Here is a 72089-nt window from a genome sequence, read left to right on the forward strand (position 1 = left end):
ATACGACACTAGTATCTCTACTAAGAAAGCTTGAAATAGGATGATGATGAGTTGTAAACAACTGAAAATAGCTGAACATTACAGACAATGCAGTAATATCAGTACTAAATATATATGATCCAAATGGCATAGCATCCAAATGCTTAAACCCAGTTGCCTCAGTTTCCTCATCTGTAAAATGAACTGGAAAAAGAAATAGCAAACTACTCCAGTATTTTTGTTAAGAAAATATCAAGCAAGGTCATAAAGATTCAGAAATAACTTAAAAATGAGGAAAGTTTTCATGGCATCTAGCCTAAATTTTGTTCTTTTCAACTTTATACATTTCTTCTAGTTCTTCCTTTCAAGATCAAATATGTAAAATATATTTTTTCCACATGATAGCCTTTCCCATACTTGAATACAGATATTGTATCCTCCATGAGTCTTCTCTTACCCAAGCTCAATATGTCAATTTTTCTTTTATTGATCCTCAAATGAAAAGAATTCAAGGACTTCAACTGAACTTATTTTCATCCTTATCAATATCTGATAGTTTTCAGAACTGAATACAGGGCTATAAATAAGGATTAGTGAGGGCAGAGTACATAAAGACAACAAAGACTGTATTTCTAGAAACTATGCCTCTCCTGACATATCCCAAGAACCTATTAACTTTTGGAACGATTGCAGAACATTTCTGATTCATATTGAAAATGCAGTCTCTTAAACTGAAAGATAATTTTCAGAAAAAAACTAGTTTCTTCTTCTAATATGAATAATATTTTTAAACTTGAGGTTAAGATCTTATATTTATTCCTACTGAATTTCAATTTAGTAGATTAAAATTAATCCTCTAAAACACAATTTCATTTAAAATTTAAATGTGAAAGCATATAATAAAGTATGAATGAATGATAATTTCCTTTATTTCACTTTCATCTCATGTTTTGTTTTAGTTTTTTGAAGATATTTTTATTTTTCTCTGTCTCTTTTTCTTATTTTTATAATAAAATCATCTATTTTTTCTATTTAATTTATTTTTTAAAAAATTTTGGTCTTTGTTGTATTTATCATTTCAATATATTTTTGTTTTAATTTAATTTATGCTTACTTTAATTTTTAAATCTTATTTTTATCTAATTAAAGCTTATGACATCTAAATATTTTCAAGTTTAATTCTAAATTAATTAATTATGAGATTCAAATTTCTCCTTAAACACTTTTTTGCTTCATCCCACAAATTTTTAAATATTGTCTCATTATGTTAATTTTATATAATTATTTATTATGTCTTTATATTTTTCTAAATTAATTTTTTCAGTCTGCAAATATCTTATTCTCCCTTTCAGTCCCAATCCAATAAAAGATGAAAGAAAATCAAAACTCTTACTATAAACTTATATAATCAAGCAAAATAATTTTCCACAATGATCAAAACTAAAAAAGATTCATGCATATAAATCCATATGTACATATATACATGTCTCATTCTGTCCATTGAACCTTTCATCTCTTTATGAAGAAGGGGGTGGCATATTTCAACATTAGTCCTCTGAAATAATTATTGGTCATTACACTGATCAGAATTTTTTTGTTTGGTAAGGCAGTGGGGTTAATTGACTTGCCCATTGTCACATAGCTAGGTAATTATTAAATGTTTGAGTCTGGATTTGAACCCATTGTACTCCTGACTCCAGGACCGGTGCTCTTATTCACTGTGCCACCTAGCTGCCCCTGATTAGAATTTCTAATGCTTACAAAATTGTTTCTCTTTACAATATAGTTTTCATTTTTAAATTCGTTCTCCTGGTTCTCTTCACTTTACTTTGAATCAATTCATACGTGTTTCTCCAAGTTTCTTTCAAACCAACCTCTTCACCATTTCTAATAGCAAATAAGTATTCCAGCATATTTATATATCATTACTTATTTATCCATTCTTCAAATGAGAGACATCCCCTCTCATTTCAATTCTTTTTATGTCAAAAAGTATTACAAATATTATTATACACCTTTAGTTAGAGTTTGTTTTGCTTAGGACTAATCCATCCTTTCATCTACTCTCCTAACACCTTCTTCTCTTTTCTACCTTTTCCCTTACATTTCTTTTTTGGGTGAAATATATATTATATATGGAACTCTGTGTATTCTTTTCTCTATTGACCAGTTCAGATGAAATAGAAGTTAAAGTGTCAGCTGTTCCTCTCATCTCTTTCTTCTTTTATAGGCTTTTATTTCTGCACCCTAATTATCTTGCTTTATCCCTGCTTCTACCCGTGTATTCCTCTCTCTCTTCATTTCTTTTTTTAATCCAATAAGAAATCATAACATTATTGATTAAAAATATATAAATTTCAAATTAGGTTGCAATTGGTCTTCTCTGAAACACTGAAAAATGTTTTTGACTCGAAATTGTTACATAGGTAAATTCATAATAACATTTACAATTACATTACTGTTGTTCATTTAATAGCACTATAACATAACAGACCTTCTGTCTAATTAGACCTATTTTCTGACCCATAACAATGATAGATTTCAGATGGGATACATATATATATATATATATATATATATACATATATATAGATATATAGATATATGTGTGTATACATACACACATACATATATGTATCCCCATAATAGAATGTAAGAGATTTATTGTTATATAGTCCCTTTAAATATTTCATCCATGTTTTCTTTTTAAACTTTCTCTTTATTCTTCTGATAGGACTTCAAAATTTCTATGCAGCTCTGGTCATGTCACTAGGATTGTTTAAAAGTTTTAGCTTCACTGAAGGTCAATTTTCTCCCCTTTGTAAACTGTTGCTCTGCTTTTCTGGGTAAATTATTCTTTTATATATATATATATGCAATTTTCTTTCCAATTATATATAATAATAGTTTCTATTTATCATTTTTTGGTAAGGTTTTTAATTTTACACATTTTTGCCCACCCTTCCTTCCCTCCCCCTTCCCCCCAAAAGAAGGCAGTCTGATAATCTTTACAATGTTTTCATACTATACATTGAACAAAATTGAATGTATTGAGAGAAAACAATATATCCTTGAGGAAAAATAAAACATTAGTGATAGCAAAATTATGTAGTACATAATATTTTTTTTAAATTCAAGGCAGTTAATCTTTGGTCTTTATTTAAGCTCCACAATTATTTTTCTGGATACTGATGGCATTCTCCATCACAATACCCTAAAATTGTCCCTGATTATTGCACTGATGAAATGAGCAAGTTCATTAAGGTTGCTCATCACTCCCATGTTGCTCTTATGGTATCCAATGTTCTTCTGGTTCAGCTCATCTCACTCAGTATCAGTTTATGCTAGTCTTTCCAGGCTTCTCTGAAATTCTATCCCTCATGATTTCTAATAGAACAATAGTATTCCATAACATACATATACCACAATTTGTTCAGTCATTCCCCAATTGATGGACATTCACTCGGTTTCCGATTTTTTCCCACCACATACAGAGCTAATGTGAATATTTTTGTATAAGTGCTGTTTTTATCCTTTTTCATGATCTCTTCAGAGTATAGACCCAGTAGTGGTATTGCTGGATCAAAGGGTATACACATTCTTATTGTCCTTTAGGTGTAATTCCAAATTGCTCTCCAGAAATGTTGGATAAATTCACAGCTCCACCAACAATGTATTAGTGTCCCAGATTTCCCACATCCCTTCCAAAATTAATCATTGTTCTTTCTGGTCATATTGACCTATCTAAGAACTGTGAGATGGTGCCTCAGAGAGGGTTTAATTTGAATTTCTCTAATCAATAATGATTTAGAACAATTTTCCATATGACTATGGATAGCTTTGATTTCCTCATTTGTAAACTGTCTTTGTATATCCTTTGACTATTTGTCAATTGCATAATGGCTTTTTTTTTTAGTTTTTGCAAGGCAATGGGGTTAAGTGGCTTGCCCAAGGCCACACAGCTAGGTAATTAAGTGCCTGAGGTTGGATTTGAACTCAGGTACTCCTGACTCCAGGGCTGGTGCTCTATTCACTGTGCCGCCTAGTTGCCCCATAATGGCTTTTTTAAAAAATAAATTTGACTCAATTCTCTATATATTTTAGAAATGAGTATTTTGTAAGTAATACTACCTGTAAAAATTGTTTCCCACTTTATCACATTTCTTTTGATCTTGGTTACAGTGGTTTTGTTTGTGCAAAAGCTTTTTAATTTAATATAATCAAATTTATCCAATTTGTTTTTAATGATGTTCTCCAACTCTTCCTTGGTCATAAACTCTTGCCTTTTCATCAATCTGACAGGTAAACTATTCCTTGATTTCCTAGTTTGCTTATAGCATTGGCTTTTGACTAAATCCTGCACCATTTGGATCTTATCTTGGTATAGGGTGTTAGAAGTTGATCTAATCCAAGTTTCTGCCAAACTAATATCCAATTTCCCCAACAGTTTTTCTTTTTGGATTTTAATCAAATTAGCAAATAGTTTATGTATTTTGTTGACTTTTTTTCATAAAACGAACTTCTATTTTTTAATTCAATGATTTATTTACTCTCAATTTTATTAATAATACCTTTAATTTCTGGAATTTCCATTAAGTGCTTAATGGGAGATTATTTGTTTGTTCTTTTTCTAATTTTAAAAAATTGTATACCTAATTCATTTGTCTACTATTTATTTTATTGATGGATTTATTTAAATACTATGATTTAAATAAACTGTGATTATCTGTGAAGGAAATCTGGAAAGCCTGGAAATTTCTGTTCTACTTAGTTATCTTCCCTGTTTCTAAATTCTTTCTAATTTCCACTTCCCACTTTGATTCAAGTAGTCTAGACAGTTTTCTCTTTATAGAATTTTTTTTTATTTATTTAAGGCAATGGGGTTAAGAGTGACTTGCCCAAGGTCGCATAGCTAGGCAATTATTAAGTGTCTGAGACAGGATTTGAACTCAGGTCCTCCTGACTCCAGGGCTGGTGCTCTATCCACTCTGCCACCTGCTGCTCCTAGGCAGTTTTCTTTTAAAATTTTTTGAAATATGGGGTCTAGACACATTTTTAAAATTACAACTTTTAGATAATAATCTGGAATTAAAGTGACTGGGAGAAGTAACAACAGTCATAGATATGGAGATGATGCCAATTTGATGGGTGAATATGAAGAATAAATAAGAGCTTATTGATGAGGGTAAAAGAGGAGAATGTAAAAATACACCTGAAGCTTAACATAAAAAATTTAAGGTCTTGGTAATTGGTGCCACCTTTTACAGATAAATAGAGGGAAAAGAAATGGAAGCAATGTCAAATTTTATATTTTTGTTTCAAAGATCACTGCAGATGGTGATTACAGCCATGAAATTTAAATTTTTCCCTTGGAAACAAAGGTGTGACAAATCAGGACAGCATACTAAAAAACCCTGCCAGCAAAAGTTTGTGAAGTCAAAGTTTGGAATAGAAACCAGACATAAAGCCCTGTTCATCTCCTGGGTTTCTGAACCACACTGATGTTATTTACTTCATAACTTCCTTCTTGTTAAGTTAAAAGGCATGATCCCTACCACTTGGTATATATGTTACCTGGAACTGGGGTAGAAGGTAACAAAGCTGACAATTGACACTTGTTCTAATAACAGGTACAAGGTCAAGCTTTTTCTAAATCTACTGATTTCACCATGTGATTTCTAATTATGTTTGAATATGACTATGTTAGTTATTTTTGCTACTTGGAGGAGATATGTTGCAATATATTTTGTCAAGAATTTTACTTTTTTGGATATCATTAATAATCTTAGTCTATTTTGCAGTTTCTTTGCTTTGGACTTCACACATTTAATATTAGAACTATCCATCCATCTATAATTACATTTTAAATTTGTTTCTTGTAAATAGCCATATTTAGAATTTGGGAGTTTAATTAGTCAAATAACACCTAAATACTTGAAAAATTTGTCATTATTGTAAATGCAATTTCATCTTTGGTCATCTTCTTAAGGATTCTTATTATAGTGATAATAGCACAAAGTTATCAGCATTTTAATTTATTTTGTCTATCATGTCATCTTGCTAACAGCACTATCATCTGAAGAAGCTGTAAGTCGGATTGGTCAGTGTCGCCTTTCAAGTCAGGAAGTTTTAGTACAAAAAACTCCTCTGACACATATTAACTGAGTGATCATGAGCAAATCGCTTAACTCTTCTGAGTTTCAAGAAGTTCTCTACAACTTTCTTTTTTTTTTATAACTACTTTCTAATAATTTATATATGGCTTTCGATTTTGTTTGGAGGAAGCTCTCACACAAATGAAATGATTTCATATTCAGATGCCTTACTGTAGTGCAGGGATGACTTTGAATTCTCAAAGGCTATTTACTGGAGTTCAAGTTCTGACTGGTCATCTAAGCTGGAAAGGTTTCAGGTAATAGCCTAGTAACCGTTTGTGTGCCTGATATCAAAGAACCATCTTAGCTATGTTCAGAGATTGTGGGATGATGATTTTTTTTCTCAATTATACTAACTACCAATTCAAAGATAAGAGTACAACCTGAATTGGAGGAGGCAGAAATTCACACCTTCAAAATTATGGATCCTTTAAGTATTGAACTGACAAATCTTGATTAATTTTTGTTGTCTATAGGACTTCCTTTAAACAATTATTAATTAAAACTTCCTGGATCCTTTTTCCTCTGCTATAGGATTCACAACTACAATTTTAAAGTCATTAAAGTTGAACAAACCTATTTCTGCTTGTCAAGATTAACAAGTAAATACTATTTTCAATTGTGTCAAATTCTGTCTAATAAGAAGTTTTAAGTTGGTTCTTCACAAGCACTATCGATCTCCTTTTTGAGCATCCGGAGGGGAAACAGTGGGAAGGACTTAGGTCTAGGGCCATAGGAATCTATTTGTCTACTTAGCTTTGGTACAACACCCAATTTCCCATGAGACTTTGAAGAGGAAGGATGATGACACCTACCACCAGAATCGCATCATTGACCACTAGGGAGTGTATGGTGGGCCAAAGAGATACACTCTCATTAGTTTTGATATTCTCGTGTTCCACTGTGACCTTTTTAGCTCCCCTTTTTACTCTCCTTGGAATGCTCATGGCTCCCCTTTCTCTGCTTAATCAGTCCCAATGAGATTGACTGAAATTCAGAATAGTGACATGGAAAAGGAAAGTACCTTGCAGAAAACCTAGTCCAAGATCTTTCATTTACAGGAAAGGAAAGAGAGAGGTGAAAGTACTTGCAAAATAGTACCAATTGAGTCATTACTAGAGCTGGAAAAAGAAATCAGGTGAGGCTTCTCCCTCCATATTGTCAGTGTTCATGCTTGTTTTCCTTGGCCATTAGGGAGAAAAGGAAAACCAGACCTCTGAGGAATTCTTGTATTTGGAAGTGAGGATGATGTTGGGGATTAATTGAAGATAGGTTTGGTGTTCTGGATGCCTCATAGGGAGAAAGAGGAGAGGATACAAAGTGAATCAATTTTTGAAACTGCTTTTCCATATAAAGGTCCAATTTCATCTAATTCATTTACTGTTCCATCTGTCACCATACACTTTACCCCAAGGCACTTCCCTGAAATTCTTAAGTCTTTGGATCAGAGTAAACATGGAGTGGTAGTGAGGGACTACATCTGAGGAAACACAGGCTAAGGTCAGTCAGGGAGGTGGGGCACTGAGTTGGTGGATGGGGGCTAATGGAAACATGGGGTTGGGGTCTCCTCAGAGAGGAGCCCTGGGTGTTCCATTAATTTTCCCAGAGGGAGACTAGAGGTCAAAGTGAAAGAAGAAGCAATGGGACGCAGAAAGAATTCTGCATTTGGAATAAAGGCACATGACTTCAAATTCCACTTTTGCTTTTTATTACCCATGTGATCATGCACAAGTCTCTTTACTCTCCAGAACTCCCTTTAGAAACCCTTGAAGGGTCCTTCCAGATGTGACTCTAATTCGATGACAGTAGGCAAGATAGAGGAAGAGAAAGGGCAAAGGGAGTTTTGGCCATTAAATCACAGAATATCTGAACTGGAGGAGCTCTCAGTAATGATCTCATCCAACTGACACAATATAAAGAGGAAATGGGTTTATTTTAAAGCTTGAAAATTAAGAGTAGACAAAGAATCATCAGATTCTAATTTCAGAATGTATCTTTCTGGTGCTGTGGAGAGCATTAACACCTTGATTAAGAGAATAATGATATTAACTAATATTTATACAGTGTTTTAAACTTTTCAAAATTATATCCATTTTTTCTGACATTTGATCCTCACAGCTTCCTTGTGAGTTAGGTTCTATCACCTCTTTTACAAATGAGGAAACTGAAATTAAGAGGGGTTAAATGAGTAATAACAGTGTAATAGTTGGAAATGTAAGATTGGCAGAGCACTTAATATATTTTCATCTCATTTGAGCCTCACAAAATCTTTGTGAAGTGGATCCTATTATTATCTTCATTTTGCAGATAAGAACACTGAGGTTGATAGAGGTCAAGTGATTTTTCTCAGAATCAAAGGATAAATAAGTTTCTAAAGCAGGAATTTAACTATTTTTCATTTCAAGTTTGGTGGTCCAGACTAGGTGATACTTGATGGATATCTGCTATGTCTTCAGTACTTCCAAAGATTGGGAGCTCAATCTTTCTAATGTCAGTTTTACAGTTGAAAAATACAGCTATTTCAAAATTATTCATGTTTTTGAATTTAAATGTCTTCAAATAAGTTCATACTTTTGATGATCTAGCCCTTGTCTCTGAGATAGGGGGACATAATAGCTTATTCATCTCCTCTTTATGATGTCATAGTATGAAGAGATTAGAGTAAAACCTCTGGATCCTATTAATGGCTACTGTATTAGGATAGGGCTTTTGGCAATAAGCCTTTATAGACCTTGGAACATGTTATATAGATTTGGGAGATGACTTTGAGGGAACCATTACTGTCCTGATACACCTGAATTGTCTTTAAAAAGGATGTGGTCATTTCCTATTGCATCCCTCCATGACACAAGTCTGTCTTCAAAGCTCTGACATGATGAAGCCATTATAATGATACCTAGGTGACACAGTGGCACATAGATCACCAGCCTGAAGTCAGAAAAACCCACATCTAATCCAATCTCCGAGGAGATTTTCTAGCTTTTCACTCAATCAAATCTTACCATTTTTGTTTGACCCAGTTTCCTTGATTGTAAACTGGGTATAATAATAACACCTATTTCCCAGTGCCATTGTGATGATTGATGATATAATATACTCATAAAACAATTAATAGTATCTAATACATAGTGGATGCTTAATAAATACTTCCTTCTTTCTTCTTTCCCTCTCTTCTTTCCTTCCTCCTTTTTTCTCTTTCTCCCTTTCCCCCATCCTCCCTCCATCTTTTCCTACTTTCTTTATATATATATATATATATATATATATATATATGTATATATATGTGTGTGTGTGTGTGTGTGTGTGTGTGTGTGTGTGTGTGTGTAGTCAAACTAGCTTTATATATATATATTTATATTCATACTTTTTCTTTCTTCCTCCTTCGGTGTTCTGGTCATTGTACTCATCTAAATGGACTTTTTTTCAAATTGATGTTTCCAAAAAGAGCTAAGGTAAGTTTGAGTTAGAATTAATAAAATTTATTGAAACAACTACAGCTAAACTCATCCATGTTGCAATAAGGACTCAGAAGAGTGATCAAGAAGACAATTAAAGCACAAAATTTGGATTGGGGTGATATCAGTGTTACTCCAGATCTAACTTCAATATAAAGATACAAAAAAACCTAGATATGTTAAATGACTTGCCCAGAGTCGATCATTTTTCACTGCTAAGTAGCAGAGCCAAGATTAGAAAATTGGTGCTACAAAGTCCTGCTCCGTGATCTAGTTATGCACTGTCTGTCTGCAGGTACACTTAATGGCAGGCTGGTTCCTAAGGGGGAGTTAAGTTTAGGATTACATAGTTGTCAGAAAAAAAATAAACCACATTGAACTATTCCTTCTTTCATATACCCTTCTCCAGGGCAGAGGTTTATCATGTTTTTGTTTTTGTATTCCTGCTATCTTGCACTTTACCTGACTGACATATTAGAAGCCCTCAGTTAATATAATCATTTGGACAGAATTTTATATAAGAAGATTTTCTGGAACCACACCTTCTCTTAAGACTAGAAATAAATGTCTCCAACAGGTCATATTTTCATTTGTCCAGATTCTGGTCTTGTAGGTTCCAACAAGATTCTTGTTTTGAGATACAATGTAAATGCAATTTAAATTATTGGACATGTGATAACTAAACTGATTAATAAATCACATTAAAAACACAATTATTTAGTGTGAGATTTAGAAAGCACTTTCACAGGCTAATAGATTTCAAGCTAAAAGTAATCTTAGAGGTATCCCTGAGATGGGGGCATAACAGCTTATTGATCTCTTCTTTATGATGTCATAGTATGAAGAGATTAGAGTAACACCTCTGGATCCTATTAATGGCTACCATGTTAGGATAGGGCTTTTGGCAAAAAACCCTCATGTAGATGAGCAAACTAAGGCCTAGATCATATAGTCCAAGATCATATAGGTAGTTAAGTAGAAGAACTAGGATTTGAACCCTACTTCTCTCTGATTCCAAATCTGTAACATTTATTTTTTACCACAACACCTCTTAGATAGTTGTTATAAAATCAAAACTCTAAGGAACTTCAGAGTTTTGAGAGTGAATCTGTTCATATCCATATCTGAATAGGATTTTCTCGACAAAATTCTTTGATTGAATCATTCAATCTATGCATAAGTGCCTAAAGCAATCAAAAACTGACTCTATCCTGAAGTAGTCTATTTCAGTTGTATACAGATGTCATTGTTAGGAATTCTCTCCCCTTTCCACTATTAAAATAAATCTGGGGGTGGTAAGGTTGCGCAGTGGATAGAGCACCGGCCCTGAAGTCAGGAGTATCTGAGTTCAAAGTTGGCCTCAGACACTTAATAATTACCTAGCTGTGTGGCCTTGGGCAATCCACTTAACCCCATTGCCTTGCAAAAACTAAAAAAAATCAATCAATCAACCAATAAATAAATAAATAAATCTGCCCCATTTTATCTCCATTTATTTATCCTAGGTCTTCACTACAGGCAATTCTGAAAAAAATGTATTGAAGAATAGTCATCCCATCATTTTTGTGTCTTCCTTCCTTCAAGTTTAAAATCCCTAGTTCCTTTTATCAATCATTCAGTGACATGCCTTCATTTTCCCTGATTGCCTTCAATTATGATTTATCACATTCAGTGTCCTTTCCAAAATGCAGTATCCTAGGTTGGATACAGTCCCTGAGTTGTGATATTATATGTTTAGAGTACAACAAAAATATTGTCTCCATTCTATTTAGGGCATTATTTAGTGAAATTGAAGCCACCAGAAATCCATATGTGAGGCATTGTGATTACTTATTCTAGCAGCCAAAAGTTTGCGGATTTTTTCCCAAGAGATTATTATTAGCTATGAAATTGCAGAAAAATAAAGCTGAAAAGAACCAGAATATATTTTGTCCAAAACACCATGACTAAAATTCAGGTCTATAACTTCTCAGTATATATAATTATTCAGTATTTATTGGATGAACTTAAAGGGAAATGCCCATTCCAGTTTTAGATAATTGTCTTTGTTAAAGAGTTTTAAATTGTCTTTTGATGACAATTAGAACAAGTATGATCTCAAGCCCTTTCATCATTTTGGGTACACTCAAAGAATGGGTAATTTAATAACAGAGTCACTATATTAAAATATTATCTCATGATTTTCTGTCCAGGTTTACAAATTTTTGATTAATGGGTTACAATATGATCACACACAGGAAAATAGAAAATGTGTATAAAATATGTATATGGTAAATAAAACATACCATCATTGATAGTGTGAGACTACACTAGTAATTAAGGGAGGTAGAATCAGGTAAGAGCTCTTTTAGGAGGAGGAAGTTGAAGTGAGCTTGAAGAAAGTTAGGGATTTTAAAAGACAGAGATGGAAGTGCAATTTATATTCTTGCAATGATGTCAACCTGTACTTACTATTGCTGAATCAATACCTGGAACCTTAGATGAACTGAGTCATATAGTAAAACCTGGCTCCTCTTAAATGGATATTAGGGGGTAAGATGGGCCTTAGAGAAGCAGTGGAGCGTAGGAGAAACAATGTCCTAGAGCCTCAAGATCTGGTTTACAATGCCAGGTAACTACTAATGGATGATTTAATCTTGGACAAGTCATAACTTCACATCACAATTGATGAAAGAGTATATACACCTGTTTCACCCAGAAACTTCTTGAGAGAAAATGATTAACTCCTTCAAAATATTGAAATTTATGGATTACATTTTAAGATGGAGTAATACTTGCTTCTTAGCCAAGGATGAAATTCATATAACAATGGTGAAAAGAAGACCTTTACTTGAAGACTAGCAGGTCTGATGTAGAGATTTTTTTGAACTAATAATGAAGAAGGGGAGAGAGAGAAAAAACTGTTCACATAAGTAGCAAGATTTTTGGACCAGATTTCAGAAATTTGAGTGCCATGTTGCCTTGTCCTGATGTCATGGTCCTCTTAGAAAATGAAGGACAAGCAGCAGCCTTAGGTCATTTTATTCCCGAACTTCCCCTAATCACCAGAACCTCAAAATTCAGACATTTTGCTAGAGATTGCATGATCTTATGCATTTTCATCAGAGTTTGTTCCACTTCTTTATGCTGTGTGTGTGTGTGCCTGTGTAGTTTCAAAGAGGAAACCAGTCAGCAGTCTTTATCCCACATAGTCTTTCTGTACTTTTTCTTGTCCAATTGCAATAGCCCATTATCTCAAATTTACAATTACCCTGATTCATCCATTTTCCCATATAAAGTAGGAATTGAAACCACTGACCCACGAAGATTTCATTCAGTTTTATTTTTTGCCAGTCTCTCTCCATTGTGATCAGAAGGTCTTCACCATTGATTTTCCTTCTATAGTCTTTTCATTATTACTCTTGGGTAAGTTTCTTAATATTTTCATCTCCCAAACCCCTCAGGCTACCTACCTTCTTCTCCTAGATAATCCCAAAGAACTGAAATGACCAGTATCCTTATGAAACTTATGGGACACAAATGTTTACTGTGGAGTCACAAAAACTTGAGTTCATATCTTGACTCGGACACTTATTAGTTGTGTATCCACAGACAAGTCACTTAAACTCTGTGAAATTCGGTTTCATTTTTTTTTTTGTAATATGGTGATAACAGCATTCAACTCACAGATCTGCAATTCATTATGTAAGAGGACTTTGCAAATGAAGTTCTATATATTTATTCTTAATACTATCAATAACTTTCACTTATATAGCATTTATAAAATATCAGTCTTGCACATATATGATTATATTTGACCTTCCCTCAAATCCTGTGAAATAGGTGTTATTACTCTCATTTTAAATTTTAGAAGCTGAGGTTCAGTGGCTTCTCTCAGTCCCAAAGAAAATAAGTGTCAGAAAGAGAATTTGAATTTAGGTCTTTCTCTCCAGGTCCAGAATTCTTTCACCTAACTGCACAAGTACCTGCCAATTAGTGTTATTTTCACTAAAACTGAATCCTAGTCCTGACTATTTATGAGGTATATGACCTTAGATAAATTCCTTGTCCTTATTTCAAGTAAAAATCTGTATGTGGTCATCTATTAATCTCATTACCTTCTTAGAAAAAGTGACTAACTTCTGTTAGAAAATGGAATTTGACTGGAAGAGGGGGCTCCAATGCAGGGAAGATCAATAGAAAGTTATTACTGAAGACATTGTCCTTTATCCTCACTTACTGTTTCAAATACAGTCACATATTTAGCATGTTTTTTTTTACTGAAATTTTATTTTATTTTTCCAATTACATGCAAAGGTGGTTTTTAACATTCATCCATTTGCGAGTTTATGGGTTCCACATTTTTCTACCACCCTCCCTTCCTGCCCCCCTCCCAGTGAAGGCAAACAATCTGGTAAAAGTTTTGTGTGTACAATTGTGTTTTACATATTTCCATATTAGTAATGTTGTGAAGGAGGAAATAGAATTAAAGGAAAAGAAAACAAATATGAGAAAGAAAAAAAAACCCAAAAGTTTAAGAAAAGAAAATGTAGTATCCTTTACTCAGTATTCATATTTCATAGGTTCCCCCACTCCCCGCATGTGGATGGCATTGTCTATAGCAGGTGTCTCAGAATTGTCCTTGATCTCTGAACTATTGAGTGAAGCTGCATGTAGCATCACTGATACAGCATCAGCTCATGCAAGTCTTTCCATCTTAGCACTTTTTCTGAAAGATTGACTCTGATTATGAAGCATGACCCAGTTGGAGAGAATGAAGGAGCCTTCCCATTTCAAGGAAAGGAGAACTGGGAGATAGGAATCATAGTCATTCTTAAAACTTGTTTTTAATGCAAGTTTGCTAAATATGAGGCAAGAGAGGGAGGAGGAAAAGAGAGAAGAAAGAATGGAAGAGACAGAAACAGACAGAGGTAGAGACTTTGAATCAGAAATACAAATAGGTACATAAAGAGAGATAGAGACAAAAAGACAAAGATACAGAGACAAAGATAGAAAAATTGGGGGATACAGAAACACAGAGAAAAAAGAAGACCCAAATGCAAAATCAGAGAACACAAATAAACAAATCCAGGTCAAATACGATTTATAGTTCTTAGGATTATCCAATAGGAGAAGGTGTTCTTATATTGCCTCTGTGAGTTACTGGTCATTTATATGTTTTATTCGAAGAGGAAAGACCAGAACATTAAAATAGAAATAGATCAGTATCACTTGGTTGTGTAAGAGAAATATATTTGGTCAGATAGAAATATCAAGACCTCTGACCTCTGGTTTCTGATCAATTTTGTGACTTTGTCTTCAGGGAAGAAGTCTCCCCTGTGATGTTGGGCTCTCCCTCTAACCACACATTACTGAACACAGCTACTTTTATCCTTTTGGGTGTCCCAGGACTGGAGGCAGTCCATGTTTGGCTGGCAGTCCCACTGAGTGCCATGTACTCTGTAGCTCTATTAGGAAATATTATTATTGTGACTGTGATCTGGACCGACAGTGCTTTGCATGAGCCCATGTATCACTTTCTATGTGTCCTGGCAGCTGTGGATATTGTCATGTCAACATCAGTGACCCCAAAGATGTTGAATATCTTTTGGTCAGGCAATGGCATCATTGGGTTTGCTGCATGTTTCACACAGATGTACATTGTCCATGCTACTACAGCTGTAGAAACAGGATTGCTCTTGGCCATGGCCTTTGACCGCTATATAGCCATCTGTAAACCTCTGCACTACCAAACCATACTCACACCACGGGCCATGATAGGGATGGGCATGGCCATCATAACAAGAGCTATTGCAGCTATGACTCCAATGACCTGGATGGTGGTCCATCTGCCATACTGTGCCTCCCATGTGGTCCCGCATTCCTACTGTGAACACATGGCTGTGGCGAAGTTAGCATGTGCTGATCACATGCCCAGCAGTCTCTATAGTTTGATTGTTTCCTTCATCATTGTTGGGATTGATGTGACCTTCATTGCTACCTCCTACAGTTTGATCCTCCGGGCTGTATTCAGTCTCCCCTCTCAAGATGCACGGGTCAAAGCACTCAACACATGTGGTTCCCATGTGAGTGTCATGGTCCTCTACTACTTGCCAGCTATGGTGTCCATCTATATGGCATGGTTGGGGCAGGAGATGGTGCCCTTGCACACCCAGGTGCTGCTGGCTGACTTCTACCTAGTCATCCCTCCTATGCTGAACCCTCTTATCTATGGTTTGAAGACAAAGCATATCCGGGAGCGAGTGTGGAATGCAGTGACTACCAGTATTCCTGACCATGTGTGCCAAAACTCATCAAAAGATAAAAAACCTACTCAAGTGTTTGTAATAGAGCACAGAGAATTCAGATGGAGGGCACAGGCTCAGAAGTAAGTGGGCATATTGATGTGTTTTCTTTATATCTATCATTCATTCCTAGTAAGGCTGATCTCACATACTGGGGTATGTTGCATTTCTTAAATCATGCTAATGGTCATCTTAGTCAAATTGCTTCTATATTAATGATGACACCATAGTATTTATACTTTTTTGGGGGATGTCAATCAATCAAAAATATTTTTATTATTATGTGCCAGGCATTATGTTATATACTTAAGGATACAAAAAAAGACAAAAATTTGATACTTTATCCTCAGGGAGCTTATACTTTGATAATTGAGTCAGTATGTAAATAAATAGGTACAAAAATTATATACAGAGTTGATCATAGTATCATAGGGGAGGATACTGTTAGCTCTGGATATTTGAAAGTCTCCTAGAGAAGGCAGAATTTGAACTAAGACTTAAAGGATGTTAGATCTGAAGGCTTTTTAGTCTTTCCTATCCAGTGATATAACACATATATAACACCTGTCCCTCTGGGAGGGCTTTTCATTTAGGTAATCACTGTCCACTTACTCTATTGCATTGGGTTTTATATCCTACATTTGTTACATCATGGCTGTTTGGGAATCCCTTAAAGGGAGGTGAAAATATAAGAAACATTTTGCAATTTTCCAAGGAAGAAAACTGTTCATCAGGAATAAAGTATCTTCCTGAGAATCATGTATTAAGCTTTCCTGAGTACTGATGATAAAATATTTCCATTTGAATACTTTTTTCCACTAACATAGAACAGAATTTTATTTCAAAACATTTAAAGTATCTTTAAAAATCAAAATCTTTGTCCCAATGAAGTCTTTAGAATTATGGAGGACTTATAAATGTTCTCTGCGTCATTAAAAACATATAATATTTGAGCTGAAAGGAACCTTATCAATTGTCAATCCCTATCTATTCCTAATTAATTATAGCTTATGCTACAAGAATTTTAAGTTTATGTGCGTCTGTGCATGCGTGTGTGTGTGTGTGTGTTTGTGGTTTGTATTCTGAGAATGTGTGTGATTGTCATATTTTGTAGTCTGGGGTAGTTTATGGACTCCCTCCATATTTTTCTAGAGCTCATTATTGATGCAATTGCTAAATTTCAGTTAGAAATGAGTAAAATAAAGATGTATTTTTTCCTTATCCAGGTTTTTTAGGAAGCTAAGTTAAAAACTTCTGTCTATATGATCACTAGTACATATTCATCCTATCTATATTTTAAATCTACAGATGAGGAAGCTCTCCAGCTCCCAGGAAAGACCATTTCACTTTGAAGAAACTTTGTTAAGTGGTGTTTTCTTACATCAAAGCTAAAATTTACCTTTCTATATTGTCTATTCATCACTCGTAGTTTGATACTTTGAGGAAAAAAGGAAAAAGTTTAATACTTTTCCCCACATCATAACCTCTTTAGATGGCTAAAGATACCTCTTCAAATTCCTTTCTCTTTGATAAATGAAAGCTGATTTGTGAATGATTTCTGATTTGATAAACTTAAAGTCTTCCAGAAAAGTAATCCAGAATAGTGAAGGGAGAGAACATAATTTCTTTCCTGGAACTATGGATAGTTGAGAACAATTCTCTTGATGTCTGATCAGGTTAGAATACCAAGACTTTCATTTTCTTTTTAGACACACTGTTTCTTTCAGTGTGTTCTTAGGTGGCTTGCTTTGTTTAGCTACTGTAGTATAATTGTTGACTCATATTAAGGTATCTCACATATATCCATTAACATTCTTGCCATAGCCTACACTAGTAAAGTTGATTTTAACCTATCTTTTTTTTAATTTCAGGCAATAGAGTTAAGAGTGACTTGCCCAAGATCACACAACTAGGCAATTATTAAGTGTCTGAGATCAGATTTGAATTCAGGTCCTTCTGACTCGAGGGCCAATGCTCTATCTACTGCACCACCTAGCTGCCCTGATTTTAACCTATCTTGCTTGATTATTTCAATAATTCACATGGCTATAAACAGTGTAATATTCTGTGAATGAGGAAGGTCCTAACTAATTAAGGAAGAATCCCAGTAATAGTGTTAGGGCTTATAGAATAGATATTAACCAGTTTTTATATTTTTGTTAATGCAAAGTATGTTCCAGATCATAGATCTAACTCTCTCTTACACCTCAGTGCCAAATTATTTTCCTACTATTAGGAGACAACCTATATGTACTAAGAGGGGAGTAAGCTCATTCTTAATGGTTGTGGCACCATCTCTTGGTTGCTTTATAATTGGCTATTTTATAACTGAAGAAGGCATAGAAATGAGTCAGATGTTAGTGGCTATGGCTATGGCAGTGCCATTATTATATGTACCTCTAACACTTGTCATTTATACCAGTTACCAAATATATTTATTTCAAAGACTGTGTAAATTAATATTAGCATGTTAACATATTACTTGATTCTTAAGAAAATGGTTGCTTTTCAGATTTATCTTTGGGAAGCATTATATGCCCACTAAGTGGAGTATAAATTGGAGAGTGGAGAGACTAGAAGAAGCAAAAGAAGCTACTATTCCATTATGATAGAGCAGATGAGAAGTCATCAAGCCCTCAGGTGATGATGGATAGTTTCTATTTTGGTAAAAAGAATAGATCAATGATATAATTATTCTAGAGTTAGTTTTCAATGAGACTTGTACTTAATTAAGTCCTCCTTATTTCTTATCTCCTACATCCAACAATGCTTAAGGCTTTAGGTATAGGTAACTGGGAGGAAATGATACAAAAGAAAAGAGGAAGTTGGGAGGAAGGGCATGTTTTTTGGGGAAGGTAATCAGTTTTGTAATGTTGAATGTAAGTGACTAGTGAAACTTTAACAAATATTTATTAGTACTATTAGATGTACTATTAAATATATTTTTGTGTGTAGACATATTGCCCCTTTATCATGCCATCTTCTTCCATGGCTTCAGCTATCATTTTCATGCAGATAGCTCCCACAACCATATCTTTATCCACAAACCTCTCTGTAGGACTCCATTCTCAATTTCTAGTAGTAGGATGCAAAAACATAGTCAAATACAAATATCTATCTGGATTTCTTCAAGCTTAAGGTGTTCTTAACAGAAGCCCTCAATTGTTCCTCAAAATCTGCTCCCTCCATTACTTTCTCATTTTTTGAATGTCCTAGAATATTTCTATTAACAAACATTCATGAGTTTAATTTATATTAGACTGTTGTTCACTGTCTTTAACCCAAGACATTCAAAAGTTTTCTTTTAAATAAATACATAAGTTGAATTTTTTCCATCTTACAAAGCGTTATCCATATTCATAATAAAAAGGGATTAGAGAAGACTTCATGGAAAGGTGGTATTTGAATTTAGACTTGAATGATGTGTAGAAAGAGGAGAAGATGAGAGAATGACATTCTAGGAATAGACAACAGAATGAAAAAAGGACGTGGATGTGAGACAATGCTGACATCCACTTAAAAATTTTATTGATAACTTATTTTAAAATAATAAATGAAAGTAAACCCACACATATAAATTAAGTATCTTTATGCAAAACTATTAAGCAAAATATATAAAAATGTGATTATGACTAATTATAATATACACAAACACACTCTTGTACCTTATTGCCTTTAGAAAGGGAAGTAATATTGATAATGGTTCTTTTATATAAATTTACATTCATTGTTTTTAATGTTATAATTAGTATATATTTACTCTGAATCACTTTGCTTATATGTATTGTTCATATGTCTTTCCATTTTTTCAAATCTTCCATTTTGAGTTATACTTATGATACAATGATATCAATTTATATACATTGGCATAAAGACAGATGGCTAACAGTGCTAGACTTGGGATCAAAAAGACCTAAGTTCAAATTCAGACTCAGACACTTACAAATTGTATAATCCTCAGCAAGTCACTTAATCTTTTTTGCCTGTTTTCTCCTGTAAAATAGAGATAAAAATAGTACCTTTCTCACAGGGTTGTTATGAGGATCAAATAAGATAATATTTGTAAAGCACTTAGCATAGTGCTCAGTACAGAGTAGGTGCTCAATATAGAATAGGTGCTCAATATGTGTTTGTTTCCTTGTTCTCTTGTACCTATTAGCACAAAACCACACAGCCATTAGAGGTTTGATAAATATTTTTTGAATGAATCTGCCACAACTTTTTCAGCCATTTCATTATCATTGAACATATGGTTTTGCTTCTAACTTTTCTGTTTCAAATCTTATGTGTATATGTATATGTTTATGTATATGTATATGTATATGTATATGTATATGTATAGGTATATGTATAGGTATATGCATATGCATATGTATATATGATTGGATGTTTATGATATATTTGATATATGTGCATATACATATGCATGTGTGTATATGTGGATATATATAATATTACATGTAATATTTATATATATATATGTGTATATATATATATATATATAATTATACACATATTTCTCCTCCTCTAACAAATAGCCTCTTTGAGTGTGAATAGTTTTGTAAGATGTATAATTTTACATTGCTTTCTAGAATGATCAGGCCAATTTATAGCCCCAATAGTGAATTATTATTTTGTTCTTTTATAGTTTCATCATTACTGAATTTTTCTGTTTGGATAAAAAATCCTGACAGTGGTTTCAGAAGGAACTGAATTCAATGCCTTCCCCTGACATATGATTTTGTGATCCTTTATAAATCATTTAACCTCTCAGTATCCAAGACAACTATAGAACACTTGAGAAAAGTGGCAATGTGCACTGTAATATGTTTTGGTTCCTTACTGGGAATTCCCCTCTATTAAATTCACAAGTCTCAACCTTGTCTCAAAAACTGGTAACTTAGAGATATTTTGTTTTTGTAACACATATAGTGATCTTGAATGGTTTCAGATGGTTGTTGACAATCCACATCTTCTCTTAAAAATTGCCCATTCATTTACCTTGACAATGTATCCTTTAAAAAAATCTCTTAATCTCACATATGTGTGAATACTCATATATTTTATTTTTATAGGATAAATATTATTACAGCTGTATTATGTTTATTTATATAAATATGATTTTAAAAATTTATGAACCAAAATTTTATCTGTCTTTTCTAATTCTGTTTGTGGAGAGAATAGCAATGTCTTTATAATGAGGAAAAGGATTTTTTCTGATCCCTTTAGTTTTGCTAAATTTGTGAGAATAATTTTCATGAATTCAAGGTAGCAACCATGGGTTTGATGGAAGTTCAATGGAATTTTCTCATCTTAACTCAAATAATAGGTTATTTGGAAGGACTTATAGTTGTCACAGAGGCAAAATGAATAGACCTAACCATAAGATGAAATTAGGTGAAGTAGTGGATTTTGTTCTGGGCCTGGGGTCCTAAATCCTAATTCTAAATCTGGTCTCAGGTGCTTACTAGCTATGTGACCCTGACTCACTTAACTCCTTTTGCTTCAATTTCTTCATCTGTAAAATGAACTGGAGAAGGAAATGACAAAACATTGTGGTATCTTTGGCAAAAAACAAAAACAAAACAAATGGGGTTAAAAAGAGTCAGACATGAATAAAAAATGCCTGAACACAGAACTCTAAGACTCATTTCCTTTACTAACTGGCTGACTGGTCAGATGTGGTTGGGGTTTAACACAAAGGAGTTATCTTAACTTGAGATTATGTGCTTTTAAGACAGTTATCCCTTTGTAGAAAAATGTTTAACATCTTTCATACAGCAGTTGGCAGTGTTAGAGCAATAGCAGAGACCCAAGCAAGGAGGTTCAGTGGAGATTGGAACATTTAGCAGTACAACAGAGATAACACTATAAGTATAAGCCTAAGTATATCAGCTGCTTATAATGCAATAGAGAAAATAGCTGATGGTCTAGTGCCATCATTAGATTAGCAGAAGTATGATTGTTTTTATGTCTATGACTTTAGCTATTTTATTCTCCTAGTGAAAAGCCCTCCTTCTTTTGTACTTATTCAAAACCCCCAAATCCTATAAGATCCATATTTATCTCCATGAAGATTTGAGGAGCTCCTCTATATCTTTATCTGTTAAAAGGCCTTCCTTGTTCATGACTAAGCTCGAATATGGGAATGCTAAAACATTAGATCTCAGAATTAGCATTTGGAGTTAATATCCAAAAGATCATAATAGGCTGGGAGCTATTACCTTGGTTAATTTGCTAACCTGCAGCCAAGCTACATTTAACTCTGTGAATTTTCAGGTTTTGCACTTGGTTAAAAGAAATCAATAAGGGTGATTAGGTGGCACAATGGATAGAGCACTGGCCCTGGAGTCAGGAGGACCTGAGTTCAAATCTGACCTCAGACACTTAATAATTACCTAGTGGGTAAGCCACTTAAGTGGGTAAACCACTTAACCCCATTGCCTTGCAAAAACCTTAAAAAAAATCAATAGACACAAATGTTAGGAGAGATATGATCAGATAAATATTTGCGGAAAAAATCATGTTGGGTTCTAGTGGATTTTTCCCCAGTGTTGTTTACTGTGATATGATAGGAAAAAGACTTAATATAGTCTTCCCCAAGATTAATAAAAGTACAACATCTACTGAACAGATCATAATGAATATGTCTTTAATTGAAAAGGGCAGAGTACAATGGATATGTGTCTGATTCTATGTGCTAAGCTTTTATAATGTGAACAAACAACTGGAGTTTGTCAGTAAAGGGGAAGTCAACTAGAAGTAAGGATAGGTTATAATAGGCCACAGGAGGACCACGTGAAGACACTAGAAATGTTTAACCTGGATAAGAACAAAAGCTGGTGGAATGCAAGCATGTGCATGGAAATGTTTAATAACTAGCTTTTAGAAAACAAAAAGTAGGTGTAATACAATTCAGTGCAATCTACGTTGCTATATTCCATCACTCCTTTAAGATTAGATCAACAAAACAATGAATGAACCCCAGTTTATGGCTGCCAATTTCTGAGGCAATAAATTCTTATGAGTAATAATTTAACACCCAACCCTCATAAGATCAGTACTGTTCTGGCAAATTCCTGGAAAGGGAAGGATAACAATTATCTTTAAATATGTTGCTTTCTATTATGAAGAAGAAGCATTCTTTGCCACACTTTGGCCCCAGAAGACAAAATGGGAACCAGAGTGCAGCATTGACAAAACAGGAAGTGTTTCCCAATAGTGGGTTTGCATCTGAAAACTAGAACTGTTCAAAAATAGAATAGCTTGCCTTGGAGATTGTTCAGTAGTACAAGTGTTTGAGAGCTGAATGGGACCCACAAATATACACAGAATTCATTTAAAGAGTATACTCAATCAAAAAATACAATGGAAGTGAAGTACATATAACACACACCATGCACAACACAGTGACTGTAAATCATTTTTTTCCCCTTCAGAGTCTTCATACTGTTTTCCCAGGGTACTCTTTCCCAGTTTGACTCTTGACAAAAATGGAAGAAAGAAAAATGTCTTTTAAAATCTAGATTGGTGATAAATGAGAATAATATATGCAGAAAATAAAATAATTTAATGATTATAAAAGCATTTTTAAAATCTATGCATTCATGAAGTTAATGTGTAGCATATTATCTCAACAAGTCTCAACTAAATGTTCAAGTAAATATGACTTTATTTCTCACTTAGTATGGGTCAGGTTCTGAAGGTGCAAACAAAGGCAAAAACTGTCCTTGCTCTCAAGGACCTGAATCTAATGGAGGACCAATAATGTAAACAACTATGTTCATACAAGATACAGGAAGAATAAATTTCTGAGGAAAGGAATGGGTTTAAAGATGGGAACTGGAGAAGGTTTCTTGCAAATAATGGGAATTTAGCTTATAATAGTAAGCTAAGAAAATCAGGTAGAGATAAGGAGGGCCTGGCAATGGACAGCGAAAAATAATGGGGAAGAGAGAGTGTCTTATAGAAAGAGAAGCAAAGTCACTAATACTGGATTGTAGAATATGTGGAGGAGTAAAGTGTCAAGAAGAAAGAAAAGCTCCAATTTATGAAGAACTTTAAAAGCCAAATAGAGGATTTTATCATTGACCTTAGGGGCAGCCAATGGAGTTTATTAAGTAGGAGAGTGACATGGATACACCTTCAGGTAAGAAGATCACTTCCACTAAGTGGAAGATGGTCTCTTGTGAAGTGAGATGTGAAGCAGGGAGTCCAACCAGAAGGCTATTGTAATAATCCAATTGTAGGAAGGGACTCTGCACTAGGGTGGAGAAAGAGAGAAGATATAATTATTAAGGATGCTATGAAAATAAAATTTATAGGATTTGTCAGTAGATTCATATGAAGAGTTGAGTGAGGAATTAAGGAAAACCTGTTTAGAAACTTGATAAAACTGATAGTCATCTGCATAAAGATGATCACTGACTTCATTTGAAATGATAAAATCACCATATAGATGGAGAATAGCAGAGGTCCTTAGACAAAGTCTTGATAGACAATTATGGTTACATGAATGAAGATCCAACAAAACCAACTAAAAAGGAACATTCATTCAAATAGGAGAATCAAGACAGAACAGTGTCACAAAAACTGAGAGAAGAGTTTCAGGGAGAAGAGGGTAATTAGAAAATGTTAAAGGCTTGAAAAAGAGGTTATAAATCCATAGTGACCGATCCACAGAATAAGAGAACAATCAACCAAGTAGTTCAAACCAACAGTAGGAAATACAAGTCTTTCTGGAGTCAGGGTCATATCTATTTTTTGTACAGAATAAGAAAACTGAATTTCTTATCCTCAGGTCTGATGCCATCTACAGTTTTTCAGATCTGTCTTTATCATCATTCCTGAAAATCACTTTAAAAGATAGCACTGGGGCAGAACCATATGGAGAACTTATCTCAAACATTGCTTTCATTTTACAAGACTTTCAATTATCCAAACCATCTCCAAATCATCATAAAAGAAAAATTTTCAGTTAATAATTCAGCAGAAGGTTTCTGTCACTTTTTTCTTCTCCACCAAAACTTCATATTTCTCCCACCTCCCAGAGAAGACAATCAAAGCAGACTTGAATTCTCAATGATTAGATGAGGTTTGCTCTGTCTCAGTTCATCCTGAATTTTCTGAGTATCTGCACTTAATTTCCACTTATCCAGCCTGTGGAAATACAATACTTAATTATCATTCTTATTTCCATCACTAATGACCTATTATTCCTTCTTATCCAATACAGAGTATATCTATATAAAGGGAGGGTTGGGAACTGAGAGTCCTTTCCCCATTTTGTATCAAAGATCAAATAAATACAAAGAAGAAAGGAAAAGGGAAATTATACATTACAGAAGCATCCCAGATTTCTTTCATTTCCTCTGTACTTTGTTGATACAAGTGTATATATTTGTGTGAATATATAAATATGTCTATGTAAAATGCCTATTTACTAGTTCAAAGGTCAAGAATAATAATGTCAAACTAAAGTCTATGACACTGCTGTCTTGTTGCTCTTCTCACATATCTACCTCTTCTCAAATATAATTTACTAAATACTTCTCTTCCTATCATGGCTACCCCCAAGTACTGAATACTTTTTCTCCTCTCTCTTTGTCTGCTCTCTCAGTGATCTCATCATCTCCCCTGGGTTTGACTATCATCTCTCTTTAGATGACATTGCTCTTTGCTGAGCTCCAGATGTATGTCACCTAATGTTGGAAATTTCAAATTGGATAGCCTGTAGACATCTTAAACTCAACATATCCAAAAAAGAACTCATTATCTTTTCTCCTAAACATTCCCCTTTTTCCAATTTTCCCAAAATTTCTTTTAAAAGTGCTACCATCTTCTCAGCTATACAGATTTACAGTCTTGCTGTCATACACAGTGATTATTTCCTCTCTTTTGCCCCACATATCCAAATAGATGTCACATCTTGTGGATTTTATCTCTATAGCAACAAATAAAAGCTAGCATTTATATAGCACTTCAATGGTTTCAAAACACTTTAAATATGTTATTTCATTTGATGCTCATAGTCACCCTAGGGGTTAACCCAGTTTTACAGATGAGGAAACTGAGACTGAGGAAAGCGAAATGTCTTATCCTGGGTCAAATAGTCTGTAAGTGTCTGAGACCATATTTGAATTCATCTCTTCTTGATTCTAAATTCAAGACTTTAGATACCACTGTTCCTCATTATCTCTTATCTCTGTTCCCTTCTCTGCTGAAATAGGCATTACATTGGTTCAGGTTCTTGTTTTCCTCTCATTGTTATATTATTATCTAGCAACATAATTTTCAACTATTTATAATAATTATTATGCTATAATTATTTATACTGATCATTTTGCAATTATGGTGATAATTTCATAATAATTATATTATTATAATTTAGACCATTACGATTGTCTCTTAGTTGATCTTGCTCTTCATTTCTCCCCCCTCTGCAATTCATCCGATGCATATTGACAAAGTGACTTTTTCAAAACATTGGTTTGTCCATGTCATTGACTATTAAATGAACCTTAATGGATTCTTAATATATCTAGGACTAAATGTAAACTCTCTGTTGGCCATTTTAAGTACTTCATAACTTAGCTCTAACCTATCTTTCAAGGCTTATTATAATGCTATAATCCTTAATTTAAATCCTTTTGACCTTGCTATCTGTCATACCTAGAATAATTTCTTTGCTTATAGTTGGCAAAGGAGTTGATTCAGATGTCAGAGGAACTGAGTTCAGGGTCTTCCATTTTAAGCTGGCCATGGGCAAGTCACCTCATCTGTCTAACTCAGTTTCTTCATCTGTAAAATTAGGGAGTTGGTTTAGATAAACTCTAAGGTCCCTCTGGCTTTAAAACTAGATGTAGTCTTCCACTTCTCAGAAACCCTAGTTTTCTTCGAAGTTCAACATAGTGCAACCAAGTTCTTCTCAATTGCCCCAGCTTCTGACATGCCTTTATCACTTTGTGTATTATTTTGTTTGCATTTACATGTACCCTTTTTTTCTCTGAGAGAATGGAAGCTCCTTGAAAACAAGATATTTTTTCATTCTTGTCTTTGTATCTGCAGTACCTAGCAAAATGACAATACTTACTGACTGATTAATTAAAGCTTTTTTTTTATAAATGATTATTGACTTGTTAATTATAATTACCAAACTTGTCTTTGGAAAACGACTTCTTTGTTTCAGAGATGCGAAAACTATGGGTCTGGATTATTACATATGGGGTATATGTGTTGGTTAGTTTTAATGATTTCTTTTTTCCTTAGTCTGCAAGGATTTCCCTGTGTGTTCCAAACATAGTCTGATAGTGGTAGTCAAGCAAATTTGACCCTGAAGAAGAAATTTAAGAAAGATTCCTTCCTTGCAAATATTTAACATTTAGATAGTGATTAAAGGTTTGCAAAGTTTTACAAATATTATCTCCTAAGCTTTTTCAAATCAAAGGTTGTTACTTTTTGTATACTTTGTAATTGTCTTCCCATGGACTTACTTATTGAAAACATGTATGTTGTACTAGACCAGATATGTGCTGTGGTATATCTATATAGATTCTTTGATATAACAGAAAAACTAAATATGCATTTATTTACATTAGTCCATAACAAGAAGCTGAATATTGTTCTAAACAAAGAAAAATTGAGTTTTTGGAAAGTGTATATTTTTTCATCATAATTATTAAAAAAGACTAATACTATACAAATAACATCATGCACAGAGGAATGAGAGTTTCATAGGAAAATGTTCTGAGAAAAATCTTCAATCCTTTTGGCCTTCATCAGGAGTCAGACTGGTGATCTCTAATTCTGGTTCAGATGCTTTCTATCAAGCCAACTTTCCCCTATTCATACTTGTCACCTGAATGCTTTTTTCTGCCCCCCTCAAACCCACAAATGAACTTTACATAAATAATGTTTGGGACTCACGTTAGTTTCTGCAGTTTATTATCCTGGTTTTTCAAAGTCTCGAACAGAAGCTTCACTCCTTCATCACCTAGGCCATTACCTGTAAGATTTAGATGTATCAGACTTTGACTGCTCTTGAGTGCAGAGGAGAGATCCCGACATCCTGCTGCTGTGATAAGGCACTTAGACAACCTGTAGAGATGGCAAAGGACAACTTCATTGCCAAGAATTATTTATTTTCTGCTTCTCCCTGGGAAGATACACCTTCTAATAGTCCCTTTGAACATTTTATATATGTATGTATGTATGTATTTCTATATCTATCTATCTATCTATCTATCTATCTATCTATCTATAGATATAGATATAGTATCAGTCTAATATCTTTTCTATTCTGATTTTCTTTCTTCCTTACCAACTCAAGGCCTAAGTTTACATCATTAATCTTATCTTCTACCTGTTTTGAAAAGATGCTTAAATCCTAACCAATGGCAGAGTCCTTGACTATGTCCCAACTCAATATTTGTCTTATGATTTGAGCTATGGTTATGCTACTAATACTAATCACTCAAGGGTCTATCTTAGTATTACTTCATGATTGTTATGGTTAACTTTGCTCATTTTGCCTTCATTTTTCCTCTTTTCTTTACCTTATAATACTACCAAACCATGAATCTGTTTCTTCATTATCTAAGGTATCATTTCATCAGTGACTAGATTGGGAGGGTAAGTAATTTATAATTCTATGAGGACAGCCATAGAATGTGTCCCATTCTATGTGATATGTGTTTACATGGACCTATCAGAGGCCTCTGCATGGGGAAGCAGGAGTGAAGGGAGGGGAATGGAAAAATATGGAACTTATAAACTTGCATATGGATGAATATTGAAAACTACCTATGAATATAATTGGAAAAATAAAATTTAAATTAAAAAAAGGATGCCAAGTCTTTACTTCAGGGCAGCTCAAATTAGGGCTCATGGAGGTTTCCTTGGTTCGGGAGTCATGAAAGTTATAGAACCAGAGACATTCAGATTTTTCTAGGGAGGAGCAAGCTCTGGACCAGGTGGGTCTAAGTGGATTTATCAACTAAGGTCACTGGAAGGGAGATATCAAAGGATTAAAAATGTAACAGAATTCTACCTAAAAGATCATTTTGCCAACTCTGGTAGCATCCATGGTTTTATGACTTTCCTGACTTTTCACAGTAATCTTTGAAGATGTCAGTCTGAATGTAAGTATAGTGGGATATTGGAAAGTGCTCTAGTTGAAAAGTGTTGGTGCCAGCTTCAATACAAAATGCTCATAGACGCTTCCTTAGTCTAGAAGACTTTTACCACTGGGCTCCCCTAGGGCTATTGGATTATTGTTACTGTATTCCAATTAAACCTTATGATCTTCCTTTAGATTATTCCCTTAATAAAAAAAGGTTCTCTGCTTTCATCACTGACTTCCTTGTCTGTTCTTCAGCAGAGCCTTTTTAATCTCAGTCTCAGACTCTAGCATCCTCTATTTACCCAAAAAGGGATAGGGGAATCTTATACAAAGAAAGCTTGAGAGAACTTACTTCAGTTCCTGTAATTTGCAATTCTGGTTTCTCAGAGCCTCACATAACACTTTTACTCCACTATTTTGCAGGGAATTAGCACCCAAATTCAGATGGGTCAGATTTTGGTTTTTCTTGAGAACAGAGGAGAGAGCATGACAACAATCAGCAGAAAGATGGCAGTTCCACAACCTATATGGAGCATACAAATAAAAGTGGGAGATGAAGAATGGGGGAACAAAATAAATATTAATTTCCTATTTATCTTTTAGCAAAGACTTAAAATGATGGCTCTTTGACTTCATGTACAACCTTTCTTTGGCAATATCCATGCCCACCCCCAGTCTAATAGTCTCTTCTCTCATATCTCCCTCTCCTGCCTCTTTAGCAGAAGAACTCTTGACCATTTTGGGTGTCATGGACTCCTTTGTCAATCTAGAGAAGCCCATAAGACGTAGCTAGCTATGGCACTGAGTAGCATACTGGGCCTGGATTAGCAAGATGTGAATTTAAATCTAGTCTCAGATATTTACTAGCCGTGTAATCTAGGCAGCCACTTAACTTCTATTTGCCCCAGTTTCCTCAACTGTAAAATAGAGATAATAAAAATATCTACATCCAGGGATCAAATGAGATATTTGTAAAGGGTTTAGCTCAGTGTCTGATATTAGGCAGAGCTTGATTCAGACTTAGTTTTTTTCTTCCCAGAATATTTATTGCCTACATTCCAGTTAAAGGTCTGTGAAAACAAAGAGGTGTTTTTCTTTTATTTTTCAGATTCATAGATATTCTGAAGTTTATCTACAGACCAAAGACTCAAAAGTTTGTGGAAGGGTTGAAGATCTCTAGAACAGGGGTTCATAGTTTATTATTATCATGGACTCCTTTGATAGTCAGGTAAAGTTTACGACTCCCTTCTCATGATAATATTTTCAATGCATAAAATAAATAGGTTTACAAATAATAAATATATTAATTGTAATAAATATATTGAAATTCAAGTTCACGGGAACCCTGAAATTTATTCATGGGCCTCCATTAGGCCAGATCTTATAATCTGGCCAAAAAGGGCAAAACTTTCAAGAGGTCAATATTCATTCAATCAATAGTGCTCTTTCCCTTTATTCCTAGTATATTTAAATACAAAGAATCAGAGAAATCTGTTGGGTTTGTCATATGTTGGAGGACAAACCTCTGTTACTCAGAAACTGATACTAAAACAAAAAAGAAAAAGAAAGGACTATTACCATGACCTTCTTCAGAGATATGTGAGAACCAACTCTCAGCTTCTCTTCTCTAATACATGTTGTTATTTCATCTCCCAACCTTCTACCTACCAAACACACAGGATATTTTAATAAAAGGAAGTATGTGACTTACTCCAGAGACTGTAAATTACAGTCTTGATTTTCTAAGGCCTCACACAACAGCTTCACTCCATTATTGCTTAGATTGTTACATCCCAGGTCCAAATGAATAAGACTTCGGTTATTCTTGAGAGCAGAGGAAAGATCTTGACAACAGACATCAGTGAGATTGCACAGGGACAAACTGCAAGAGAAATGATCATTTCCCTATATTCATCTTGGAAGGAGTTGGCATCCCTGATGCTTTTCGTTCCTACATATGATATAACCCTGGCCCTGTCCTTGCTTCCTCCTTACACAAAATGATTCCTTTCACCACTTGTCCCCTCCTTTATCATTTGGAGATATTTGGTTCTTTTTAGATCTTTGAGATCTTTTAGGTCAAATATCAATCTCTCCTAGCCTCAGGCTTAGGAGTTGCCTTTGAATTGGTCTTCTGGTTTTCTAGGCCATTGCCAAGCATTTGTTAAGTGGTTTCTATGCACAGTGTCGGTCATTGTGCTAAGCACTAGAGATACAAAGAAAGGGAAAACATGACCTTGATCTCAAGGACCTCTCAGGATATTAACAGACAGAAACCACCATCTTCATTTAAGATGTATGCAGTGTAAATTGAAGGGAATCACAAATAGGAAGCACTAGTAGTGGGAGACCAAGAAGGTTACTGGCAGGAAAGGGGAGTATGACTGAGACTTGAAGGAAACCAGGAAGCTAGGAGTTAGATGAGTTTAGATTCTGGCCATTATATAAGCAAAGAGTTGAGCATATGCAGCCTTATCTGAACAGAATTGACCACAGAGACTAAGCCACAAGAAGAGTAGCAAATGTGGCAAGTTACACTAGGGTTTTTCAAGGGACTATGACCACTATAGTGGAAGGAGGTAAATCAAGTTAAAATATTTCTCAGATGAGTCCAGTGGGTAGGTCCATGAGTATCAAGTTATAGATCAAACAAAAAAATGAAAATAGTTCCTGAAACTTAAAGGACTGTTCCCACTTTATCTCACCTTCACCTTTTATGCTTCCTTCAAGACATAGCTAAAGTCATTTCTCTTATAAGAGACCTCTCCTAGTAACTCTCAAATGCCAATGCCTTTCCCTCTCATCTACCTTTATATATAATTTATATATGCACTGCTCCCCCTTTACCCTGTTAGAATGTACAGTCCTTGAAATCAAAGGCATTTTTATTTTCTTTATATCTTCATCATTTAGCATATAATCTCACACATAGTCAACACTTAATAAAGGTGTGTTGATTGGCTGACTGACCAAGATGAGGTCTAGGTTTGAGATTATTTTAGTTGTGAAAAGAGACTACCTTGAAGCTAAGATTTATAAAATAACAATGATCTTTGGTGGTGATTTCCCACTAAGCCTTAGTTCTAGGACCAAGGACTGTCTTATCTTTAAAAGTGCCGTTTAATGATATTATCTAAAAATGTTTCCCCATCATACTTTCAGTGCCTTTTTCCCTGGCCATGATGACCTTGAACAAATAGAAACTGCCTTCAGTAGGTGGTTAGTGGAATAGGCACTGATTTCTTATTCCATTGAAATGACTCTAGGTAAGAATCAAAAAAAGTATGAGAAGAAATAAGGAATACTTCCCCCTAATCACCAAAGTTTGTTAATAGCATAAAATATAAGTGGGATAGGACCATTAATCAGTCAATCATTAAACATGAATTTATCAAATTCCTACTGTGTGTTGGGCACAGTGCTAGGAGATAGGGTGAGAAAAGAAAAAAGCCCACAAAAACAAAAATTATACAAAACAATTCCTGTCCTCAAAGATCTTACTTTATATAATCTAAGGGAATGGAAACATGTGGACTTATTAATGGAGATAATGGATATCCAAAGTAAAGACAAAATAATTTCAGGGGCAACCTAGCTCTAACTTATAAGGGATTCAGGAAAGACTCCAGGAAGATGTTTAGATTGACCCTTGACCATTGCTAGGAATTTAAGAAATGCAGATTAGAAGGAATTAATTTATTCAGGTAGAACAGTCTACCTCAGTACAGAGGTAGGAGGTAGGATACTAGAGGTGAAGAATAGTCTCATTCCCAGTTTATTGGGCTGGAGAGGACCTTGAACATTGCATAAAGGTGACCTCAGATCCCCTCCCTGACACACTCTAGACTTTTAGATTTTTTCTCTAATTCATGTTAATTCTCAAAACTTCTCTTCCTGATTCCAAATTTGTAGAGGATAATACACAAAGAAACTTGAGGAATCTTACAACAATTTATGTAGATTACAGGAAGGGTGTCTTAAAGCTTCACACAGCAGTTGCATTCCATAATCATGAAGAATGTTGCCACTCACATCCAGATGTGTCAAGCTTTGATTCTTGATGCAAGTAGAGAGAGTCTGACAACAGGCAGCAGTAAGATGGCACTGGGAGAGTCTACAGCAAAGAGAACCCCAAAAGAAAAATTTAATACTTTTTTTGAATTCTTTTTCTCTCATGAAGTAGTTCACTGTGCTGTACCGTTTGGTCTTATGTGAAGTAACAGACAAATAATCCTCTCCCCATCCAGCCCAGCCCATAAATAATAGAAGTGAGGCAGGTTATTAGGATAGGACACTATGCATATACAAGGTTATATAGTATTCCCCAAAAACTGAAGCAAAGAGATCAGCATCTGCCTGATTCAGTTCTTACTATCAAAGAGCCTATGAATCATGAATTGTGTGGTGTGGGATGAGGTTGAGATGCTTTGAGTTCTACTCACTAAGGATACTAGAATCAGAGAGGAGAGGTTTGAGAAGTGAGCAAAAAGGGAAAAAAGAGGCAAAAAAGAACTGAAAGTACAGAAGATTTCAGTAGAAAGAAAAATTCAAAGACCACGAACATAAATAGATTAATCAACAGGAAAAACAATAACAACAGAAAGAAATATGACCTTTAGGCTTGGTAAATGAATTTGGGCATAAATACTGAAAAAATGAAGGAAAATGATATCTTTCTTTATAAGACAAAGAATCACATGAAATTTTAGGAAATGAAAGAGCTAAAAACAATTTGAATCAGCAAAGGCAAGCCTCACCAAAGAAGCAAAGGAAAGAACAATAGTTTGGAAATATAAATACATTGAAGTTAAGGACAGTCCAGAAGAAGAGAAGTAAAAAAATAAATAAATAAGCTCACTGTACAACAAAACATACTGAACTTGAAGGCAGGATGCATAGAGACAACCTAAGAATTAGAGATCTCTCAAAAGAATATGAGAGGACAAGGAAATCTTAACATTGTGATAAAATGATAAAGGGATGAAAATTTCTCAGAACTTCTAAACTGGGAAAATTAATTACCAAATGAAATAATTTACAGATCACCTTTAGAAAAAAAAGGACTGCAAACTGAAAGACACATAGTGGCTACATTTACACCCCCCCACAATGGGGTTAAGTGACTTGCCCAAGGTCACACAGCTAGGTAATTATTAAGTGTCCGAGGTCACATTTGAACTCAGGTCCTCCTGAGTCCAGGGCTAATGCTCTATCCACTGTACCACCTAACTGCTCCTATAATAGTTAAATTTAACAATTAGATTTAGAAAAGATAAGGTCTCCTGCCATCAGGAGAGAGAACTTCAAATAAAAAAGATTATTCTCTACACACAAGAAAAAGGAGAAAAACATAGAATAATGTTTTCTGATGAATAATGAAACTTGGGAAGCAGTCCAATTTTAAATTTAAGATTAACCATAAATGACAAAAAAATTCCAATCAAAGAAACAAAAGACTTTTCATACATCCATCTAACCATCAATCCATTAATTAATTAATTAATTCATTCATCAGTGACAGTAAAGTGTAAGCATTTGTCTTATGCCTTGTTTCTCCTTTCTGAAAAAACAACTTTTATTTTCCACAATATTCTTGACCACTCTCAATTTTTCCTGTAATCTGATATGATTTAGCTGAGTATGACAACATGAACTAATCAAGGTTGGCTAGACTCTCTAAGACCCTAGTAATTAGTGCTGTTTCTAATTCCTGTTAACCATTTTTGTCCTATCTCATCTACTCAAATGAATGATTTGGTTAGAGTGACAGCTCATAGAATAATTTTTATTGGAAGAAAAAAACAGAAGTGAAATTGTAATTCAATAGCTTAGGTCTGTTATCATTTATCAACATTCCATCTACCTCCAAAAGATAGTCTTATTCCTTCCTTGTTCATGCTTTCTCATTCAACAAATGAAACAAAATCTCTGTCATTATCATCAGAATTCATTGTCAACTTCCTTTCTTAAGGGGGTCTTAGCTTTTTGTCACAATTCTTAAAGAACTGTGCTATTCAAATTCATTTTCAATTATTTTCCTTTGCTTTTACTTCTATTCATATCTTAGGAAAAGCACACATGGAGAGATAGAGCCAAGATAGCAGAGAAAAAGCAGGGACTTCCTTAAGTTCTTTCAAATTACCCTCCAAGTAACTTTAAATAATGTCTCAGAATGAATTATGGAGTGATGAAACCTACAAAAGGATGCAATGTAACAATTTTCCAGCCCAAGAAATCTAGGAAAGGTGGCAGGAAAGATCTGTCACACTAGGGTGAGACTGTATTACAGGTTAGGCCTCGGCAAACTAGCAATGGGCATTGGGAATGTCTGAATTAACAGCCATAGTGGCAGTTTCTGGACCTTTCTCCACCACAAAGGATAAGGGGGTTGGACAACAGGTGAGAATAATGCAGTCTTTTTGCTGGCATGGGCTACAGAACTCTGTTGCATTGCCTATACATAGATCTTAGTTCAAGTCCTGGGTCATAAGATCAGGGAGAGGAGGATCACTAACAACACTAGAACTTGTAACTTCTGGGGAACAGGAACCTTGATCACAGTTTCATAGCAGAGAAGGGTGTCTATGGTCACCCACACAACAGAGCAAAGGCCAGAAGAGTGATAAATATACCTTTCTTAAATCATACCACTTGAGAAAAGAAAAAAACTTATGGTCCCCCCAAATTACCTATGAAAATAACTGCAAAAAAGAAAACAAAACTTGGGACAGTGTCTTCTTTAACCTAGGAGAAGAATTGGATTTTGATGATTAAAGTCAGGAAATACACTGGAAAAAAATGAGCAAACAACAAAAAAAATACCACACTTTAGAAAGTTGCTATGGTCACAAAGAAGATCAAAATACAAATTCAGAGGAAAATAACAATATCTACTACTACTTCAACAAAAATTGCTACTTCCAAAACAAAGATAATGTAAATTGGTCTCAGGTCACAGAAGAGCTCAAAGTGAATTTTTAAAATCAGAGTAGAAGAAAAAATTGGAAAGAGAAATCAGAGTGATGCAAAAAAATCATGAAAATAGAGCGAACTTCTTGGTAAAGGTAGCACAAAAATATTAAAGAAAGTAACAATCTCAAAAAAACCCAGAAGAGACCAAATGATGACAAAGGCAAAGACCTTCACTGAAGAGGAGATCGCCTTAAAAATCAGAATTGCCCACATGGCCAGAAACATGTACAAAATTTCCCCAAGAAAATAACTCGTTAAAAATAAAACTAGCTAAATGGAAATGGAATCACAGAATCTCACTTAAGAAAATAATTTCTTAAAAATTAGAATTGGGGGAGTGATAACCATGAAACATCAAAAAAAATTAAACAAAATCAAAAGAATGAAAAAATAGAAGAAAAGGTAGAATATATCATTGGAAAAACAACATATCTGGAAAATAGATGTAGGAGAGAGAATTTGAGAATTATTGTATTACCTGAAAGTCATGATTAAAAAAAGAGATTAGGCATCACATTTCAAGAAATTTTCAAGAAAAATTGCCCTATTCTAGAAATGAGAAATTAAAGGATCCACTGATCATCTCCTCAAAGAAATATTGTAGCCAAATTCCAGAGGCCTAGATGAAGGAGAAAATATTTCATTCAACCAGAAAGAAACAATTCAAATAACATGGAGTTGCAATCATTTTAACACAAAATTTAGCATCTTCCTCTTTAAAGGATCAGAAAGCAAAGGATATTTTGGAGGACAAAGGAACTAGGTTTTATACTCAACAAAATTGAGTATAATCCTTTAGGGGGAAAAAACAAAGATTTAATGAAATAGAAGAATTTCAAATATTCCTGATGAAAACATTAGAGTTGAATGCAAAATTTTATTTTCAAATATAAGAACCAAGAGAAGCATAAAATGTAAACAGGAAAAAGAAATTTTAAGAGATTTGATAAGATTAAACTGTTGACATTCTTATATGGAAAGATAATATTTGGAATTCCTTAGATTTTGTCAGAATTAAGACAATTACAAGGAGCATACATAGACTGAGGGAATGTTATCTTAAAAAAATAACATTAAAAGGTGAGAAAGAGGAATTCACTGGGAGAAGAATAAGGAAAGGGAGAAGTAGAGTAGGGGGAATTATCTCACATAAAAGAGGCATGGGAAAATTTTGACAGTGAAGGAGAAGACGGAAGAAGTGGGGAAAAAACCTTTGAACCTTTTTCTCATCAGAACTCAAAGAGAGAATTACTCATTCAGTTGGATATAGAAATGTAACTTACCCTCCAGAAAAGTAGGAGGGGAAGGGTATAAGAGAAGACAGAGCTGATCTATTAGAAAAGAGGACAGAGAAGGAGAAGAGGTAATCAGAACAAAACACTTTTGAGGATAGACAGGGTGAAAAGCATAGGCTCAATAGAGAAATAGGATAGCAGAAAATATACAATAATTATAATTAAAAAACAAAGTTTTTATGATAAAGACCTCATTTCTCAAATATATAAAGAACTGAATCAAATTTATATAAAAAATTAGAGACCTTCTCCAATTGATAATTGATCAAAGGATATGAACAGGAAATTTTCAAGACTATAATCCTGTGAAAAAATGCTTAAATCACTATTGATTAAAGATAGACAAGCAACTCTGAAGTATCATCTCACCTCTATCAGATTTACTATTATGACAGAGAAGGAAAATAGTAAATGTTAAAGATTATGTGGGGGAAATTGAGATACTAACGCACTGTTGGTAAAATTTTGAACTGATACTAAAGAGCAAGTTGGAACTATGCCCCCATAATTATAAAAGTGAAAATTTGCTTTGACCCCAAATACTGCTACTAGCTTTGTATCTCAATGAGATAAGAAAAGAAAAAGGACTAGATTGCAAAAAAAATTATAGCAGTTCTTTTTTGTGATGGCAAAGAATTGGAAACTGAAAAGATATTCATTTATTGGATAGTAACTGAAAAAGTTGTGGTATATGATTGTGATGGAATTCTGTTATACTGCAAGAAATGATGTCCAGGATGATACCAGAAAAACGTTTAAAAACTTTCAAGAACTGATGTAATGTGAAGTGAACTAAACCATGAAGAGATGTTATAGAGCAAATGCAACTATAAATGAATTAATAATTATTATCAACACAATGATCCAAGATGATTACAAAACTGTTCATCTCAAAAGGAAGATTTATTATTAGAGTCTGATTGAAGATCCTTTTTTTAAAAGAAACTTACTTTTCTTGTTTTTTTTTAATTTTGGTATGTGTTTTCTTTCACAATACAACTATAAAAAGATATTTTCCATGACTACACATGTATAGTATATCAAACTTCTTGCAAAAAAAAAAAAACCAAATCTGAAATGATTGAAAACTTTCTTGTGAATTGATTTCATTTTCCTCAGGCATCTCCCCTTTTTCTCAGTTCACTGAAAAATCTAAAGTAATCTTCTTTGCTGAGAGACTTACTTTAATTTCTGGAGGTTATAGTCTGGATTTCCCAAGGTTTCACAAATCTGGTTCATCCCAACATCTTCAAGGTTATTTTCACTCAGATCTAAATATTTCATTTTTCCATGGGTCTTGAGAGCAGAAGAAAAATTCTCACAGCAAGAATTTGAAAAGTGGCATCTGGACAATCTGCAGGAGTTGCAAGAAATGAAAGAAATAATTCCATCAGTCCACTGGTTCTATTTCTTTTAAAAAGGAATTATGCCTATGGGTTTTTTTTTTTATTTTGTTTTAGAAAGACACAGAGCATTAGTGTCTTTGATCCCTTGCCTTAGCCAGTCTATGAGCATTTATTACTTACTGTGTTTCAGGAACTGTGCTAAGTGCTGGAGATATAACGAACAGAGCAGAACAGAACAAAACCATTGTTCCCTGTTCTCAGATAACCCAGACTAATGGGAAATATGGCATGTCATCAAGTAGGTACATATGAGATTTATACAAAGCAGATGAAGGTAATGGAAGGGGGGAGAGGTAAAAGAGACGAGTTTTAGAGGTACCAGTAAAGACCTCCTTTAGAAGATGGAATTTAGGTTGAGTTTTAAAATAAACCTAAGGCAACATAGTTAAGAAGTGTGGAGGGAGAGCATTTCCAGCATGAAGAGACAAGCAATGGAAAGGCACAGAACAGGGAGAGAGTCAAATACCGAGAATGCCAAGTAAGCCAATCTCTCCATCTTGCAGGGCACATGGAGAAAAGCAATATAATAAAAATGAAAATGAAAAGGGATCAGATGGTAAAGGGCTTTAATTTCAAAACAGAAGTCTTTATATTTGATTTTTTATAGGTTATAAGGAGTCACTGGAGTTTAATGACTAGTGGGATGACATACTTTGACATTTGCTCTAGGAAAATAATTCTGATAGATAAGTACTATTCTGATAAGAAAGATTTGACTGAGGAAAAACAAGACAGAAACAACCAGTTAGAAGGACGTTGCAATATAGTTAAGGTAAGACGAGATGAAGGTGGTGGTTCTGTGCATGGAAAGAAGAGGATTCAACCAAGAGATGATATGACAGTAAAAAAAAAAAGACAAGATTCAAAAATAGATTAGATAAATAAGGTGGGTGAGTGTGAGTGAAAAACTGAGGATGTCAGCAATCCATAAGCTTGCTCTCCAAAATCCTATAATGCTTTTCCTGCCTCACTTTGAAATCCCATCACATCCTATTCCTTATCCCAGATGAAGGCTCAATAACTTCTCTTTAGGTAGTCTCTAAGGTCTGGGTCTCTAAGATGTCTGTGTCTTCCCCTATCTTTTTTTTTTTGAGCTTTCAAGGAAATCTGAAGGTCAACAAATTGTGAGTGGAGGTACCCTGATAGGGAAACAAAATCTACAAATGAATATTAACTTCTTCCTCCTACTGCCAACTAGACCTCTAGAAGAGAGACAGAAAGGCCTTGTCTAGTGCAACCAAATTCATTTATGTGGAAAATTTGTCTTCTCAATCTTTGTTCTGCTGACTATAAAGAAATGTGGGACTTGTATGAATTTTGAGGATAACCTGTGAATGGGTTGAATTGTTTTGAATTTTGAGGTCTGAGGACCCATTTATTCTCTTCTCTTAGTAGATGATGAGGGGAGCTGGATAGCATGATATTCCAAAAATCCTGCAGTGACTCTCCATTACCTTCTGAGTAGAAACTTTGGCATTCAAAGCTTTCCAGATTCCTGACACGTGAACTTTACAGATTTATCTCAAATTAATTTCTTTAATATAGATCAGCATACAGTGAAATGTAATTACTCTCCTCAGTTCTCATTCTGCCCTTTTTCATCTCCATAAAAGAGATTGCCCCCATCACTATCCCTGGTATTTCTATACTCTCTTGGTCAAGTCCCAGGTAGAGTGATAAATGGAATGGCCGAGCTAAACTGGGAAATCACAAGTAGAAAGTACAAAATAGGAAATTTAGCCTTTTCTTGACAAAGTATTTTATTTGTATATATCCTTGTATAGACTTTGTGCTAGTATATTATCTTAATCTATCATTTCCTTTTGTTTGTGTAAAAAACTGCATTATAAAAATATTTTCTTGTGGTCTGAAGTGTGTTAAAGTGAAGAACTATGGAAAGATGGAGGTAAGTGTGAGGAATGGATTCTCAAAGGCTGACAGTGACCAAGGAAATGAGAAAGAAATTTCTTGGAGAAAGTATGCATATCTCTGAAACAAAGAATCCAAGATAATTTAGGAATTTATCAAAGTTAGAAAATGTGATGCCATTATGGCATCTGAGCATAAAGTTTTAATAAAGAATAAAAGATGAAGTCTAAAGGAGTGCCTTGGATCATTTCCTAGAATGGTGCCAATGTTCCTGACTGAGGGTTGGTCAGTGAGAATTAAGAACCAGAGCTAATTAGAATCATTGTTAACATAAGTCTGTTGCTCTCTACTCCAGAAATGACTATCTTCTTTGTCATAACAATCACTTCATATATTGGAGAAGTCAGAAGGAGGAAAAATCTCTTAATCAATGAGGACAATTCTAGGAGGGTCAATCTATGAAACAGAACTCAATGACAAATAGAGTATTTTAACAATTAAAAAAATTCAACATTATCATTGGGCTTTTCCCTGCTTGAGGTATTCAAGCAAAAGTTTATACATATATATATATATAATATATATATTTTATATATTATATATATATGTATATATAAATCACTTGCTAGGAATGATGCAAAGTAAATTCTTGGTTGTAGAAGGGTTCAACCAGATGATCTGTAATCCCTTCAAATTCTGAGATGAGTCCCAAATTCACAAAGGACTCCTCTCAAAAGTAATCTGTGTGGATTTACCTCAGCTCTTGTATATTGCAATTCTTATTTCTTAAGACTTCACATAGTACTTTCATTCCTTCATCCCCAAGGAAATTCATGCTCAGGTCCAGAGATGTTAGATTTATGTTGTTCTTAAGGAGTGATGAAAGGAGCTGACAACAAGAGGCAGTGAGCTGACATTTTGACAAACTACAAGAAAAAAAAATTCAGAGTGGAAATGAACTTCTTTCCCTAGAGTTCACACCCTTGCTCCCAAATCTCTCAAAGAAAAGACAGTAGAAACACAGCTAAGCTATTATCTAATCTCATTAACTTCATAATTTCATTATTCCTCTTGCTTTTTTTTTATTTTTGCAAGGCAAACTGGGCTAAGTGGCTTGCCTAAGCCCACACAGCTAGGTAATTATTAAGTGTTTGAGACCGGATTTCAAACCAGGTACTCCTGACTCCAGGACTGGTGCTTTATCCACTGCGCCACCTAGCCGCCCCTCCTCTTGCTTTTATAAATCCAACGAAACATTCATTGAAACATCTCCCATCTCAAAACTCTTCAAATCAAAACATGCTCTTAGGTCATTTCAGAACTTAAAGAAGTATGAGAAGGCTGATTTGTACTGTGCAGAGAAGCCTTGTGTCCTGAGACAAGGCAGGAATGGCTTCTCTGTCATAAGTTTACTACTCCTTCCAAAGATTGGCATTCCTTCAGCCTCTAGGAACAGAGTAGAATCCTTAGCACTGGACAACCCAAGAAATTAATCTGGACTGTGTACCCCATCACCCATTGAAAGACAGTTGTATTGGTTTCTGTTTCACCAATCTTTGTTTTCAATACTTTCATTCTTTGCACAACCCATAAACCCTTTTCCCATCCATTCACTGGTCTTCATTGATACAGCTCTTTTCATATAAATTAGTTTCCCCTCAATGCTCATCACAAGAACCTAATACAAAGGGATCAGAGCACACATAATCTTGGTGTTGTGGGCATCTACCTCAGAGGTCACCTAGACTTGAATAGTGACATCTTTTACAATCTTTTACAATATACTTGATAAACAACCATAAAACATCTACCTGATATCATCCAATAACAGGGATCTCATTTTGGGAAAATGCTAATTATTCAACAAGTTTTTCCCCATAAGAGTCACTGTTCTGATGATCTTCTTGTTTCTGTTTTGTCACAGGTCCTTAGAGGAAATCCCAGGTTTGTCTCTTGCAACCTGTGTAACCTTGGGTAATCACATACTTCCTAGATCTCAGCTTACTTATCTATAAAATTAGGGAATTAGCCTAGATAACCTTTAAGAAACCCTTAAAGTTTCTTCCAGCTCTTAATATATACAATTCCAAGACACTCAAATGCCTCTCTTTTCTTGTAATTCATTTTCTATATTTTTCCATTTTAAACTTTCCATTTGTGCCTTTTATATTTTTATCTCTACCTTTTTTCCTCCTTTTCACTACCACTTCTCTGCCCCTTGTTTTATCTTCCCTACCCTCAAATTTATGGTATCCTCTTCAGTGAATTACCTCAAACTCACCTCAGTTTCTGTAGTTTAAAGGTAGACTGACTTAGCTCAGAACAAAAGGCCTTCATAGCTGAATTGTCAAGTTCTGTGCCACTCAGGTCCAGCTCCCTTAGGTTTTGATTCTTGGCAAGCACTGAAAATAGATGCTTCCAGTCCACTTCAGAAAGTTGGGAAACTGCAAATTGATGTGACTTCGGTTGGAACCTGCTGAAAAGAGATATAGAAAAGTAAAAAAAAAAACTTCATCCAAGTTTTTTAAAAAGCACTAATTAACACTTTTTAAAAGCAAAGATGATGTGTAGCTCGTCATTTCCTTCTCACATTCATTTTTTTATACAGTTAAGGAAACCAAGGCAAACAGGGATAATTATCTTGCCTAAAAATAGCCTCTTTAAAAGTTCAGCTACATAAAGCATTTCTAGCTACCCCAGCTTGTTATATAATTTGTTGTATAATTATACTCTGAAATTATTATGTATTCACTTTGTGAAACTATTCTGTATTCACTTTCTATAGGCTGCATAGATGTTTATAGAAATGCATAGCTTTTTTTGTTAGGTTTTTTTTTTAGTTTTTTCAAGGCAATGGGGTTAAGTGGCTTGCCCAAGGCCACAGAGGTAAATTGTTAAGTGTCTGAGGCCGGATTTGAACTCAGGTACTCCTGACTCCAGGGCCAGTGCTCTATCCACTGTACCACCTAGCTGCCCCTAGAAATGCATAGCTTTACTGATAGAATATAAGACCCTTGAGAGCAGGAAATATTTAATATTTTGCTTTTTTATTCCCAGAACTTAAAATACTGACTGGACAAAAATATATATTTATTCATTGATGGATTAATTTTATGTCTTTTATAAAGTCATATTAGTGGGAAGAATGGGGGACTAATGCAGAATTTATATTCCTTGACTAAAGATCCAGTACTCTTGCTACAATGAATTATATATTATATATTCTTTGGTCAAGATATTCCACTGATAGGTGATTCTACTAGCAATTATACTTTGGAATCCACTCATGGATTTCCTCTGGTTATGGAAATTCTGACAGTGCATTCCACCCATATTTATTGCAACAAGCAGTGGACATTGCCATAGTCCATTCATGTAGGGGAAAGTAGAGAAATAAAGAGAGAGAAGGATTGAGTTTCCTTCTGCCTGAGGTGTTACTTAACTACAAACACCAAGATGGCAGACTAGCCTGAGCTTGACATTGCCCTTTCCAAAACCTCAAACAAGTGGTAGTCACTGATTCAGTCAAACCAAATCTAAAGGACTGTTAATAAGGTAGCTATTATGTAGTGCTGCATCAGGCCTGAAGATGTTGAAATCCAGATAGCGTAACTCCTATGCCCCAAGAAACTCACTGGAGCAGGGATCAAGGAAATAGAAAAGTAAATTTCCCAATATGGGGAAGATAAGAGAGCATCATGATCTTCTCCTTGGTGGGTAAATCCAGACTCAAAGGAGGATGAATCAGAAAGTAAATAACTAGGTAAAAGACGAAGACAATAAAAAGCTTCAAAAATAGTAAAAGCAAATTAAAAAGCTAGAGTACAGTTACATGTTACAGTGGATAGAATGACAGGCCAGGAGTCAGGAAAAGTTGAGTTTAAATTTGACCTCAGACACTAGCTATATGATCTATGACAAGTCACTTATCTCTTTTTGTCTCAGTTCCTCATCAGTAAAATGAGCTGAAGTTCCAGCATTTTGCCAGGAAAGCTTCAAAGGGGGATAGGAAGAATCAGATAAGACTGAAACAACTGAACAACAGCAAAGATGTGATGAAAATAAATCAACAGAAATTATACTAAAATTAGAAGGGAGAATGACTACTAGTATTTCCTAAAGATTAAATATTTCAAGATAGCAGAAATTTAACTGATGCCCAGTCCAAAAAGATTCTGGTACCACAATGGAGTGATCCAGAATGGTTCAAAAGAGAAATTAGAATTTAGGTGACAAAGTTAGAAAGGAAGTTAGAAAATAATAACTGATGACCAACATAAAGGAATATTTAGCAGTATATAAAAATTGAAATCCATGGTGTTAAGTGTCTTCAAAGAAGTCAATTTAATCCACCCATACCTTCTTATGGCATGGGATTCCTGTGTGTTTTCTCCATATATCTTTCACAAAGGAACTTCACAATTTCTTCTGGATCTTTCTCTTGATTTTCTCATCTCTCATACATAATTTAACACATCTCCCACTCTGTCATCATTTCATTTCATATTCTCTACATAATTTTCCAATTGTCCCACTTTTCTTCCTGAGTATAATTTTATCCACCATTTATTTTTCCCCTAAAAATAGGGATGGTAATTCCTAACTGGTATTCCATAATATTCTGCTCAGTTTTGGCCACAATAGTTTAATAATGACATTGAAAGGAGAAAAACCTTGACCATGATATTCCGTGAATATATTTCATATGAGGATTAATTGATGAAAATTGAAATGTTAACTTGGATAAGAGAAGATTTAGAGGATCTGATAGTTGTCTTCATGTATTTCAAGGAATGTCGTGTGAAAGTGAATAGACTTTAACTTCTGAAGGCAGAAATTGGAACAACAGGGAAAATGTGAAGAGGTAAATTTAGGCTTATATGACATTTTATGTTTTATGAATCATTTTAAATATAATATCTCATTTATTCCTGCATGGTAACAGTAAGAACTCAGGAAAGGTAAAACATTTTGGAAACTATAAATTAAAATGGTATAGAACTAGTTGAGTAATATCATCATTATACCTTATTTCTAAACACGTCAAGAACTTCTAACTTCCCTATTCTGTGAAGAAGACCATTCAGACTCACCAATTTCTTGTAGATCTTTTTCAAAATCTTTTCATATTTCATACATTACTTAACATAAGATGTTTTCTGCCCTATCACCTTCTCATTTAATATTTTCTATATAATTGTCCCACTTTTCTTCCATAGAATTCATTTTCTTCATGACATTTTATTTACCAATCCTAACGATTTGGCATTCTAGAATTCTAAACTATTGGAGCAGGAAGGGACCTCAGAGACCATCTAGTTCTATATCTTCATTTTAGTGATGAAGAAACGGAGACCTAGCATGGTTACATAAATTGCCTAAGGTCAGAGACCATATGCCCCACCCCAAATAAGCCCTAGCATGATTTTTCAGGATGTTTATAATATAAGCCCTACCCCCAAAATAAGTCCCAGTTAATATCATCAGTCAGATGAATGTATTTAGTATATCTGATGCAACACATGAAGGACATATTGAATTATAGAATAGTATTAATCTATAACTAATATAAATAAATAATTGGCACTAACACTTAAAATAAATGATCATTTAAATTATAATTACTTGTAAATATCCAAGCAAGCACCTTTGGATGAGAGATAAGTGCCTATGTAATCAAATGAACTCAAAATCTATTGTTGAATGATTAATTGGAGTATAGACATAATATACAAATAATGTGTACACTTGATAATGTCTGGATGGAAAGAAAACCCCACCTCTAATCATCACTAAGGGCAAGAAAGATAAGATTGAATACATTTCAAGCATTTATGTTCTTGAAACCAAAAAAGTCTGGTGCATATAAGTAGTTATAAGGAAATGGGTCGATTTAATCCTATCACTTGTTTTGCCAGGTGGCCAAAGAGGTCTGCTAGCCTGAGATTTAGCCAGCACTCACTCTACTAAAGCATGAAGAACTTCCTTGCAGAGAGAAGAATAGATAAAATGATGATCAGGGATCCCCAGATTCTTGATATTGCTATAAACAAACTATTCAAGGATCATTGAGAATGGAATAAAGAGAAATCATCAGGGAAACTATGTGAAACCTAGCCTGCAAGAGGTGGTGACTTGGGTGAAGAATTTATGGGATAAAAATCACTGACAGTTGTGATGGCAATGCTTTATGAGCAGTCTACATGAACAAGAAGTGCTCATTTAGGAGAGGTCTATTGTTGTATATGAAAAATTTGGGTCAATGTTTCTACAGGAATTGGAGTCACAAAAAATTTGGACTGGAATTCAGGGTTTGGAGAGTTATGATGTTCCAGAAGATGATTTAACTGTATGTGGATAAATGGAAATTGTTATACATGAATAAGTGGAGATTTTTAATACATGAATAAATTAATAATATGTAGATTGCTGTATATGAAAAAAGACATCCCTTGAAAGTAGATACTAATGCATCTTTTGGAGCAAAAATTAACATGAGACCTGGTTTTACTTTGGGAAAAATATGGTAGTTGGTGATAAACTGTATTAAGTCATTTCTCAGAGCAGTTAGATGGCATAGTGGATAGAGTACTGGCCTTGGAATTAAGAGGATCTGAATTCAAATCTGAACTCAGACACTTAATAATAATTACCTAGCTGTGTGACCTTGGGCAACTCAATTAACCCCATTGCCTTGAAAAAAACAAAAACAAAACAAAAAAATCATTTCTCCATTCCTAATGTTATATTTTTTTCTATAACTAGGTTAAAATAGTATATATAGTTCTGAACCTGAAGCCAGGAAAACCTGAGGTCAATTCTAGGCTCATATATTTACTAGCTCTATGACCCTTGTCAAGCACCTGCCTCCTCAGGTTGTAAGGATAAACTGAGATACTGAGATAGTATTTGTAAAGTGTCTAGCAAGTTCCTGATTCATAGTAGGCATTTAATAAGTGCATATTTCCTTCATTTCCTCTTATAGCTTTCACTTCTGGTATGAACCAGATTGTTAACAACAAAAAGTTTGTTATTAGGTAGAAGAGGAAAACCGGAGGAACATTCTTTTTTTTTTTTTTTTTTTTTTTTTTAGCTTTTGCAAGGCAATGGGGTTAAGTGACTTGTGGAAAGTCACACAGCTAAGTAATTTAAGTGTCTGAGGTCAGATTTGAACTCAGAGGTCAGATTTGAACTCAGGGGCCAGATTTGAACTCAGGGGCCAGTGCTCTATCCACTGCAATTTAGCTGCCCCTAGGAGCAGTCATTTCAATTGATATTAGTAAATCTCTAGAAGAAACTTTTCTCAAGATAGTTGTGAGCTTTCATGGACATGAGGACTTACTCTTTCCTTAAAAAAAACAACGAAAAATAACCCAAACCTTGAATCCAGGGTAATGACAGGGGCAGCACCAAAGATTAACTAAATAATGTAACAAGGCCAGATACTTTTAGTTCACTGTACCTTCTACCCTCAGTCGAAGAAAGGACAAAATGAGTTTACCAAGGATGTACACTTTCCTAAGATTTAAGGTTGAATATTAATATCATCTCAACATGGGATTGACATTCAGTTCTTCTTTAAAATAAATGGAAAACAGAAGTCCAATGAACTGGATGAAGTATAAGAGATATATGGGGGTACTCACGCAATGTTGAGTTGAAGTCTTTCCAAATTATGACAAAATTTGATGCAGAAAATAGAAACCAAGAAATGTAATTTGGAATAAATAATCAATCTGAATTCTGGGAAGGGAGCCACTGCATTTGTTACAAACTCCTCATTTTGAGTTTCATATAAATGAGAAAATATTTCTGGTAGATAATTCCTCAAAGATGAATCTTTATGCTCTTGTTTAATCCCTGCTTGTATCCACTTCAGTAAATCCAACTTTATTTCTTGTGATATTTTACAATTAAACATCTCCTCTAGCCTCTTTCCATTGCCTGTATTCAGGAAACCAAATAAAAAATAAACTGTTAAAGCCACAAAGCTGGTGGCAGAGTCTCTGCAGTTTACTAGAAGGTCTTTGACCCCTGGGATTGGAGGAGTTGTGCTAACATTAATTTCTTTCTCTTTCCCAAGGGCATAGAACATGGCAGCAAAAAATTCTTGGAAACTTAAGTGAATGAAGCTGTAGCAATTTTCAGAGTCACTATCTCTCTGAAAAATGTGCATATCCAGGAAAGCAGAGACATCTGATGGCTGTAACCCATGTCTCCTGAGGTCATCTTCATCAAACAGGATTTTCCCCTCCCAAATTCCCTCAGCAGCCATGTAACAGAGACCCCGGTGGTGCTGAACCAGGCAGCTCCTGCCACTAGGGGTGACTAAACTGGAAAGGTAACACATGTATAAGTTTGTGGTGGTTTTAGAAGCCTGTTTAAGATCTTTTTTTTTTCTCATTTGCTGTTTCAGGCAAGTGCAGATTATCCAACACATCAGTGGGACAAAGCACATAGTGTACAAAGTTTCATTGTTAACTACTAAGGTAAAGACTTGCTCAGCTTGATCTTCATCTCCAAAAAATTTGCAGAAATACTTCCATCTATCTTCTTCAGAGAACCCTAGGATCTCTACATGACGTGGATTTTCAAATAAAAAATCACATTTTCTGAGAGCAGTGAATCTTGTAGTGATCAAGAGAGAAGATTCAGGAAGCATGGTTTTCCTCAATAAACTGCTCAGAAGAATAGGCACAGGTTGCTGTCGATTCCAATCTTTACACAGATCGAAGCTGTGCTCATCACAAGGGAATTTCAATTCATCCAAACCATCAATGACAAACAGGAGGTTTTCTGGTTGGGATAGGATTTCTGTCATGACACCTTCCAGAGAAGGCCAAGTATTAGTAATCAAATCCACAAATCTTGTATTTTTCTCTTTCAAATGGTTCATTTCTCTGCAATTGATATAGAAAACATAGTGGAACTTGTCCTGGTAGAGATTTCCCTCTGCCCAATCCAACATCACCTTTCTGGCCAGTGTTGTTTTTCCAATCCCAGCAGCCCCCCGAAGCACAACAATCTGTGGATGGGTTTTTCTTTTCTCATCAGGATCAAATAAAGCTTCCACCTCTATAAGTTGTCCTTGATTTTCCATGATCTCAGCATGTTCTCTTCCATGGGCCAGGAGCTCATGTTCTTTTTGCTCTCTATGACGACACTCTTGTAGAAGCAACAACTGTGTGAATCGGTGATGGAAATTCACATATTCCCCAGGACAAGCATTCCTATCCCTCATGATCTGGAATTTCTCTATAATTTGTTTTTTATATTTCCTTCTGTTACCTATATCAATGAGATAAAAGACATTTATTAAATCTATTTTGTGTAATCATTTTGATAAGCACTATAGATACAGAGACAAAAGACTTGGTCTTGGTCTCAAGGCGTTGAAGCTCTCTGTATTTTATTTTATTTCTTTATAACCTCTGTTCTAAGAAGGGGTCCATAGGCTTCTTTGTCATTCTTTTTATCCTCAGCACTTAGCACAGTACCTGGCAAATAGTTGGCACTTCATAAATATTTATTGCTCAGTGGAACACACTGCTAAAGAAGTCTAGGAAACAAAAAATGATCATAATACTATATGGAGAAATCAAGAAGGGCAGCATGGCATAACAGAAAATATTCTGGATTTGAATTGCCCTTTGAAATTCTAGTTCTGAAACTTTTAATTTATGAGACTTTCAGTCATTCTTTCAAACTCTGAGTTTCAACTTCCTCATGTATAAAATGTGACTGCTAACAATATTTGTTCCCTCCACCTCTTCATAGGATTTAGGACTGGAAAGGATTCAAGATATCATCTAGGTATCTTTGTCATTCTACTAGAGGGGAAAATTGAGAACCAGGATATTTAAAGTTTTGCTTAAAGTACATGTGGCAGATCTGTGATCCAAATTCATATCATCTTCTCCCCCTCCTCCATTCATTGTTTCTGGGTTATAACATGCTAACCCTTTGGAACCCTAATGGTATACAGAAATATTAATCTCCATTATTATGATTTATTATATTTCAATTACACAATTAATAATCACAACAATATTAATCTATAATTGATGATGATGATGTTGATGTTGATGTTTGTCCTTTGTTCTGGAAGAAGACCAAGATATCAGGGAGGTGATGCCATGACAAGCCCATGAATTATGAGTGAGAAGTTGCTGGGCATAGTCACCAGTCTCACTTTCTCCTCCAGAGCCATCTGGCTCTAGTGAGCACATGTGATTCAGGATGACTGGAGACAACCCTGGATGAGAGACAATCAGGGTTAAGTAACTTGCCCAAGGTCCCATCCTCCTGATTCCAAGGTCAGTGCTCTATCTACTGTGCCACTTAACTGCTCCAATCTACAATTAGGTATATCACAAAAATCATATCCAATTGACCCTTTTAGAACTTTTTATTCTGTTACTCTTCCTGGTGCCCAATACCTTTATCAAAGCTTATTTCTTAAATTATGTCTTGTTATTCTCATTCACTTCTTTATTTCAAACACTCAACCTAATCATGATGTCTGATTTTTTGTTATCCACTCTAACTTGTAGGTGTCTACTTCTCTCTACCCTCAGTCTCTCCTTCCCTCCTATTCCAACTAAACCACTGCTAAAATTTTTCTTTTGAAAAAATGCTTTCAAGATGATTTATCATCTACTTCTAGTATATCAATTTTTGAACCCCACTCAGATTTCCAATTCACTCCCCATATATTGGTTCAAGCTGATGAAATTAAGTTGCTCTACTCAAGCAAATGTGGTAAACGAATCTGAAAGTAGAATGTTCACATTATATTCTGTTTTGTAGTCTGCCAGGAAAGGGCAGGAACTCTGCTTCTCAGAAACCTTTAAGTCTGCAGGATCATTAGAAGAGGTGCTTGTTTTGATATTTGATTCTGACTCTGACCAATGTCTCGATTTTTGTGACTGCTGGGAATTAATTTTACAGGCAAGGGTGGAGGGTAAGAAATGGGATATGAATTAGGAAGAGTAAGAGAGGTTGAGTAGGAGCATATCTTCTAAGATTTAAATCATGGATCAACATCCAACTTATGTGAACACAGGATGGCAAGCTAGACATTTCCTTTAAAACCTTTCAAAAATAGAAATTCTATACCAAAGATAAAATCATTTCAGTTGTCTACATAGTCTAGGATACCCAGAATTCAAAATAGTTTTTTTTTGCAAGGCAATGGAGTTAAGTGGCTTGGCCAAGGCCACACAGCTAGGTAATTAGCTGAGGCTGGATTTGAATTCAGATACTCCCGACTCCAGGGCCAGTGCTCTATCCACTGAACCACCTAACCACCCCCCAAAAAAGTTTAAAAAAAAGGAACTGACACTAATTGACCCTGAGTTCACTCAGCATTCTTCCTCCATTTCACTATCATTAGCATGCACTAGCAGATTCAAAGCTATAACACAGGCTTACATCAAAACTCATCTTGTACCCTGTTTCCCTGTTCCTCTTTCCAGTACTATGGAGACCTTGGCTCTAGACTTCAGAAGTTCCTTCATCCCTCAACAAATGTCTTGGCTATAGCCTTTCAGGAACAAAAATCTGCCAAGGGCAGCAACCTGAAAGTACCAGTTTTTCAAAGTCCTGTCCTTTGAGGAAGGTCTAATAATTGTAGGCTGCAAGAATTTTTGATTATTTCAAGTTGTGAGGGCAAAATGAAAAGTGTACCGAACTCCTCATGTTCCATACTATTAATGTACTATAACCCCATAATAATAACAATGACAATAGCAAAAATGGTCAAATAATGCTTTAAGGTTCATAAAAAGCTTTAAATTTATTTGCTCATTTTAGGATTTCATTAGGGCAGATATCATATAATCTTTTGTTAATGGTAAATAGGATAAGAGATTGTAATATATAATTAAATCAATTAATAATAATCTTTCAATTCCTGGATCTTAGCACCTATGATCATATAAAGAACATAGGACTACTTAGTTTTTTAAAGGAATTGAATTCTCTTTATCCAGATTAATCTCTTAAAGATTTCATTGAGAGGACTCAGTTTACTCCTCCCTTCTACCTCAGGACATAAACCCTAAAACTAATCACTGAGGCAGATTCCCAGTTATTGTTGCTGGCAATGTTGTCCACTTTTTTGAAATCTTCCCTGGGCACTGACTTTTCGTTTCTTCTTGAAAACATATATATATATATATATATATATATATATATATATATATATATATATATATATATATATATATATCCTGTTCCCTGAATGTTGTCACTTACTGATCCATGCTCCTAGTTGGTGAACCTGTCCACACAGTTCTTGCCCCATACCTTCATTCCATTGATCCATGTGGTCCTGGCCTGACCACATTTTACTTAGTTTGTCAATATATCCCCAAAATCCGAAATGTTTTCCCTCTGACTTCCTATTCTTCCCTCTCAGGATCCTGTTCCATCCAAGATTATCTGAAAAAAATGAAAGAAAGAGACTATTCCAGAGTGATCATGGAAATCATTCTCACAAGAGTTCCAGAAAAGATCTAGGGATATAAGGAAAGATTCATCCTGCCAACCTTCCCCTGCTCTCTCCCACCTCAAAAGAATGATCTTACTCTGACCTGAAGGCAGAACTGCCTTCTCCAAGATGATATGATAGCACAGGAGATAAAGGAAACAGATATTACAGAGGAGTGGGGCAAATTGCTAAGGGCTGAGAATACAAAAAAAAGTTCAAAAACAAACAAGAAAAAGTCCAAATGATCCCTACCAACTAAAAGCTCACATTCTAATGGGGACATATTTATATGTAATATTGAAAGGAAGCTTATACAGTTTATGTTCATGGTCAAATGTGAGATTCCTGGAAAAGTCTCTCTCATACTGGTTTCAGAGAAGTATCTCCCTATCCAGTTTTAGCATCAGTTATTAACTGAAAGATATTTCTCCTCATTTAAAATCAGGTACTCTAATTTATAGGGATACTTTTTCTCCTTGGTAAAGTATAGGAAACTTTCCCTCTTTTCTAAAAAATGGGCATGGCTATTCTCAGATTGAACCAAAGTATATCACTTTTAAATGACATACATACCTCATCCACTGTCACTGGTCCCAGCAGAGTGTCATTCCTCTTACTATTGTCATTGATTCCATCTCCTAATCCAATGATACAATCCCAACTCATTTGAAATCCTTACCACAATATCTGATTAGCCCTGAGGGTATTTATTGATGTGAATTTAAGGAAGAATGATAATTCCAGTACAACAGATATCAGACATAGAACCTGAAAAGTGTACCTCAATACCATTGTTGATTATTCTACTCATGGGACTGCTTTCTTGAGCCCAAGTCTCTTCTCTACTAAGAGGTAGGAACTCAACTCATCCTATCCCTTGATTTCCATTCTATTTCCCTGCAGTTTCTCCCACTCCCAGTACTTGGAATAGTGTGAGTTCTTTCCTCTGAGGTTCAGTCTTTCCTCTCTCTTTCTTTGGTCAGGGCTGGTATTTAACTTTTGATCATGCCTGAGAAAAGGGGATCTTTCCTTATCTCTGGAAATCATCAATTAGTCAATCAGTCATTAAACATTTAAGTGACTTCTTGTGTCAGTCACTAAGCTGATCACTGAAGATATCAAAAAGAGGCCCAAAGACTTCTTTGCTCTTAAGAAACTTAAAGTCTAATGGGGCAGATGACACAAAGCAAGCTATCATCACTTCACAGAGGAATTGACAGGCAAATGGCCTTAAGAGAAAAACAATTTATGCTTCTGCTCACCAATCCATTTTCAAGGTCTAGCATTTTTTCAGTTGTGGTCTCTCAGGGATGGAAACAGAAATGGAAAAGGTGGTGGAGGGGAGTATGGGGAGTGAAAGATAAGTGGAGGAAATTAGAGATAAAATTGTGCGGGGTAAAGGAGGGGACAGGGAGGTAAAGCTAAGCAAAAACTCATTCAAAGTGATGAGAGAGAAGTTGGGTTATAGAAGACACTGGGGAAAAAAGGAGAAAAAAAGAGAGCATGGTGAGTTGGGACAGTAGGAAATAAAGGTTGGAAAAAAATGTATTCAGCAGGAAAGACTAATTCTCCATACTGTTCCTATTTGTGGAGACTCTCTCTTTGCTTGCTCCCACAATTCTCTCAGGCCCATCTTCTCCCATATCGTGAGAGCCTCATCCTCAGTCATGTCAGTACTATCAGCCTTTTTCATCTGACCCCTAAGAATCCTAAAAATCTCTCTCGGGGGGGGGGGGGGAATCCTCTAGATATAGTCTGAATTTCTTGAGCTCCTCATTAGTTTCTTCTAAGTATCTCACCAGTCTACAGCTGAAACTCTTTCATGTCAGCTCAGGGTCCATTTCAATAGCATATGGTTGAAAAAAATTCTTATCTCATAAGGAAATTAGGGTCAACAGGTCAAGACTACCTTACTGTTTACTACTTGATTACTCCTTGATTTTCTGAGTAATTGTTGCCCTTTCTGCACTAGAACAGTACAGAGGCTTCCTTTTTTCTGTTGGAGCCTAGAAAAGTCCAAACTTTTAAATTCTCTTTCAGTAAAATCATATCCCATACTTCTTCCCCCTCTGCTCTTCCCCTCCAACATCCCTTTCTCATTTCTTCAGTTTACTCATTATTTTTTCTGAGATTTCCTAAGTCTCTCAATTTCAAACATTTCTACAATCCTATACCTCCTCAGGAGAGAAATCCCACAGATCAAGAGATCTGCCCAATAAGGAGAGTCCAAGTTTTTATTCTGGTTCTCCCTTCTCTCTTACATAATCAGGACTGGAAATGAGAAGCAATGTTTTTTAGTGTACAATTTCACTTCCCTATCATTAGTTCTTTTTTTAAAATTAAAGATGTTATTTATTTTGAGTTTTACAATTTTCTCCCAATCTTACTTCCCTCCCCACCCCCCACAGAAAGCAATTTGTTGGTCTTTACATTGTTTCCATGTTGTACATTGATCCAAATTGAGTGTGATGAGAGAGAAATCATATCCTTAAGGAAGAAACATGAAGAATAAGAGATAAGATCAGACAATAAGATATCAGGTTTTTTTTTCCTAAATTAAAGGGGAGTCCTTGAACTTTGTTCAAACTCCACAGTTCTTTATCTGTATACAAATGGTATTCTCCATTGCAGACAGCCCAAAATTGTCCCTGATTGTTGCACTGATGGAATGAATGAATCCATCAAGGTTGATCATCACCCCCATGTTGCTGTTAGGATGTACAGTGTTTTTCTGGTTCTGCTCATCTCACTCAGCATCAGTTCATATCATTAGTTCTTAAAGGGCCCATCATATCACTCAGTGAGAGACTGCAGAACTGGGGCTATGTATGACTCCTACAGGGGCAAAGTAAGTCTTAGCCTGGGCAAAATATTTGAAAATATTTTTCAAAGTTGAAAGTGTTGGAATTAAGAGAGACCTGGTTTTGAATCATTTTCCTGAAATTACTAGGCATATATGACCTTGTGCAATGACTTCATCCCCAATTTCTTCAAATATAATATAAAACTGGTCAAAGGATTTCCAGGGAAGAACCAAGAGAGTGGCTAAACTTTGAAGCTCCCAGAGCTTTTCCCAACACAACATTAAATGAAACCTCTACAGATCCTACCAAAAAAAAAAAAAAGAGTGAAACAATTTCTCAACCCAAGTTATTGGGAAGGAACATCAGTAAATATTTGTCTCTTTTGGGTAAAAGGGAAATATAGTACAGCATATGTGGGGAACCTGGAAAGTCAGGGGGAGACTTTTAGCTGTAGCACAGATCAGGTCAACTCTCAGAAAGCCATCATTGCAGCAAACTAGCAGTGAGAGTCCCACCCAGCTCAGAAGACAAAGTCTGAGCCCTAGAAATATGGGGGAACAGATTGAACTATCCTAACCCAGGGACCAGACCTCTGCATAGGCAATACAGTAAAATTAACCAACTGGAAAAGAAACACAAAAGTTAACTGAAGAAAGTAAAACCCTAAAAATTAGAATTGGACGAATGAAAAATGATTCTATGAGAGACCAAGATAACATCAAACAAAGTGAAAAGCCTGAAAAAGTAAAAGAAAATGAAAAGTACCTCTTAGAAAAGTGATCAAACTAGAATACACACAGAAGATATAATTTATGAATTATTTGTCTCCCTGAAGGCCTCAATCAAAAAAGAACCTGGAAAATTTTCATGGAAAACTGCCCTAATACCCTAAAACAAGAAGACAAAATAGTCCTTAAAAGAATCCATCAATCACTTCTAGAAAGAGATGCCAAATTACAAACTCCAAGAAATATTGTAACCAAATTTCAGAATTATTGGCAAAAGGAGAAAAATACTGCAAACAACCAAAAAAAGAAACAATTTAAATACCAAAGAACCACAGTCAGGATTAGGCAAGATTTATCAGCTTTAACATTAAAGTATTAGAGGACCTGAACTATAATATTCTGTAGGGCAAAGGGTCTTGGATTATAACCAAAAATCCAAATCACCCTGCAAAATTCAGCATATTTCTTCAACATGAATTTTAAATGAAATAGAGAAATTTCCAAATTATCTGCTAAAAAAATAAAACAAACAGAATATTTGATCTTCAAATATAAGACTCAAGAGATGCCTAAAAAGGTAAACAGAAAAGGAAAAAAAAAAGGTAATCGAGATCATTAAATTGAATACATACCTAAATGGGAAGACATTACCTGTAACTTGAGAATTTTATTTTTCTTAGCATGGTTAAAAGAAGCATACTTCAAGAGATGGTATGGGTTTAGAGTGATCTGATACTTTAGATCATGAATGTTGACTATAATTGGAAGGAATATTCTGAGAAAGTGTGAGCATAAATGGATCATGAAGTGATTTTGCTTTATATGGTACTTTAGTTCTTGAGGGTTACATTTCCATAAGAACAGATGAGGACATGGATTTAGAGGGTCTAGACATAAATAGATCATGAAATAATTTTGCTTTCCTTGGAAAAAGTGTACCTAGAGGGGTTGTGAATAACTGGATCATGAAGTGATTTTGCTTTACACGATACTTTAGGTCATGAGGATTGCTATTTCTATTGTGTGCTTGAAAAGAGGGTTGGTCTAAATTGATTTTAATTGATTATGGTTCTTGAGAATTGTATTTCTATTGAGACATTTGAGGGGAGTGTACTTGGACAGAGGCTGTGAATATGAAATGACTATGAGGTAATGTTGCATATAAATCAATCCATCAATTAATTTGTCAACCCCTGAGATTTGTATTTCTATCAAGGCAGATAAAAGAAATATATTTTGACAGAGGTTGTGGATACAGGAAAGGTTTAAGACAATCAATATATGTAAAGAAATATTATACTAGGAGAAGGTGAGGCATTAGAGGATAAAAATATCACAAAGCAGTGCAAAAACTTATTAAAATAGATGGAAAGAAGGGAAAGTGTGAGCACTGAGTAACTCTCTCAATAAATTTGACCCAAAGAGGGATAACATATAAGGTACATATATAGAAAATAATGAAGAAAGAAAAGGCAGTAGCATTGAGAGGGTTCAGGAAAACCATCAAGTAAGGATGATATTTTAGTTGGGACAGAAATTAAATTAGTTGGGATAGGGAAACCAGGAAGAGGAGATGAGGGAAGAATATTCCAGGCACAATGGAAAGTCAGAGAAAATGCCAAGAGCCTAGAGATGGGGTGTCTTATTCATGGAAGAAAAATAGGTCAGTGTCATTAGATGGAAGAGTACACACTACTTTCTCCTGGACTGTTCCATTAGTCTCCTAATTAGTTAGAATTTCACCTCAAATCTCTCCCACTTTCCATCTATCAGATGGTGGACAGTACTAAAGTGACAAAAGTAAAGAGGTCTGATCATATCATTTTTCTCATCAATGAAATCCAGCACTCTTCTTTTACCTTTAGGCCTGACTATTTCTCCATATTACTAAACAAGGGCACTGCCAGTTTTGGTCCATCTTTCCATCCAGGAGATATACAATCTGCCATTATCCACAAGTCTTTAATTTACTCAATGGTTGGGGAAGTAGTCTGGTTCCTGTAGTACATCTCTTTAAATTTTGCTGATGAAACATCATTAGTAGATCATCTGAAGTCCAGGAAGGCAGATGGAGCAAAGTAACAGTTTAGACTTCTCACTGACAGTTATTGCTGACCTGAGGAGGCTGGAAGAAGTGGATCAGGAATTGATCCAAGATTCTCTGTAGGAAAGAAAAGATAATGCGAGTCCTATGTGCTGCATAAATAGACAACAGGAAGCTGAAAGCAGAAATGGATTTGGTGAAAAGGGTTAAGGAGAAGATTTCAGTTGGGGCTCTGAGAAGTTGGTATGAAATGGGTGGTATCAGCACCACAAACTCCACAAATAAAGACTCGTAGACTGACACAAACACAATAATATAATTTGTAAGCTTGGAAAGATGACCATGAGATAGCGAATATCAACAAGCATTGATGAAGTCCTGAGCATATACCATGCACCCCTTCTAACCAAGGCAGGCAAATAATCTGGATTCAAGAGGAGAGAGATCTCTGCAGGTTGATGAGCTACAGAAAACTTCCTGAAGGAGGTAGAGCTTGATCTGGGTCTCAAGGGAGTGAAAGAATCTCTGCATTCATTATTCCAGATGGAGGAAATGAAAGAATTTAGGACCTTATGTCTCCAGCTGAGTAGAACCCCGACTTATTGTTATGATCATGTTGGTTCTTGTCCAAGTAAATAAATGAGAAGTGATCACTTTTTTAATGGTTGACTTCAGATATTCAAACTGGAGACTGATAATAAGGAAACAAAACCATTCAACACACACCCAGGGCTTTTATGGAAGTTTAAAGTGCATTGAGAGCTTGGGGTTTAGAACTCAGTATTTCCTGGTAAGGCTAAACCAGTCTGCAAAATCCAGTGAGAGAGGAGGTCACAAGTATCACACCACTGTTTCAAAGGTCGATTGCCTTCAGACACATTGGGTTAGGAGTTACAGATACAGACTTAAAAATGAAAAGATCCCTGCTCTGAAGAACCATACATTCTTTAGAGCAAAATACTTAAACACAATCTAATATAGATTGAATAAAAAATAATTTTGGTCTGGGAGATGACTTAGAAGAGGATTTCAAGGAATAAAAGAAAGAAAGAAACCTCCTCCTGGAGCCTCTCATGTGGGAAGGGGAAATCCAGCCCTCAGGCGCCCCCTTACCTTTCCGGGCTCGCTGGCACAGCTCTTTCAGTCCCATCTTCTCCCAGATGCTCAGAGCCAGCTCCCAGGCCTCTTGCTCCCCCAGAGAACTGACCAGGACATCGGCCACTTGTAGGTGACCGGCCCCCTCCAGGCGGCCCCGGGGGATGTGGTCCACCAGGTAGACCAGCTTGAATTTTTCGAGCTCTTCTTTCGTCAAGTACTCCAAGTGCCGAAGCAGCAGGTTACGGGCAGTCCCGGCCATCGCAGCCCCCTCAGCCTCCCCGCCTCAGACAAAAAGGGTCTGGGGGCAAGACAAGGTCCAGGTGAAGTGGTCCCCGACAGGCATCATCAGTAGGTCTAAGGCACACCTTGGAACACCGATCCGAAGAGCAAGAACCGGGGGGACCTTTGGTTTTCCTTTTGAGATCACTGACCAAACAGGAGGAAGGAGGAGCCTGACTGGGCTCAGGAGCGAGACGTCTTCCTTTACACTTATTGCCTAGACTTCTCTCAGCACCAGGTAAGATCAGCGAGAGCCCCTGAGGATGAGAGAGGGAGTGGGGCCTGCAGGATCTCCGCACAGACCCCCGCCTCCAGCTTCAGCGACCCTGAGACTTGGAATCAGAAGTTCAGAATCCAAATCCCACCTGAGACAGTGACTGCAAGTCATTCAACCTTCATAGGTTTCAGTTTCTTCACCTGTAAAACACCACAGAGAAATTAGACCAAATGAACTCTCATATGCTTTTCTTATCTTTAGATATTTGTAAAGCATTATTGTAATGCTTTCCGTATCACAGGGGCTTAATAAAAGGTTAATTGAATTGAATTTCAAGGTATTAAATAGATGACTGGTTCCCCCACCCCCACCCCCAACCTGAATTTCTTATTCAATGATCAGTTAATTCTTTCCTGGAATCTAAATCACCCAGTTTCTCTCTGATAAAAGGGTATTTTTCTGATTGCCTTCTCTTCCCCCCCCCCCCACTAACATTTCTAGAACTATGTAAGTAACCTTGGAGCCCAGCTCTGAAGGAATCTTTACAGCCCTCCTATTTAGCAGAACAGGGGTTGCTTATGGACCAACACCTCTAGGTAAAGCAGTTGTTCAGTCATTTCTAATTCTTTATGACCTCCAATTGGAATTTTCTTGGCAAAGATACTATACAGTTTGTCACTTTGTTCTCCAGTTCTTTTTATAGATGAAAACTGAAATAAATAGGATCAAGAGACTTGTCCAAGATCACACAGCAAGTGTGTGTGTGAGGTCAGAGCTAACTCAGGAAGATAATTGATCCTGACTCCAGATTTGTTACCCTATCCACTGAACTACCTAACTGCCCCAAATAAACAATACTTGACCTCTTTAGAGTGGACCCAGAAAATTAGAAAGGCAGAAACACACTTTTGTTACACCTAAGAACAACAAAGTTGTGGGGTTTTTTGGTTGTTGTGTTTTTATTTCTTTTTGTTTAGGTAATATTGGAAGAACACAAGTTCAAGGAAGTGTTAGGGACTTTCCTTGAGGGGAATGGGAGATTATAATTGGGAACAGAGAAAAGGCAGAGTTAGTAAATACTTATATTTTCCCCTCAGTTCACACATGCAATCAATTGTCAAACCTTAATGTTTCTGTCTCCCCAGCCTTCCTCACATTTATCTCCTGCTCTGTATTGCTATACCTATCATCCTAATTCAGTTTGTCATACTCTCTTAGTCACCTGGAGAGCAATGACTTGCTAATTCATTTCTACCCTTCAAAACTTTCACTTCTCCAAAGCGTCCTTCCCATTACTGTTGTCAGTGATATTCCTAAAACAATTCTGTCTGTGTCACTATTCAGAAACTCCAGTTGCTCCCTATTTTCTCTAGAATGAAATAAAAGTACCTGTGTTTGGCACTTAAAGTCTCTTACAGCCTGGTCCTACTGAAGAACAATGACCAAAAAAAGTAATATTGTATGTTTTAGCTGTAAATCTGCCAGAAACAATCTTATTTAAATTATCATTATTCAATATCAAAACCCTTTCTACATTGTAGAGAGAAGTATTGAAACTGGAATGATTCCCTACATATATTTTAACATAAATTCTGTACCACAAAGTGAATTAAAATAATATTTATAGGAATCTTCAACAAAGAATGAATCATAATATGTTACTGATGAAATTACATTAGTCCAGTTGAATACATCTCCTAAGGAGAAAAACCAATATAAACAATAATTCTAAACCAATTTTGGCATTCTGTGCTAGCCAAATCCAGAACCTCAATTCTTAATCTTTTCTGATTTTAAATTATGTTTCAAATTGTTTTCAAGTAGAGTTTGCTTTTCATTTTTCCCTTCCCCAAGTTCTGCCCCAGCGAATGTCTTTAATGATTTAGTACATCTTTTAAATTTGTTGTTTCATTTTTATGCATCACACACTTGCTGTAAGCTTTGCTTTTAGATGGTCAGATCTGATACTTTCAGGTTCAGAGTTACTCATTTTGCCAAGACAATATTTTCAGTTTTCTTTTTGACAACTTGTAGGTGCAGCATCTAGTCCAATTCTTTTCAAATGATTTTGCTTCTAATTTGTATTTTTCCACAAATGATTCGAAAATTTCATACCAGTATTCATGTGAACCAAATCCTTAAAATGAAATTTTACCTTTTTTTCTTCAAAAGTATTTTGCTTACTTGTTTCTTAGGCAAACCCATTGCCAAAGTCATTTAAACAAGCCTTCAAGTAGTTCTTCAGCATTAGGTTTGTCTTAATTTCAAAGCACAGACAACACAAATATTTCCATTACTCACAATATATATTCATATTAACCAAAAATATCATCCCAGTCAAGGAAGAAAAAGTAGTTTGGCTTGGCTAAAATTGTTTTCAGAACTTATAATTAAGGAAGGACTTCTACCTGCAGGGTCTAAGACTCACTGTAAAATCAAAAATGAACAAATAGGATCAGTAATACACCAAAACCTCTGACAATCTTGGTCTTCAACATTTAGTTGGCTAAGGTCAAGCCATCAAGCATAAGTCAATTTTGTTCCCAAAGCAGAAGAATTAGTCCCTGAGCTTCCTTTAGGTGATTCCTGGAAATCTTTTGAAGAGAAGTCCTCCTGAGCCCAATGATTATTTTCACTGTCAGAATTCAAATATAAATTAACATCTGTGAATGTTTGCGCAAAACATGTTTGGGCATGATTCTGTTGACACCATTTTGCTTATTTTATCATTTTCATCATTTAAGTCATTTCAATCTTGAAGAATTGGATTAATCATCTTGTTCCTCCCTGCCCCCCCTGACCTCAGAAATGCCATCATCTACCATAAGATGACTTGAAATAACATTTGTATAAATGTTGATAAAAGAACTGATCATAATATATGAAAAATAGTGTTTGGGGCTAATATTATTGAAAAGTCACCACTCCTTTCTTCCCTTGGTTCAAAAATATTGACATGGTTCCCTTCCTGTGATAAATATCTTAAACTTGAATTGTGTTGTTGATGTTTGTCCTTCAGTCTTGAATGAAAACCATGACATTGGGGAAAGTGAAGCCATGACAAGCATATGAATTGGATTTGAGTGAGGAAGTGCTGTGCTTAGTCACCAGCCTCACTTTCTCCTCCAGAGCCATCCCTGGTCCAGAACCGGATATGAATCAAGACAACTGGAGATGACCCTAGATGTGAGGCAATCATAGTTAAGTAACTTGTCAAAAGTCATATAATTTTAAGTGACTAGGGTCTCAGGATAGAGTCAAGGATAGAGTCACTTCAAGAGTGAAAATTAGTCCCACAGAAATAGAAAAGATTTTGGTATATTTTTGTCTTTTTTTTCCCAATTACATGTAAAGGTAGTTTTCAATATTCTTGCATTTTCAAGTTCCATAAAATTTTACCACCCTTCATTCCCTCCCCTCTTGTCATAGTAGGGAACAATCTGGTATAAATTGTACATGTAAAATCATATTTAACATTTTCCGCATTATTCATGATATGAAAGAAGAATTAGAACTTAGGGGGAGGGGGAATGAAAAAGAAAGAAAAGCCATTAAAGAAATTTTAAAAAGTGAACAAAGTATGCTTTGCTCTGCATTCAAACTCCATGGTAGGATTTTTTGTTTCTTTTGTTTTTTAATATTTCTGGTTGTGGATGTCATTTTCCATAACTGATCTCAGGATTGTCCTTAATCACTGAACTTCTGAGAGGAACTAAGTCATTATAACTGATCTATCTCCCATTGTTACCAATAATACGCATAATGTTCTTCTAATTCTGCACACTTCACTCAGCATCAATCCATGCAAGTCTTTCCGGATCTTTCTAAAATCTAGCTGCTCAAGATTTCTGACAGAATACTAGCACTTCCTAATTTTCATATATTATGGTTTGTTGAACCATTCCCCAGTTGATGGGTATTCACACAATTTCCAATTTTTTGCCTCCACAAAAAGTACTGATGTAAATATTTTTGTACATATGGGTCTTTTCCCTTTTTTATGATCTCTTTGGGATATAGCCCAGTAGAAATACTACTGGTATGCACAAAGTATGCATAGTTGAATAACCCTTTGGACATAGTTCAAATTGCTTTTCAGAATGGTTGTATCAGTTTGAGTACACTAAGAGTGTATTACTGTATTAATTTTCCCACATCCTTTCCAACATTGATGCTTTTCCTTTTTTTTATCATTTTAATCAATCTGATAGGTCTGAGGTGGTATCACAGTTGTTTTAATTTACATTTCTGTAATCAATATTGATTTGGAGAATTTTTTCATATGACTGGAGATAACTTTGATTTATTTTTCTGAAAACTGCCTGTTTGTATCCTTTGATCATTTATCAATTGTAGAATGACTTAAGCTGTTATAAATTTGACTTAGTTTTCTCTATATTTTAGAAATGAGTCCTTTATCAGAAACACTACTTGTTCCCCAACTTACTGCATTCCTTTTAAACTTCACTGCATTAATTTTATTTGGGCAAAAGTTTTTTTTTAATTTAATGTAGTCAAAATAAGTCATTTTGCAAATTATATTGTTTTCTGTTTCATGTTTGATCATAAACTTCTCTGCCCTTTAAAGATCTGACAGGCTATTCCTCATTCTTCTACCTGACTTATGGTATCATACTTTATGTCTAAATTCTGGATTCATTGTGACCTTATCTAGATATAGTTTGTGAGATGTTAATCTATGTCTAATCTTTGCCATACATTTTTTCTGTTTTCCCAGCAATTTTTGTACAATAGGCATTTTTTTATCTCAGAAGCTAGAATCTTCGAGTTAATCAAATAGTAGATTCCTATAATTATTTGCTACTATTTCTTTTCTGTCTAATCTAGTCCACCAATCCACTTCTCTATTTCTTAGCCTGTATAAGACAGTTTTAATGATTACTTCTTTATAATGTAGTTTTTAGATCTGGTATGTGTCTACCTTCCTTAGAATCTTTTTATTGATTTCCTTGATATTTTTTACCTTTTTTTCCCTCTAGATGAATTTTATTATGATTTTTTTCTAACTCTGTAAAATAATATTTTGGTAGTTTGGTAATGACACTGAATAAGTAATTCAATAGGTAGAACTATCATTTTTATTATATGAGCTTGGCCTATGACTGAGCAATTGACATTTTTCAAATTGTTTAAGTTTGATACTATTTGTATGAAAAGTTTTATAATAGTGTTTATTATATAGTTTCAAGGTTTCTCTTGGTTAGTAGATTCTTAAGTATTTTGTGTAGTCTACAATTACTTTAAATGGAATTTCTCTTTCTATCTCTTACTGTTGGACTTTGTTTGCCATAATTAGAAATATTGATGATTTATGTGAGTTTATGTCCTACAGTTTTGCTAAAGTTGTGAATTGTTTCAAGTAGTTAATTAGTTGATTTTCTAGGGTTTTCTAAGTAAATCATAGTATCATCTGCTAAGACTGAGTTTTTTCCCTCCTTGCCTGTTTTAATTCCTTCAATTTCTTTTTCTATTTTTTGCTAAAGTTAACATTTCTAATACAATATTGAATAGTGGTGATAATAGGCATTCTTGTTTCATCCCAATCTTATTGGGAATGCTTCTAGTCTATCTCCATTATATATATAATATCTGCTGATGTTTTAAATAAATACTACTTATCATTTTAAGGAAAACTCCATCTATTCATATGCTCATTATTGTTTTTAATAGAAAAGGGTGCTGTATTTTCAAAGATTTTCTGCATCTAATGAAAAAATCATTATTTGTTAATTTTGTTATTGCTATAGTAAATTATGATGATTGTTTTCCTTATATTGCATCATCTACTATTGCATTCCTGGTATAAATATTACTTGATCATAATTTATTATCCTAGCAATCACTTGTTTTAATCTCTATGCTAACATTTTATTTAAAACTTTTGCATCAAGATTCATTAAGGAGATTATTCAATAATTTTCTTTGTCTTGACTCTTCCTGGTTTAGGTTTCAGCAATATGTTGGTGCTTAAAAAATTGGCATAACTCCTCCCTCATAGTTTTTTTTCAATTAGTTAATATAGAATTGAAATTAATTGTTCTTTAAATATTTGATAAAATTCTCTTGTGAATCCAAATGACCTGGAAAGTTTTCCCTTAGGGATTTTATAGATGACTTTTTCAATTTCATTTTTCTGAAATGGGGTTATTTAAGTATTTAATTTATTCTTCTGTTAATCTTGGCAGTATATATTTTTATAAATATTCATTTCATTTATATTATCAAATTTTTGGTATATTCAATTGTCAAATTTTTGGTAACTCAATTGCTATTTTTATTTCCTCCTTATTTGTGATGGGTTAATCCTATTCATTTTTAAAGCAGGTAATTTGGTTGATTTTGTTCATTGTTTTAGTCAGATTAACCAAAAGTTTATATATTTTATTGATTTTTTATAAAATAACTTAATTTTACCTATTAGTTCAGTAGTTTCCTTACTTCTTTTCTTTTCAGAATTTTTTATTTTGTATGTAACTTGGTCTTTTTAATTTGTTTTTATAGTCTTTTTAACATGGCCTATTCCTCGATTTCCTCATTTTCTATTTTATGCATAAGAGCATTTAGAGATATATAATTTCCCTAATAACTGCTTTTGCTTATCCAAGAAATTTCAGTATGGTGTCATTGTCTGGGATAAAATTGTTGATTATTTTTTAAAATTTGTTGTTTGATCCACTCATTTGTTAATCTTAGTTTATTTAGTTACCAATTAATATTTAGTTAATCTTTCCAACACCCTTTATTAGATATAATTTTTATTGCATCACAATCTGAAAAAGATGTATTTAAAATTTCTGCTTCTCTGTATTTGATTGAGGGTTTTTTATGCCCTAATATATGATCAATTTTTTATGTAGGTGCCATATACTACAGGAAAAGAGGTATATTGGTTACTTTCCCCATTCAATTTTCTTATCTCTCATGTCTTACTTTTTAAATATTATATTTACATCCTTAACTTCCTTCTTGCTCCTTTTGTTGACTTTATCTAATTCTGAGATTACAATCCCCACAATAATATAGCTTCTCCTCTAAGAATTTGGATGTTATGTCCCTTGGTGCAGACATGTTTAATATCGATATTGCTTCATTGCCTATTTTACCTTTTTAAAAAAGTTATAGTTTCTCTCCTTTTTCCTTTTAATTAGAACTTGCTTTTGCTTTGCCTGAGATTATGATTTCTACCTATGATTGTTTTTTACTTCAACTGGAGCATAACATATTCTTCTCCAGCCTTTTACCTTTATCCTATGTGCATTTCTTTGCTTCAGATATATTTCTTATAAACAACATATTGTAGGATTCTGAATTTTATCCATCCATTTTTGTTTTATGAGAGAGTTAATTCCAATCACATTCACAGTTATTATCACTATTTACCTCCATCTGATCTTCTCCCCTTTGTGCTTTTCTCTCTTCTTTACTCTTATTCTTCTCCAATATTTCCCTCTGACTGCTGTCTCTCTCAATTTGGCCTCCCGTCTATCAATTCTCTTCCCATTTCTCCTTTTTTTTGCTTTTACTTTAATTTCTATTTTACCTTTACTTTTACTTTCCACACTGTTCTTCGGAATGACTGGATCGATACAAAAACTAAAATAGTGTATTATTTTGTCCCAGTGTTCCCACATCCTCTCCAACATCTATCATTTTCTTTTTCTGTCCTATTAGTCAATCTTTTAAGTGTGAGGTGGTATCTCAGAGCTGTTTTAATTTGCATTTTTCAAATCATTAGCAATTTTGAGCATTTTCATTGACCATAGCTAGCTTTATTTTCAATCTGAAGCTACCTATTCATATCCTTTGATCTTTTATCACTGAAGTCTTTTTAGAGAAGTTGTTTCCTACCTTGAGAACAGAGGAGAGAATATGACAACAGGCAGAAGAGAGTTGACAGTTTCTCAAGCTCTAAGGAGCATGCATGAATAATAAGGACATCAAGGGTTGGGGAATGAAATGGTTCCTTCATTAGTTATGGATTATTATTTTCCTATTTGTCCTTAAGAACTGAGATATATCGATGGCCCTTTTGCTCCATGTACAACCATTCTTTTATATTATCCATGCCCACTCCTGGTCCAATGGTCCCTTCTCTCATGTCACCTAGTCTAGCCTCTCTAGGACAGATTCCTTTGTCAGCCTAGTGAAATCTCAAACTAATGGCACTTAGATATGGCAGGGAAGACAGCATTGGGCCTGGATTCCTCAACAGTTGAATTTAAATCCAGCCTCAGATATTTACTAGCTGTGTCATCCTAGGAACTTAACTTCTATTTGCCTCAGTTTCCTCAATTATAAAATAGAGATAATAAAAAGCAATTACATCATAAGATGCTGTAAAGATCAAATGAGATATTTGTAAAAAAAGCTTAACACAATACCTGTCAAATAAGAAGAGCTTGATGCATATTTAATTATTTCCTTCACAAAATGTTTATTCCTACATTCCTAATTGTGGGAGCTGCTAATTTTCAGTTAGAAATTTGTGAAAATAAAGGGGATTTTCTCTTTTTTTCCCCTAAGTTCACAAACATCCTGAAGTCTATCCACAGACCAAAGGCTAAAAGAGTCATGGAAGGGTTGAAAACCTCTAAAATCAGGTCCAAAGTCTTTTACTGATTTTCATGAACCCTTTTGACAGTCTAATGAAGCTTACATATCCCTTTGCAGAATAATGTTTTCAATGAATAAAATACATATTTTTTTACAAAATCAATAAAATTATATTGGAATTATAGTGAAATAAATATATTGAAATCCAAGATCATTGAAGCATTGAAATCTATAATTTGGCAAAGAGAGGGTAAAACTTATTTTTTCTCTTTGTTTTTTGCAAGGCTATGGAGTTAAGTGACCTGCCCAAGGTCATACAGCTAAGTGAGTATTATGTAACTGAGGTCATATTTGAATTCAGTTCTTCCTCCCTCTAGGGTTGGTGATCTATCTACTACACTACTAGTTGCCCCAAGGGTAAAACTTTCAATATATCAGTTTTCATCAATCATCCATCAATCATTCATTCAACAATGCTTTTTCCCTTTCTTGCTAGGATATTTAATTACAAAGGATCAAAGAAATCTCATTGGTTTGTCATATGTTATAGATTCTCCTGCATTACTCACTATTCTTAGATAGTGATACTAAGAGAAAGAAGAAAAATGCAAGAACTTGCTTCATAGTTGTTTGAGACTGACCTTTGCTTCCTCAGAGATTCAGTTCCCAGCCCCATTACAATTCATGGTGTTATTTCATCTCCCAATCTTTAACTTTTATTTTACCTTTGTTTTTACTTTCTACACTGTTCTCCAGAAATTGCCGGATCAATAGAAAACTACAATAGTGCATTATTTTGTCCCCGTTTTCCCAACTCCTCTCCAACATCCATCATTCTCCTTTTCTGTCCTATTAGTCAATCTTTTAAGTGTGAGGTGGTATCTCAGAGTTGCTTTAATTTGCATTTCTCTAATCAATAGTAATTTTCAGCATTTTCATTGACCATAGCTAGCTTTAATTTCAATCTGAAACTACACTGTAAGTTATAGTCTTGATTTTCTAAGGCCTCACACAACTTCACTCCATGATTGTTTAAATTGTTACATCCTGGGTCCAAATGAATAAGCCTTCAGTAGTTATTGAAAGCAGAGGAAACATCCTGACATCAGGAATCTGTGAGATGGTACAGGGACAACCTACAAGAGAATTGATCATTTCTCTATCTTCATCTTGGAAAAACTTGGTATCCCTCATATCTTTAGCCTCAAAGTGATATGCCCTGGTCCTATCTTTCCATCCTCCTAAGATGTAATGATGTGAGTTTGTGGACAGAAAAGAGTGATTCCACCTATCCCATAGGAAGAGAAGTTTCTTTCATATCTGTCACTACCTCTGAGTGTTATGGAGACTGAGCATTGGAGAGAAGTCTCCTTCTTCCACCCCCCCCCCCCCATCTAAAGCAGGACTGCCAGAGTCTGTGCTGTGCTCAGGTTCAGCATTTCAGAGAAGCCTGAACAACTCCTCCTCCTCCCTATTCTTGCATGTAGGAATCTGTCAATGACATCCACATAGACTAGGATTTTTGAATAGTTATTTTTCAACATTAAAAGCAATGAGTAGAGGCAGCTAGAAAAAATCACCAACACTGGAGACAGGAGGACCTGAATTCAAATCCAGCCTCAAACACTTACCTAGCTGTGTGACCTTAGGCAAGCCACTGAACCCCATTTCCTTGCAAAAATAAAACAAAAAAAAGCAGTTGATGTTAAATATTAAGATCTTTGAATGGTAAGGTGGACTGTGAAGTGGAATTCTTGCTATAAATTAATGCCTGCTCCTTTCCATAGTATTGATAAAGGGATTTTGAAAATGTTTTATTACAGGGATTGTGAAGTTTTAAAAGATGAAAAGACATATTTTTGGTTGATGTTTCATATTTTAAGGGGAATACTTTAATTGTGACAAATTAAGAGAAAGAATTGTGCTGTGATAAGTAACTCATGTTTTGACAATATGGCTTATTTAGTAAGATTTTAAATAAGTATTGGATCTGGTCAAGAATAATCTGTACTAAAATCAGAAAAGGGAAATATTGAATGCAGTGAATATAGTTTGGAATATACTACATTAGTAGTATAAATTATACATTGAAAATAATAGAAAGAGGAGATTGAGGAATGGATTTTAAAGGACTAGGAATAGTGTAGAAAGGGTTAGAAGAAGGAATGGAAAGTGAAAATTTTGAACCATAAGAGATGCATATTTAACATAAAAAGTCTTAAGCATGTGAAGAATTTATGAATAAGTTTGAAAAATTATATAACAACTCTAAATCAAAAGTTAAATTCCTGGGATTATGGAATCCAGATTTCAACTGAATGGAGTTGTGCTCAGATGTGAAAATTGTGGTAAAATTAAAATTCTAACAGTATACTTCTACTTATGCAAAATCACTAGCAGTGAATTATCTGGGAAATAATGAACCCCAGCAATATTGAAAGCTCGGAAAAAGCATAACTCAGAATGCTGAAATTATGGCTCTATATATAAATCCAGGTACAATTTTAGTTTATCTTGGTCTTAGTCTAAATAACCCAAGTGGCTTAAAATGTGAATACCCCTTTTATTCCTTTGGGATTTTAAAAGAATAATGTGAAATTGATAATTAGTTGCAGATTATCATCTGATTTTAGGATTTCAAGGTCTATTCCATATCAGAGTATTAAAAGAATGCAATAACTTCAGTAGAAAAAAAAAAGTTGTGTTTTTTTTTTGTTGTTTTGTTTTGGGGTTTTGGGTTTGTTTGGTTTTTTGGTCACTCTGATCAATTAATAAGAATAATACTAATGAAAGTTTGCAAATAGTTTGGTAATTAGGAGTGATTTTTCAAATCTTTCTTGTAAAAAAAGAGAGGAATGTATGTATCAGGAGTTAAATACTCATAAATTCAGATTTTGTTTGATTTAATTTGTAATTTAGTCCTAAAGGGAACAAAAATCAGATTGTTGGGATCAACCCTGGAAAAGTGAGGCTGGAACCCTGGTTTTGTGTCCAGTTGTAAGAGAAAACAAGCAAAGGTTCCTATGAAGGAGTTTTAAGTAATTATATTTAGATCAGGAGTGAGAGTGATGTGAGAGAGTTAGCACAGATTCAGTTTAAAGTCTGAGGGAGAACAGGAAGAGTTTAAGTAGATGAATCTGGTCCTCCTCAATTAACAGATGACTAGATGTTAGGATCTTTAATCTGCTGCTTTCCCAGGGGAAAGATTTGGGAAGTGAGCTAAGAGGCTAAGAGTTGCAAGTGAGACCAAAGGGAAGAAGGCAATTCTCATTTAGGGATTAGTCTGGAAATGAGGCAGGAACTTACATAATGAAGCT

General features: G+C 34.8%; 2 protein-coding genes across 5 annotated transcripts; one reads left to right on the forward strand and one right to left on the reverse strand.

Moving 5' to 3' along the window:
- Positions 1 to 13976: 13976 nt before the first annotated feature.
- Positions 13977 to 60132, reverse strand: LOC141508618 (NACHT, LRR and PYD domains-containing protein 3-like). Of its 4 annotated transcripts, none has more exons than XM_074217395.1 (11): positions 59718 to 60132; positions 52845 to 52979; positions 48182 to 49823; positions 42817 to 43008; positions 41291 to 41461; positions 38444 to 38614; positions 32940 to 33107; positions 30705 to 30875; positions 29346 to 29516; positions 27799 to 27969; positions 13977 to 25032 (listed from the first exon to the last, which is right to left on the reverse strand). In XM_074217395.1, exons 1-11 carry the CDS (start codon positions 59959 to 59961, stop codon positions 24933 to 24935), a joined length of 3336 nt encoding a protein of 1111 aa, XP_074073496.1. In that variant the 5' UTR covers positions 59962 to 60132; the 3' UTR covers positions 13977 to 24932. The 4 variants fall into 4 exon arrangements, with proteins under 4 accessions (XP_074073496.1, XP_074073495.1, XP_074073498.1 ...); XM_074217394.1 differs by having other exon boundaries at positions 42817 to 43011; XM_074217397.1 differs by lacking the exon at positions 59718 to 60132 and adding an exon at positions 58420 to 58805 and having other exon boundaries at positions 42817 to 43011.
- Positions 14777 to 16008, forward strand: LOC141508619 (olfactory receptor 52I1-like). Its single transcript, XM_074217398.1, has one exon. The coding sequence runs from the start codon at positions 14911 to 14913 to the stop codon at positions 15958 to 15960; it is 1050 nt and encodes a 349-aa protein (XP_074073499.1). The 5' UTR covers positions 14777 to 14910; the 3' UTR covers positions 15961 to 16008.
- Positions 60133 to 72089: the final 11957 nt, after the last annotated feature.

Source organism: Macrotis lagotis, chromosome 1 (assembly GCF_037893015.1).
Source record: "Macrotis lagotis isolate mMagLag1 chromosome 1, bilby.v1.9.chrom.fasta, whole genome shotgun sequence".
In the NCBI taxonomy this organism is placed as follows: Eukaryota; Metazoa; Chordata; class Mammalia; order Peramelemorphia; family Peramelidae; genus Macrotis; species Macrotis lagotis.

Bases quoted from the DNA above. Each gene is read 5' to 3' on its own strand.
- LOC141508619 (XM_074217398.1), top strand. From the start codon at position 14,911: ATGTTGGGCTCTCCCTCTAACCACACATTACTGAACACAGCTACTTTT.
- LOC141508618 (XM_074217394.1), bottom strand. From the start codon at position 59,961: ATGGCCGGGACTGCCCGTAACCTGCTGCTTCGGCACTTGGAGTACTTG. The intron at 43,012-48,181 runs GTGAGTACCCCC...ATCTCTTTTCAG, and splicing joins AGACTTCAACTCAACATTGC to CAGGTTCCAACCGAAGTCAC. The intron at 33,108-38,443 runs GTAAGTCTCTCA...TCTTTGCTGTAG, and splicing joins TATAACCTCCAGAAATTAAA to ACTCTCCCAGTGCCATCTTA.